This window comes from Nyctibius grandis, chromosome 2 (genome assembly GCF_013368605.1).
Source record: "Nyctibius grandis isolate bNycGra1 chromosome 2, bNycGra1.pri, whole genome shotgun sequence".
NCBI classification, from domain to species: domain Eukaryota; kingdom Metazoa; phylum Chordata; class Aves; order Nyctibiiformes; family Nyctibiidae; genus Nyctibius; species Nyctibius grandis.
Window position 1 is genome coordinate 47,350,072 of NC_090659.1, and position 72,089 is coordinate 47,422,160.

Below are 72,089 nucleotides of genomic sequence, written 5' to 3' on the forward strand. Positions count from 1 at the left end.
CCACAGAGAAGCTGTAGGATTTGCTCAGTGTTACATGTAAAGTTGAGCACAAACCAGGCACTTGCCTCATAATCTCTCTCCTTAATAACTGGGCCACACATCCTTCCTAAATAGAGTTGAAGGAAAAATGCTCTCTGGACTCTTTACAGAGATATGTGCGCCCAATAAGTCATATGCTGGCAAAAATTCTTCTGTGGCATACACACCTTGAAACACTTCTGAAGTCATAGCAGGATTTACAATACAGACTTTTTATCCATAGAATTTTTAGGGTTTAAGGAAATAATTTTCTTCTTAATAAGTAAAAGTCAGATGTGAACAATGGAGGTGACTGGGAGAAAGCCGTGTGCCATTGGGAGCTCAGAGAAAATACACATAAACACACAGTGTTTGAGAAAAAATTCCCTGCCTTTCATTGCCACACAAAACAACATCGAGCGTGACATGGCCATTTGTCTGATGTTGTTTCCCTGTTTGCTTTGCACACCAAAGGTTACCATTCGCAGCCCATAGCCATAGCCAGTAGTGACCACCCTAGAATTCAGCATCTATAAAATTGGCTATGAACTGAGCAGCTCAAATGTCTCATCCCATGCAATTGTCTTCCAGCAAATATTCATATTAGAGGTTTGCTTTGAACCATACTGCAGTCTAGCCTGTTGAACACAGATCCTTCTGGTCACTCTAATCTCTTTAAGCAACCTGGCCGCATTGTCAGCTGGCAATGCCTGATCCTTCTCGTTTGGATGCAGAGCATTTTCTGCAAATATATAACAGAGGAATGTAGGAACTTCCAGGTTGCGACCAATCTTATCCTAAAGACAATCAAAGACAATTATCCTAAGTCAATTAAAATAGGTCAAATGAATCACACAATAAGATGCTCCTACTTCTCTCTTTTCACAATTAAGGAAGCTGAGTGTGCGCGGCTCAGTTTTTTCAGGTGAGAGGGACCCCAGCCCTGGCAGCTTTGATGAATTATGGACATTGTTCTTTACTGGAATTAGATGTCCAACGTGTTTCCCCAGACTAGCTCTTGGGAATCTGTAACTCCCTTCTATGCCAACCACTAATGGCAGTCACTACCCCAGTGACACATTCCTTAGCGCATATTCTTTTTATCCTCTCCCAGCAGGACAATTTCTTTGCAGTTTCATTTGAAGAAAAGAGAGATAAGGAGTGAGTCAGAAAGATGAGGACAGGAGCATATAGAAAAAAGGAGTGATAGATCAGAATCATCTTGCAAGCACTGAACTTCAGCAAGGCTGGTACAACTTTAGTGGGATGCATTTTGAGGAACTTTCCAGCAGTCATGTCTGTGTGTAGCACACAGCAACCAGCCAATGACAACCCCCAAGCGTGCCTTCCTCCTTTGTCATATTGCAAGGAGACTCATCTCTGCTGATGACCTGGCTAAAGAAGCTGACACATCTTTCATTTAATTCATTCTGGTGACTCTTATCAAAGATGTCTTGTCAGAGTACAACATCTAATTTTTCTAAGTTTTCTAAGTTTAGGACAAGTATTGTTTCCCACTTGACCAATTTCAGGTGTCTTTCTGATCAGAGCTGGCAGGAAAGCGAAGTCACCAATCTGCAGGGAATGCCATTTAAAAAAGAATATAAGGGGTTTTGAGCTCATTCAAGCCAAAGTCCTTATCTTTTCCTACTGTTTCTTACAAAAGACAGCAATTCTGATAAAGTGTGATTTAAGAATCACTGAAACCATTATGTTACCTAAAAGAGAGATGCTCCCTGGACACTTGAACTTTCTAACACTGGAGCCACCTTAGCAGCTCTGCCGGGCAGCCTGCTTCAGGACCACAGATCTCAAGAACCTGTCACAGCACCTCTGGGCTGTCTCTTTTTGCTCTACAATGGGCCATAGGAAGATCTGACAGCCTGACTCTTTAGACTGTTCAGCAAAGACCAGACAAGTTGTTGCTGAATGACCCTTACACTGTACTTAAGTAGCACCTTAATAAACTGCTGCTGCGGAAATTGTTTTAATGATATATCTGTTTTGCCCACAAAAGTCTGCAGCACCTCTGATACATGGTACAATAGCAGGGTAACTGGAGAAATCAGAAAGAAATAAAAGTGCTTTGTTCTTTTGGTCCAGTTTCCCTCTCTGCAATCAACAGGAGGTTTGTCATGACTTCAAAGGGAGCAGAAACAGGCCCTCTTTGAAGTTTAGTTTGCAAGCTTTTGAGGCATGCTACAATGGCTCAAATGCAAGATGAAAATTGAAGGGTTGAAGCCTTTAATTAAAAAGAAAATCAACAACCAAAACCCCCAAGTTTAAAGCCATAAAGAAAAGCTTCAGCTCTCAAGAATATGATCTTAAAACCCTTCAGGGATAAATTATTGTAATTGTTAGCTTTGCACCAACGAGCAGCCACTTCCAATGGAGAGAAAAATAGAAAGCAAAACAAAAGGGAGGCATTTTCACCTTGGTTGTGTTGATTCATCGTCGTTTAACAATGAAAACAGAGAGGAAGGAAAGGAAAAGTAAACTTCCTAGCTGCTATAAGGCAGATTTACTGCTGACTTCATCTGCTTTAGATCAATGCAAAGAAAGAAGAGACTGATTTGAAGTGCCCTGATGAGGGTTCTTCTGAAATAAGCAAGTGTCCCTGCAGGGAGAGAAAGAGAGAGAGAAAGAATTTCTTCTTGCTTTTTGTTATCAGAATTCCCACAGAAAGGAAAAGAGAGGAAGGGAGCCAGTGCTCCAGCACGCTGTCGTGCACTCTTCTAGCCCTCAGCAGCAGTGTTTCATGCTGGATTGTCCTGTTGGTATGGGCTCTCCTGCTCTCTGCCTGGGTTGGGCTCATGGCTACAGGAGCACTGACTGGCTCCTTCAAGATTTTCCCTCTCAGCTGTATCCAGTGGGAAAATGATTCAGCAAAAAATTGTGGCCTGAGCAAGGGATCTGACAACTGACAAGTGTTTGAAAGGTTTTAATACATTTGCATTGCCATTGTCTTCTTAGAGGTTACTGTATGGATTTCACATAGGGAAAGACAGAAAAAATTGATGGGGATAAATGACTGATTTTACTGAGGTACTTGCAGGCATTGGCTTTGACAGGTCTCATAGAAGGTGTCCCATCTGAAGGGCATAAAAACTATGAGAGAGCTGATAAATAGCAACTAAGGTGATAGAACTATTATTGTAATCATTTACATAACCTTTGCGTTTATTTAAAGGCATATTTAATAATTTTCTAAACTATTGGTGTGTCTGAGATAATAAATACTATATGGAGACAGGTAAAGGGACAATGATGATACATATGTCAGCCTACAAAATATACAGCAGTCAGCGCATATGTTAATTAATTAAAACACCGCTATGATGAATCTGAAAATACGCTCTTACAAATCATTTTTCACCATTCTTGAGAAATGTGTCACAGCTTCCAATGTTCCAGCTTGTTAAGACATGACAGATGAAGTATCACTGCATGATTAGTAATGGGGGAGAGCAATGGTTAAGTTAAATAAAGTCTGAACCACCATTCCTGACTCAAACCCAATTACTGAGTGTCTGAGAAAGACCAAAGACATACGAGACAACCATCTCCTGTCATTCCCTGTCACATCATCCTTCAATGAACCAGTCTTTATCTACTCTCCACACTTTCATCATCTGCTTTTAGAGCTGATTCGCCTGCACTTACTTACCTTTCCTTTTGGTGAGGGGCATGATGACCCCCAGGAAAAACCCCTGCTGGGTCCTTGCCCCCATCTGTTTAGAGTAGGTGTCCTGCAGGAAGCTGAAACATTATCCTAAAACTGCAGGACTCAGCTGCACTGGGAATATGCTCATGCTGTCAGAAGAAGAGGCAGAGTAGCTATGCCTGCGTGTCCTGGAGTGCATGTACTGTCTGCAACTACAGTTTTCCAAGCCTGTAAATCTGTGTTTGCCTCCAGGACATGTTAAACAACAGCCCAGTATGGAGGTTTTCAGAGGTATTTGCTGAGAAGCAAAAGGGAGACATAATGAATTTTCTGTAGAAGATCAGCAAGCATACCTGCTGAAGGACTAGCTTACCAGCAAAATAGATACACCGAATAAACACGAGACAAAGGGAAAACCTGAAGTTAACCAGTAACAGCAAGAAGTAAGGGTGGGGGCATATCCGCTTGCATTAATTTTTCACTGGTGCAGTACATAGCATGGCCGAGAAAACAGTTCAACCAATGCCGCCATTCTTAATATTATTAAGTTAATAAAAAATTAAAATTTATGTCCTTTTTACTACCTGTCTTCTGAAAAGATCTTTCTCTTCCTTTCACATCATTAAGAAAAAAATTCCAACTCTCAAAGAACACATTACCAGACTTATTTTTAATGAATTATTTCAATTTCTTGCTCACTACCATCTCGCAGATTATGCCTGAGCTTTTACAGGCTTCCCTTCGGAAATTAGTTCAGCTCCCCTTAGGCAGCTTTGAGAATATCAGAGCAGAAGTGGAAGGTCAGATTATTTTAGAAAATTTTTAGTTTATAAAGACAGGAGAGTTCGGGAAGAGAATGTTTTAATACAGAATAGATGTATTATGCTATGAAGAAAAGAGAAATATGATGAATTGCCAGGAAAAAAAAAAAAAAGGAAAATGTGGAAAAACTTGTAAAATTGCATGAGTTTCATGCTTCTCTTCCCTCCAAATTTGATGGATATTTTCAAATGCTGTGGAGGTACACCCAGTTCTGGAAGTAGCTCCCAGCACACAAACACATTTTAAATGGGATAACTGGGAAAGAGAGATCATACCCCATATGATTAAGTGTATCTGCCTCTGGTCCTAAGGATTTATAGTAATGAGAGGGGGTTTAACGTGGTGTCTTGTCTCATCAATGCTAGTATTTGGAGCCACGTAAGTAAGTAAACCTCAGTGCTTCAGGTGCGGGGCAGTCACGCGAAATGTTGGGAGAACCCACTTAACTGCTTCCTTTGAACTCATTCTTTTATATTTTTGATCAGTAACTCTAATCCCATCTTTTTCTAGAGCACTTTATATCTCTCTGGGTCAGACTAATAAATTTATAACTGCTTCTACCCTGTAATCAGACTGTAAATTTATAATTGCTTTTATCGTGCTCTGCTACAGCCATCTCCTGAGAGCATCCTGGTTTCTGCTGGTTTCATGAGCTTCTTTGACTTAGTGCCATAAAACGTATGGCTTTTCTGGCAATTAATACATAGGTTTCTCTTTTCAGAATAACGTAACCACAGAATAAAAGTTATTGTCAGAGTATAATTGGTGTATGCGACTTTTTTTTCATCTGCGAAAAAGACAAACAGTTCTTGGCAGAAATATTCAGTGTTTTCAGGTATCCAGATGTCTCTCTGGCAAAACAAACTCTTAAGCACATTTTGATGCATCAAAATTAACCATATTAATAATGACTGTCACAAATGTAGGGCAATGTCTGAAAAGATTTCTCCCAATTTAAAAAATCTGGCTTTGCTTATTGTTGGCATTAGAGTGGTCTTTTATATAGTTAAATACCTATTTGAGTAGGATTAACACAAATAGCATTTTCTCCTATGGAATATAAATAATATCTTTTTTTGTCTGCCAGGGCTGAAGCCTTTCTACACATGTCTCATCTCCTCTAATCTTAGGACTTTTCTTCTGACAGAATGACAATGTCTGGTTTTGATGTCAACCTATCTTTTATCCATTCAAGTTACTGTCTCCAAACACTACAGTCCTCCACCTGAGCTTGCAAAAGGCATCAGAACCAGATAGGTCTGGCCAGAAATAGTGCATGTGAAGGGATCGTGCCTTCATACCCTACAGAGTAACCCAAAAGTCAGACTGCCTGTTTTTTATCCATTGAGTTTATTCTCACTCATCCCTTTCAGATTTTTGCTTCTCAAGTGCTTCTTCTATTTCTGCACAGTCTTACAACGTATTCTTTACTCACTCCACCATGAAGAGGCCATTTTGTCTTTCCTAGATTTAGGATAACTTCTAGATTATATTACACCTCTCTTATTTTATTATAATAAACCAGGTTTATACAGCATTGTGTCAAAGAGTCCCTTCTGTTCTTTCAGAGTTGCAGGCAGTTCATTCCTACTCAACTTTAATTTGGTTCTACCTTTTCATCAGTTAAAATTAATGAAGATCACACCCCTTTTTCCCCCCCTTAAAGCATATAATTTTATTTCTTTTCTCTTTGTTTTAACATAAGAAGCTTCATTTCTTGCCCTTCAAGACAATAGGTCTCACAATATATTGGGTCTCATTTGAAAACAACATGGCATTCAACATCATCTCTGGCACAGCAGTCTGATGGGAACAGAGATATTCAGCCCTTGTTTCTTACAACCCATTCAAATAAGTAATTTCATGCAATGGCATGCAACCTCACTGCAAAGTAAAGTCAGGACAGACCAGCATCCTGTTTTCACTAGCTAGATCTTTATTGTTTCTGAAGGTGGTTGAACTTCTTCCAATGAGTACTCATTTAAGAGGGGCTTATATTAAAGTAAAACTTTTTTTTTAATGTCATTTTTTTCCAAGAAAATGAAAACATGACAATTGAATTTGTCATCTTGCTCTCTTGCATAGTATTTTTTTCAGTAAAGTACTAGGGAAACAGGCAAACAAGGAGGAGGGCAGAAATGGGTGTGGAAAACAAAATAGCTTCTGTAAAAACACAACTGAAAAGTTTTGGCTGTATAAGCAACAATTTTGCAGACCTGTGGAATAAAAGAGTTGAATATTCACAACCATTTTTCTCTATTTTTTTACTAGATCTGAGAGCTTTCTCTGGACCTTAGGCAATAAAGAGGCATGCTTTGTAATCCACTATATTAGTTAATTCTCGTTTGCATATAAACAGTTTCATTTATAATAAGGTGTATTCCTCAGCCTTTCTAAATGCAAATCACATTTCTTATATAAGAAAAACTCATGCTGCAGTCAAAATGGCCTGAAAGGCAGGCCAGATATTATTATAAAGTTACTCCATTTTCACTGGAAATCGTTATGCCTGGAAAGTCAAGAATAGATTTTGTCAAGAAAATCAGCCCATTCCTAGGTCTGTGATGAAGATATATATTTCTCTTTTTAAAAAACTTTTTCAACTAAATGGCATATGACAGTGGTAAGAGATTTAGAAGAAAGACATAGTAAAGTCAAACCAAACTGGCAATTGCAGAGCACATGTGTGCCCTGAAAAGTAGAGAAGGGCGCTGAGTTCTCCAAGTCAGCTGCTGGCCTGGAAGGAGGATAATGCTATCAGTGGGATGTGCTGCCTAAACCTATAAGCTGTCCTGAGAAGTAGGGCGAATTAGCCCGTGGTCAGCACTGTGCTAACTCCTCTACCCTTGGGACTGGTGCTGGCACCTGCAGAGCATTGTCCTGCAGAGTGCAGATGCACTATTTAGCTTGCAGCTGGCTTGGAAATGCTAACACGGTGCTTTTCTGGACTGATATGTGCCAACTTACCTCTAGAGATGGACACCTTTTGAAATAAATCTATTCAGCCATCTTGCTTGAATCCCAGATCCTTAATGTGATATCCCAACACTGGTAAGTCCTAGTTCACTTGAAATTATATGTACATTCCTGATTCTTTACATACCTTTCAGCAAATGTATCAGTTGAAAAATGGATGTTAAACCAGAAAGACACAGGCCAAAAAGTACAGATTTTATAGCTCAGTGGAAGCATTTCAACCAATTCTCTGTTCCTCCCAACAAATAGCACATCTCAGCATTATTCATATCTTTTCTTGAATTTTATGTTTTGGCTAAGAAGAATGTTACAGTATTTGCATTTGGAAATCAAAGAATACATCTGACACAGGGAGCAGCAGCTCCAGCCCACCCAAGTGCTCCTTACTCTTCTTAAGGATCCAGTCTCCCCTCTTCGCCACAACCATGACAGAACCAAACAAGCAAAACAAATTTATATAAAGACAAATTAACAGTACTGTCTACCAACTACTGCATCTGCAGCTTCTAGAAATAACTCAGTCTCAACAAGCGATGTGAAACTCTGCAACTACAAAAATACGAAAGCAGTTGTGATATGTGGAAACGGAGGTACTCTGCCAGGTTCCTTGGAAGGTTTCATGCTGGCCAGGCTGCTCTGCAAGCATCCTTAGACAGGAGGACATTGTCCATTGTTGCACTTAGGCTGTCAATAGGTGTCAAGTTTGTGATCTCCCCCTTGTCTTATTTACAGACTGTTAGAGTGAGGGACTGAGGATGCACAAACAATTTCTCTTCTGCTGCCAGTCTCCTTCACAAGCCATAAGGACTGTAAGGAGCTTGTGGGATAACTGTTGAGTGCCCCTGCAGTTACCCTTCATTTTTCTTTCAGTGAACCTGTGTACTCACTCTTACACACCAATTCAGTTTTCCAGACTCTATGTAAAGTCTCTTCCAAAGAAGGAATGAGTCTAGGGTCTTTTTCCCATCTACTTTTTCTACTTGCTAAGTTGTAGCAGCTCCGTATTTTACAGGTTGACATAATTGTGTCTGTTCCTAGTCTTGTCCCTTGACACTTATAAATGAGCTTTCTTTTTTGTCCTGCTGTTTTCCTCAAGGCACCAAGACTCTTATTCATTGACCTTATTCATGTGTCTGGATTGGTTCTACTTTCCAAAGGAAAAAAAGTAAATCAAAACAGTGTTTCTCTGGGGGAAGAGAAGTGGACAATAGAGTGACAGCTGTCTAGGACAGTACATGCAAAAAGCTCTGATGTAATGTCATGAAAACGAAACACTCTGTTTTTTCTTTTCTTCCTAGTCGCCTGAACATTTTCCATACAACTAAAGTGCTTTATGCCCCCTCACACTACCATGGCATAGAATAGAGTACAGGCTTGAGAGATGGAGTTATTTAAAACCTCTGAGCCTGAAAGTTCAGTTTGTTCTTGTCTGTTTCGAAACTGTATTTTTCAGGAAAGACAGAGATTGTTCCATTCTTACGATAAAGACAGGAGTCAAGAAGAATATCTGCTTCCATCCTCTGAGCTTTCCTTGTCTGATGAAGAAGCAGGAGCCACAAAGTGTACGAACAAATTCAGAAAGATAAACTATTCTTCACTCTTTTTATAATAGACTATCCTCTGGCTTTAGCATATGGCCAGGATATCACACAGAACAACAGTTTCTTATTATAGATTAGGAACAGCATTGAGCCAACTGCAGTTTCAAATCCATCTGCCCGTACGAAAATAGTTTGTCACTGGAATCTTCCTTCTAATGCTGAATTATTTCTGCCCACAAACCCCTCTTCCCAAATGACTTAGGAAACAATGCACTTTTTTAAAAACATAACTAAAAGGAACAGAGAGTTCCCCCTGCCCAATGTCCCTACAGTGGCCTGGCATTAAGCACGAGGCCCACAGTCCTCTCAGAGCCTGTTGGGATAACTTTATAATGCGTATCGCCATTATGTTGATTCAGTATTCTGTGAATATCCATATGCAGTCTTTCTCCTGCAATCAGATTTGTCAGAGCAGACTGTAGTACCTATGCAGAACCCCTCTGTAGACTGTGCATTCAGCATCATTGCAGGGATCTGTGGCCTTCCCTGGATCTGCATCCAGTGGGCCATTTCATAGTTTTCCATGGCTGCCTATCCAAGACTTCTGTTTTTAAGGAAAAAAACCCAACTTTGTGCTAGGGGCTTTTTATGCTGTTTTTTTTTTTTTTCCCCAAGTCTGACTGTTTTTTGCTCCTGTGTATTTTATTGCTTATTATTTTTCCCAGCTTCCCTGTTATTCTTCCCAGACAGTTGACTTTCCTACTCAAAATTCTTTTTGCATAATAACAATAATAAAAAAATCCACCATCTTTTCAATATCTCATTTAATCCGTATCAGCTCAAAACTAACTACATTTGCTCCTAACAGAAACAGCACTTCTGCATTTTTTCCTCAGTTGAAATGTTCCTTTCCCAAATTGCTTGATTAATATATTACCGTTAGTTGAAAAAGGGGACGAGGATATGGGATTAGGCCAGTTTAACATGAGTGCTTTCTCTGTTGCATTTCAAATTCAACACTGCAAGTCAGGCACTGCACTGCAGCACGCTTCCGAAAACTCACAGGAGCCCATCTCTCATCTCCTTTGTCTTAGCTGTGTATTGGTTTAACTCCACACAAGTCTCTGAGGTTACACCGATAAAAAAATTGGGATGACACATTGGAGAATCAGGGCTACATTCCTTTTATTTTTTGCAAAGCCAAATCTTTTTCTAACTCAGTTCAAAGGGTTCAGCATTGTTTCTAGTCATTCTCCCAAATGATTCTCTACAATTTAGAGCCTGTTGCTGAAGTACCAGAAGCAGAACACCTTGTATACAGCTCAGCCACTTCTGTGCTCCTGCAGCATTTTAGTGAAATTTGCCTATTGTACATCACTCCCAGAATGGAGAAAAGCCTTTTGGACAGGCAAAAATGTAGCTCTATAAGCTGAAGTGGGCTGCGTGAAGTTTCTTACTCATAGCTAAGGAACTAGTGGGAAATTGAGATGGAAAGCAAATACTATATTAACAGGTTAACTGCCTATGTAAATCATAGCTGATCATCACCCATTTACTCAAGAGTACCTCTTAAAAAATCCTCAGACTTTCAAAAAAAACTTAATTAATCAGAGGCTCAGAGTGCTTTTTGTTAATTAAATCATTGTCTAGATACGCATTACAAATACATCAAAGAAGGATGAGATTTATCTTTTCCATTAGCTGTTGAAATGCTTCTTGGGCAGTGACAAGAAAACTCAGGAGTAAATAAAGGCAAACTGCTGCAGACTGTATCTTGCTGTAATAGTGATTTACTTAGGGTTAAATTCTGCTGCTGTGCCAGGAACCATAGGAAGCCTCAAAGCTCATCACACTGACATTCCTTCAGGTAGAGGAGGGCTTCTGGACACCTTAGTGGTAGTGCATGAGCCCTATGTTGTTCCTCTCAAGAAGCATGCAAGAAATACATGGCTTCATAAAGAAACCTGGAGGATGGAGAATTTCATTTACATTCTTCCCTACTAAATACACTCAGGCCTTTCTAACTGCAGCCACCTTCAACAGGGTTTACAGTCTTTTTCAGCTGTGTGTAGTTTCACTGACCCAAAGATAGTCAACTTTGGCATAGCCAATACAAATCCATTAGAACCTTCTGGCTTTTCCTTTTTCTTTTTTTTTTTTTTGTTGTTGTTTTGTTTTTTGTGGTTTGTTTTTTTTTTTTTTATCTAGGGCTCTTAACTGACAACTAGCTTTGAAAATGACATTTTGCTGAAAAATATTAACTAAAAGAATGATTACATTTTCTCCATGTTGGGAACATATCCTGAGACATTTGACAAGGCATCATGCAAAGTGCAACACAACAAATGCTGTAGAGGACTTTCCATCTTCTCTTTCTCTAGGACGGTTCTTCTCCATCCAGATTTACTGTATTGGTCTCAGCCTTTGTTGAGCTGGAGTAAGTAATTAGTGGACATTTTACAGAAGAGATGGACCCTCTGAGACTGGAAGACCTTTTCCTCTGGCTCCCACCCCTCTCAGTAAGAACTGAAATATAGAGTTTTCATGATGATTATCCAGTTCTAAACTAAAATTCCACATCTCCAAAAAAATGTAACAAACAAAAATCTCCAAGCTTCCCCACTTCCCCTCAAAACAGCTGAAATCATCATAATTTTAGCCTCACCTTTCAAAGAAATAAGGATAAACAGTCATGTGGCTTGTGTGCTGTATGTCAGATCATCCTTTCCCCTAGTAACTACTCACTGCAGTTACCTATGTTAAAAAAAGCTAATATGTAGGGGAAAAGGTCGCAGAGATATTTTATTCCTACAAATGTGAGGAAATAGGCAGTCCTTAGATTTGTGTGGGTGATGCTCAGTGCATCAGTATTGAGACATACATTACTTACTTTATTTACTGTGAGGATTTATATAATATAAAGAGTGGATCAGAGAAATTTGCCATTGAGAAATGTCCACAGTAAAACCAGCTGAAAATGTACTTAGATATGTACATGCATGGCAAGTACCAGATTTAATTCAAGAACAAAGGTAGGTTCTGAGTTTGATGGATGCAGCAAGGAAGAGATCTGGATCCCTGGCATGTGGGAGGTTCACCATATTGCTGCTGGATTCAGCTGGGAGCAGCTTTTGGGAGCCTTTGGTCCCATGACTTATGGAGTGCTGTAGTCTCCCGGGCTGCACTTAGTGAATTTTAAAAGAGAGGTCGGGGAGCCATATACTTAGGAAAAATAGGGTAAAACAAAGTAAGAAAAGGTAAATGTTCTCACCTCAAAACTCATTGATGCGGACCCTTCTATATTTCACAGAATCACAGAACAGCTGAGGTAGGAAGGGACCTCTGGAGGTCATCTGGTCCAGCACACCCTGCTCAAGCAGAGCCACCTAGAGCAGGCTGCCCAGGACCCAGGACCATGTCCAGGCTGGTTTTGAATATCTGCAAGGATGGAGAGTCTGCAACCTCTCTGGGCAACCTGTTCCAGTGTGTGCACTAGAGGAGTTACTTCTTGGGTTATATACAGATTTTGAAAAACATATCCAAGTTTTCTCCACAAAGACAATATAAGGAGGTTTGTGGCTTGTTTATCAATAATTCAGAGTACACAGAACCATACTCTACAAAACCAGTTTACGCTGGCTGGCAATATTACAAGCATTTTGACCAGCTTTTCAGTATTTTCTATCAAATTCACTCAATTATACACCTTTTGCCACATATCTAGCCAATGAGCAATTTTTTAGACACTCATCTTTCTCCTTCATGATTAAATCCAGTCATTAACGAAAGATTTGCCAGAATAAGAAGGGAACAATTACTGATCTGGACAAAAGATAACAGGAACATTTCTTAAACAGCTAGAATAAAGTACAAGGGAACTGTAAATGTCAGTCTTCTGAAAAATAATTACATCCAGCAAGATATGTACTCTTGCCCATTTGTTTTAATGGGAGGTCTGAAAGAGCAGTACAGAGCATACGCGTTTCATCTAGGTTCTTACATTTCCTGCATGTTTTCTTTCCTTCATTTTCCTTCTTCTGGTGTACCTTCTCAACACGAGGCAGCTCACCCTCTGCCTCACTGGCTGCCGTGTTGGGGCTGTGTGAGGGGAGCCCTCTGCTCCAGCATCTTCCCAGCCTGACTTCAGCTCTGTTTCATCTTTTTCTTCCTCTTTGTGTCTCCAAGCATTCATAATACCTCTTACTCCTGGGGCTATGTACATGTTCTGGTTGCTTGGAAACCATTTTTTTAATGGCTACATAGGATTTAGGAAAACTTGTCTTCAATAATTCTCCCACCTCCTTTCTCATAGTGGAGTACTGTTTTAAGTACTGCAAGTAATTCTTTTTAATGTTCATTCTCATAATCTTTAATGTCGTTCTTATGTTGTTCTCTGTTCTTACAAACACCACCATTACTTTTTTTTTGCTTTCCTTTTCTTTCATCTTTATCCTCCAATGTAAGTTTTAGTGCCACAATTCTGTAATGCCCTTCTAATGCAACGCAATTAAAAAAGTCATCACAGCCAGGGCCCTGGAAGCAGGCTTTGTCTGCAGGTACAATGCAAAATCACAAAGAGGCTGTACTACTGAAAATGTCACAAGAGCACAAATAAGATCTGCTGCCTTCTCCCATGCTAACTTGATGCTGCTGTTGAATGAGGAGGAACTGCAGGGCCCTCCCCAGCTTTCCCGTGGCTGGGAAAAAGAAGCGTGATGAAGTCTTACCTGATTAACACCTGGCTGTAGAAAGATCAAAGGCTAAAATAAGTAGCAGACCCATTGTGAGAGTCAAAATGAGAGCAGAAAAAAAGGCTCTTTGTCCTCCCAATGACTTAACTGGACAAAGTATAATTCACCAATAACTTCCTAGCTACACTTTGCTTTTTATGAACAGCAGATGTTTTCTGTGTATTGATTATCAATATTCTGATACGGAATAACCATATGTTCAACATGGGATCTTGCAATATACCTTTTTAAACTCATGGACAGAGTTAATATTTTCAAAAGGGCAACATGCTTGTTTCACTCTTTGGGACTCTTTGGGACTTTTGAATCTGTACCCACATTTCCTATAATTCTCTGGGTCAAATATAACTTTCTTAATGCTCTTTTTCTCTACTAGTAGGATTCTGAGTCTTATGGATATTCTAGTTGATTGTCTAAAAAAAAGAATCTTGAAAAAGAATGAAATAATTCACTGCAAGTGACTGAATAAACATGTCTTAGGTACTTTGGATCACAAATAAGCTGATTGATAGCTGAGCAGATAATTGCCCATTTAAAATGGCTGTGGAAATGTTTATGGTTAAGACCAAGATTAGTGACTATCACTGATTCTGTTGAAGGAGTCCCATATTCATTTGTCACTTATGCTCCTTCCTTATCATCCTAGCCTGGAGTCTGACCTTTCCCTGGACAGGTCGTTCCCTGACACTCCGTAGTTACAACTGATGAAGGATCTGCAGACCAAAAGACCTGTGTGAAGGTGCATGAAAACATCTGGTTGTACTGTGTGTTAGTGCAAGACAGAGTTAGAACTTCCACTCTTTAATGAAGACCAAATAGAGCAATACAGTAAATTATTTTTCTTACAGGTATTTTACAGTACTCCAGAAACAATACTACTATGTCAGCTGAAGTTTCAAGATGCTCAGAAGTCAGCTTTAGATCACTTAAAAAACTTAGTTTGAAAAATTAAGCTGTTAGTGCTAAAACCAGAAGTGTGTTTGAAGCCGCTCATTATGACTACGGAGACCATATCCTCACCTGGAGGCAGCTATGGCTTCAAGTGAAGACACAGCACAATTAACAGTCACAAGGAGTCTCCCAGACATTACTTATGCCACCACGTTTTCCATCCCCCAAGCTCTACTTCCATAATCTACAAGAAAATCAGAGAGGATGTGACTCTTCTGTCCTTTCCAAGGGAAGTCATATATGTCTTGCACTGCAGCAGAAGAAGAGGGAACAGACTACCCCTTGATATAGGAGGAACATCCTTCACCCTGCCACCTGAACACTCAAATCTCAGAAGCTCTGAAGAGTCCTTATTTCTACCACTCTTAATCATTGCATCATACCCCTATCTTGAAAGTGATATTTTTAACATTCGATGTGTAACACAGTCAGAGTTTGATAAGTGGCATAAATTCAGCCTTTTAAATTTGTACATAGGCACCAGTCTAGAAGTGATGAGCTCTTCAATAGATCTGAGAAGACTCAAGGGTCACTGTGTTACTTTGGCCTAGTCCTGTGATCCTATTACTTCTCTTACTTTGTCCGATAACATTTTAAAAAGCAGACGAATGCTTATATCTCAGTGTCCCACATGCTGGAGGAGGAGGGAGAGAGGGAGGGAGAACCATTTATTTCACTGCCTTTATTCCCATGAGAACAACTAATCACGTGGGAGTAGAACAACAAGTTCTGCTAGGCACATGGAATCTGCTTATGAGACATCTCTGCATACTCTCGAGGTTTCATTAGCTTTAAGTGGATTTTTTCCACTCCCCCAGATTATTGTTATTTCAAAACCAAATTTATTCAAACTAGGGAAAGACACTTCTCCTCAAGTATGTCAACTTCAAGCTCAAGAACAAAATGTACTGTATGTATTTTTTTAAAACAGTTCAATGATTAAAATATGCATCAGTTATAAGAATGGGTTTATGGTAAACTTTCTTTTCACGCTGTAGGGAATGTTAATAATTAGTGTGATTTCTGCCATCCTTCTAAGACACTGCTGAACCTGAAATTGTTATGGAGAAATAATTTTTCTGTACTGACTGTCTTGCAAAATAACCAGTTCTGTGTTTCTTATGCGATCATCTAAGGAGAGAGTAACACAATAGCTACACCCAATGGCAACTCCATTAACTGCTATTTTTCTAAAGAAAACTGCTAGGATTTTTCTTACCAGGGACTTAACAATCAAGGTCAAACATAAATACTTAGGCTAGTTTTAACATCTGCTTTTTCATGAAGATAAATTAATTTTTAAATGGTTCCACATTGAGTAATCTTTCATAATTCAAATTTTCCTTGCAATTTATCTTTTAAAGCACAGCTGTGTTGTTCTTTTGACTTACTATCTTCTCCAAGTGGTGCACTTGGACTAGCATAAAGAATCAAGCCACACATTCTTCTCCTTCCTGACTTCTCAGGTTTGATATTTCTACTTCATTGTGGTAACAAAAGTACCTTTCAGATTATGAACCACAGGAGGAGCTGCCATGTTACCCATGTTCTGGGTTTGCAAAGAAAACTGAAAGTGGTTCTCTAATATGGACAAGAGCCTACTCTAGTTCTATAGAATGTCCTGTTAGCCTCTGAGGCTACAGATGCCAAGAAACAAGTAAAGAAGGAGGGAAAAATATTTTTTACCCAGTATTTGGCTTCTGAATTTTAGTGGAAAGTGATTTTTCTCATCGAGAAGTCAGAAAACTTTGATGGAAGCTTAAAATCTCCATTTTGCTTTAAGGAGAACGAAAAACCATCTTACATACTTGCGCCATAGCTACAGGATTATACCTTTAATAGAAATACATTTGGGAGTTTTGCTATTAATTGAACCAGGCTAAGGAAAAAAAAATAAAGGGAAGAAAAAGCAAATAATATTCTGAAGTTCTAGAGTCTAAAGTGCATGGAAAATAATTTTGACATCACAAATTGTATGTCACAGCAAGAACTGAGAAACAGGAAGAAATAAAGCAATGGACTTGCCACCAGTGCTTCTGGTGAAAAGTGGAAGCCTTTGTTCTATGGCTTTTTTTGTTTTATGTTTGCACCATGGCTGATTTAAGTTTGATGGATTAATTTTTGCCTCAGAAAAAGTGGCAACAGTTCAATTTTCAGTTAATTCATTACTGGGAATTTAGGAGAAGTTCCTATAAAAATGAATAAATTAAGGGTAAGAATTTACAGATTTTATTTTCTTTATAATACCTGAACTTGGATTTTTATAGTGTGTAGGTGTATTTTTCAGTCACACTCCCCACGGGTGTAAAGGAAAAGTGATTCATGGGCTGCAGCATGCTTTCAGATTGACAACTCACCATGAACGTCCATGGGTAATGGCTTCCAGGCCCCTGCCACCCTGAGCAGTTCTGTTGCATGACAAGTTGTTTATACATCCACAAAAAACAACTGTGATGTTCCTTCCAGAGACATATGAAGAGCTGATCCTCCTCTGAAGGAGCAAAGACTCCAAGGTCTTAAAAAGTACAAAAGCAGAGAAGGTGCAAGGGGATCTTTAGTATTGGATCAGTGATGAGGGAGGAGGGAAGAACTCTGTCCATAAGAGCCCTCTGCATCCTTTGGAGCAAACTTCCATCCCTAGCACAAGGTCCAAATTTGGGTGCTGCCTTCACTGTACAGCCATCACCCAAAACTCACAAATTGCTGTCCTACCACTTTTCAACACTAGCAGGAGGGGGGAAAAACCTACAAAAGCCAATTTGCTTCTACCATTCCACTGCTCTAGAAAGAACCCAGTCAGATGCCAAGAAAACCAAAATGACACAGAATGAATGGGCACAAGTCACCACTGAAATACGTCAACATGTTTCGTCAGCTTCACCTGGATAGCCTTAGAGCGGCAGAAAAGCCTCTGCTAAAATCATGTGCGTTCTTTTCCTCTGTCTAGACTTCATCATCGCCTATGGAAATGGGACACCCTCACTGATCCAAGGCATTCACTCAAGTCTGTCTCACAGAGGATCTTTCCACACCCAGCCTATCATTTTTGTTCAAAGGATGTCACTGCTCTTCAGTATCACGGCTGGAAGTTCAACACAGCTAAAAATTCACCAGGTGGAAAACTGAAGTCCAAAGTTAATTGCTTATTAGCAAAAATGCTTTTAGTGAGAACCTTGTAGACTGTGTTATCCAACCACGTGTAAGGGCCTCCCAGATTACATTTCACAATCAAAGTTCTGCTAAAACTAGTTATGCTGATCACAATTTGCTTAAAGGACAGTTAAAGGTTGCTGGGAGGATGCCAGCATATCTATTGCTGGAATATATGCATTGAAACATCCAAAGACAGGCAAAAATGCAGCTGAAAGACCCCAAATATGACAAGTTTTCACCAGATATGACAAGTTTTCACCAGAAATCCCTGTTGGAGCATGGAAACCATAGAGCAAACAGGGTTTTAATTTGCCTGCATACAGCAAAGCACTCGTTACACAGAAAGATCCCTACAAAGGCAGGTTCTCCTTCAGATCTGTCAACAGAGTCAGCAGGCACCTTGCCAAGGGTGGCTGCTCCTCACACAGCAATGTGCTCATAAGCAAAAGAAGCAACTTGGTTCTACCGAGCATGTGTGTGTTCCTCATGCGGGGAGCAGGTCTTCTTCACAGTGTTTGTCATTTATCAAGAAAAAATGGGAAGAATCTCTGATGCAACTGAGGATGCCTCTATGCCTCTGTCTCCAATTCAGAGCATTCAGGGATTACCCTATCATGAACCTGGCAAACACAACCAGGCTTCAAGCTCTTTTAGATCCTCAACACCAGAACTCATGAGGAAAAAAAAAAAAAGAAAAAAATAAAGCATCTTTTTGAAGGGGAAGTGGCAGAGTTTTCATTTAAGCTCATCCATGCAGGCTGATAACTTATCTTCCCAATAAAGATGCTGATGCCTAAACAGCAAAATGACTTCAACATGCAAAAGAACAGAAAGGACTCTCAGCTCACCTTGTAAAGGTTTTCCAGCAAAGACATGGTACTGCTAAGTCCATGTCATTGATCTTTTCCTACTGTAATCAATTAACTCACAGAAGTACCACATTTAGGGAACTAGCTCTGACAAACCAAAATGCCCCATTTTTGCACTTACTGAAGACAAGGGCAGAATTACCAGTGACTCTGAGACAGGAATTCTCTGACTCATCAAGCTTAAATATCAGTTTATATATGCAGCTGTAGCATGTCAACTGTGACTAGCTTGTCTGCTGACTCAGGGAACAAAGCAGTAACACGAGCAGGTGGCAGTCCATGGGCATGCCCTGGTTTTATCTCTTTTTCTGCCTTTACTTCCTTGCTCACCTCCAGGTTCATCCCAGAAATCAGAGGCACCTCGTTTTATATTTTTGCAAGCCTTCCTGTTTACAATGTAAAGGTCTTCAGGAATTAGACTGCGTCTTTTCCACTGACACCTGCCCAAGGTATTTGAGGAGTTACTGTTGCAGTACTAAGCCAGGCTGTTGTGCTTAGGCAGGGAATTGTAGGATTTTGGGCACATCACGTGGACCCTGCCCACACCAGCTAGCCTCATCCTGAGACCAAACACTTTGTCTTGAGTCACAGAAACCCACGGGCACGCAGCGTGCTTTACAAGCACATGAAGTGACAGCTCCATACCCTGAATATCTGACAATTTACAGTGGGATTTACACAGCAAGGATCACAACAGACAGTAGCAAAGTTGGGAAAGGGTGTAAGGGGACAGAAGTTACAACCATGGAAGATACCGAGATGGGCTTGATGTTGTGTGTCCACTGTGGGAAGGAAGGGTTTGGAAAAGCTTGCAGGCACACATGCACGAGATTTATTTTTTCCCAGCCTATAACATAGGCTGATTTTGCAGTGCTTCTCACTCAAGGCTAAATTAACATTTCCTTGGTAAAAACTGTAGAGGGTTCACATTTAGCCACTTAATTCATTCACTTAAAAGGGTAATTAATGCACAGATACCACCACTTCCTTCAGGCTACTTTTTAGCATGAAACAAATATTGCTGGTGCATTCAAATAAGCAAATCATTTCTCTGAACTGTTATATTTTAAGGTAGTGGTGAGGAAATCGACAAAGACCTGAGTCAGCCTCACACATCCCTGCTGGCTGTTTGGTCAGCCTCATTTCATTATTTGCGTTCGTGCCTGGCTGCTGCAGCATGTAACACCTCGCTTGGTCTGGAAAGCAAGCAAGCATTCTGAACACATTACTCACAGGCTGCAGCTCCTGGCAAAGTCACCTTCATGCCACATAACTCACAGGTAGGGAACAGTGCACAGTGACTGCAGCTTATGAGGGAACTCTGCAAATCCACTTGCCCCAACTCCTGCAATATCCTGTCGATATCTACAGAGCAAGATCCTACTCTGGCATAAGTGGCTCATGAACTTTCTCCCTATGCTACTCCTGCAATCAAGGGAGAGGGAGGCTCCTGCAGATGACTGTAAGTGCAGACTCCTTCTGTACCTGACTCATTCAGTCTCCTCTGATTATAATGAAACCCCGGTGAGATTAGCCCCACAAAGCTAATAGCCTTTGAAAAGACTTCTTACGCATGCTTTGATGCCTATCACTGAGCTCAACAACTCACTGAACTGAACATTCATTTCAGAAAGGCATCTATTCTTGAATTAAAGGCACTACAGATAAGATCATCTGATGTCACCCTCACTTTGCTTTCTAGTGCCTATAGGAAAATAGGACGTGCAAAATATTTTGGAAAAATGGTACCCTGAAGTGCCTGGAACCTATTCAGAGGTTCAGATGACATGAGTCCACCTCAAACAATACTAAATATAGCATTGCTTCTCTGCTTTCGTTATCCCTTAACTTTTATTTCCTTTTTTAACTAGTAGGAGGATTTTCCTCATAGCCAGAGAACTACATGCAAGTACACCTTTCATTAAAAGAAAGAGACAGGGAGGCTTCTAGATGGCATATCTGTGCAGAGATGCTCATAAATGCGAACAACACGTCCTAAAGTCTCATAAATGTGAAAACAAGTTAAAAATGCCAATGCATGTTTAAAACAAATCTCATGATTTATAGGCCTTTCTAATCTTTGAGCACTTAAGGTTGGCACTATAAATAACAGCTTCTGGCCTAAAATTAAAGGCAAATTTTATAATTTTATTGCAGAATGACACAAAGGATAAATAAAGATGATCTGAAACCTCTGTCAAAAAGTTCATAAACAAGATAAGCCATTAAAGAGAAAGGTATCACATTTGAAATGTCTGCTTACACCATAAAACAATCTTCCAGATCAAGCCTTTAAGGCAGATTAGGAAAGAGTAGTAAGACATTTCCACCATCTGCCCTGGTGGAAGGAAAGGAGAAATATAAGACTTTGTCAACATATCCAGAAGCAACTCCAACCTTGCAGTCTGCACATCAGCTGGAAGACAAGAATTTAAGTTTGGGCTGAGCCTTCAACAAAGTCATCAAGACATTTTCTAGACCAAAAATGTCTCGCAGGCTAGTTCTCTTTGCAGCCAATCATTCCCATCGACAGCTCATTTCCAGCCCCACTCCACCTGGAGCTCTAGGCTTGCTTTCTCTCAACCCAAACACTAACTCTAACCCAAACCCAAAATGAACCATGTAGACCGGCCTCTTTCAAACCCACACTTCTACTCCCTATCTCATTTTCACTCTGCCATCTCTGCAGACAGGATGTATTTCTTCCATGAAGGAGTTGGGAAAGCGAACTGCACTGTGTCAAGGCTCAGCTCCATATTTCAATTGTTCCATGATAGTCACTCATCATAAATCTGACATTGGTCTCCTCTCCAGTACTTATGCCATCATCTTCAGTAGATCTTGTGTGTCTCCTCCAGTAGTCTTCTTGTGTGAGCTCATCCCCAAAGTTTCAAACTCCAGGTGTGTAGGACCAAATCTAGAATCTCCCTGTTGTACATCCAGATGCTCAGAGAATTAGAGTGCCTCAATCCAGCCTTTAAGACCATGGGATTACCTTAAAAGTGCATTTACATAAATATAAATATCTCATCCTGGGAAGGCAGGCAGGTAGGAAGTGTTTCCAAATCCACACCTTGAAAGTCATTAATCAGATTCACCAAAAGTCTTGCTTTAGAAGAATAAAATATTTTTCTCTTTTATTTAACATTGGTTCGTTATTTATTAACATGCATCCAGACTGTGTTTTCAGGACTTTTCCCTTGAATATGGGGATTAAAAGGTATTTTGAAATGAAGAAAGGTGTTCTTAGACTCTCACATCACTCCAGGAGCTTGAATTTTAACATGGGCATCATATACTCGGAATAAAACTGTGACTTCCCATAAGTGCATTCATCTACCACCCAGGATGATGGATCAGCAATGGAAGTCAGTAGAGAAGGCATTTCCCTCTCAGATGCAAAGCACTGATCTTTCAGAAGTTTACTTTAGTTGGCAATACCAAATCATGACCTCAAATCCCAGTGGAATTTTCTTTTAAATTGATGTACTGGGTCTGTCTAGGATGGGGTTAATTTTCTTCATAGCAGCCCGTATAGTTCTGTATTTTAGTTTTGTGACTAAAACAGTGTTGATAATGTACCAGTGTTTTAGTTATTTCTGAGTAGTGTTTGCACAGCCTAGAGGCCTTCTCTGTTTCTCACTTTGCTCCCCCAGCGAGCAGGATGGACAGGTTACCCAGACTGACCAAACGGATTTTGCATGACACATAATGTCGTGGTGAGCATTAAAAACTGAGGGGTGAGTGGTTTGAGGAAGCTATTCACTGCTTGGAGACTGGCTCTGGAAACAATCTACTTGTGGGAGGTGGTGAGTTACTGCCTTTGCATCACTTGTTTGTTTTTTTCTTCCTCTTTCCTTAGCTTATTAAAATGTCTTTATCTCAAGTCATGAGTTTTTTCACTTTTGCTCTTCATATTCCCTCCCCCATCCCGCTGTGGGGGCAAGTGAGCAAGCAGCTGAGTGGTGCTTAGCTGCTGGCCAAGATCAAACCACCATAACTGGGATCAATTTGAGTCAGGGAGAAACATAGTTCCATCACAAGTCTCTGCCTGCAATGATGCTTTTTCCCTTCAGAAGACCTCAGAAATTGTCCAAAAGTCAAAAACTTCTGGTTTGTATCTGTTAACATGCTACTGTTGGATGCAGGGACATGACCTCAGCTACTGTAGGAGACAAAGTCTAACACACAAAGCGTTGATGTGTGCAGAAAATGAATCCAAAGACATGAGCAAATGGTGTGCACTGTCTGCTCATCACAGGTAAATGCGGGTACAGAAAGTTGAAGAAATACTTACAAAAGATTCCAGTTGTATTGCACGGGCCACTGTCTACACTAAATGAGTTATGCTACATTAGGGAACTCTGGTATGACTGGATCCACGGAAAAAATGGTTGAGTATCACAGCTAGGCCACGACAGTGGCATGTACTAGTGGAGTCCCTCTAGTGACTAGTACATCAGCACGGTCTTGGTGGGGGTTGGTCCTACTCTTGGCTTCACCCTGGACTTTGTGGTGAATCCAAGCAGATCTCATTACCTGCTTTTGCTGCTTACAGCCACAAACCGTGGCCAGCGGTCATAGCCTCCATGGCACACTGCTTTTATGCCCTTAGTGAAATGCCCTGGACATCAGTAACCCCGCTAGGAACAACTCCTGTGCATTTATGGCTGATGATGGAGCCCTGGCCAGAGGTGTTGCTGGCCAAGTGGACCCCAAGAAAGTGCCGGAGTGGTGGCTGCTGTCACAGGGCAGCCGAAGAAGGAAGCCAGAACCAAGAAGGAAGCCAGAACCCATGGAGGGGACAGGGCTGCAGGGCCTGGTGAGGCAGCCCCTCAGGGAGGTCACCAGAGGCCAGGGATCTCAGGAATGGCGTTGGAGGCACCAGCCTCTGCAGGGAGACAGCAAACGCGAGTCCTGCATGGGGGAGACAGAGGCAAGGGCTACAAGGGCTGCAAGGGCTGCGGGTGAGCAGTTCATGCGGCTGGCTGCCATGGGGCATCATCGGGGCCTCCACAGGTTGCCACAGCCAGAGCCAGGCAATGACGCACACCAGGACAGGCGGTGACCCACACCAGGGCCAGCACCCACTGCCAGGGAGAGCGGCAAGTCACTGGGGTCTCTCTGTGGCCAATGTGGGGCACTGGGGGCAGAGGCCGAGCACCCCCAGGTCCCTGTGCCGGGCTCATCCCCGGCTTGGCAGCACCGGCAGAGAGGCACCAACCCCATGATGTAACCTGGCTCTGCATGTGCAAGGATGCTTTTATCCTCCGGGTAACAAGAAGAAATTACATGTAAGGCCCACGTACCACAGCCTCAATTTTCCTGCAGCGCAGTAAAAGGGCTTTCATAGCTGAGCTTTGCTGAACTGGCACAACCTTTTGTGAAGAAGGGCCCTGTGCTCTGTCTGCTTCGCGTTAAAGACAGTAAGAAAGGATGCGTTCATGCCGTGGCCCTCGCTGCACACCAAGGTGGAGGGCTTGCTCCTTCTTACGTGCCTGGCTCCCGACTGAGAGCTGCGTGACAAAAACGGGTTTGCATTTATTGAGAGCTGAACGCAGAGACTCTTTAACCACTTTTGTCTCGACCCCCCGTATCTAAACTGTGTAATTTACATGGCACTTCAGCTGTGACCACAAGTGACCGCGTTGAGTTTTCTCCTGTTTTTTCCCTTTTAACCACAGCGGGTGCCATCTCAACAGACAAGCGCAGCAACAGCTACATCTAGTGGCAAATGAGATGGTGGCTACAGCAGAGCAGAAATCAATTAATAGGATATAAACCAGAGACAAATGTACAAGGACAATAGCAACAGAAAACCTTTTCTGTCATAATTTGTATTTTAAAGTTTTCTCATGTTTACACGCGTATATAATATATAGAATATATATATATCAAATATAAACTAGTCTTAACTGTTCCTTTGCTTCACATGACTTACACTGTGTCATTACTTCAAACACCAATCGATTTGATGACAATATGTTTGTAACCTATTTACCACTCTTAGATTTTAAACATGCAGAAGCATAACAGCAGAATTTCCAGGGAAATTATAGATGTAGTTATGGTTTTGTTAGGTACTCAGGCAGTGAACAGCATGATGCTTTAAGCATGAGAGAAACATTAGATGTATAATAAGACATTCAGGATTCCTGCAGGGACAGGAGTGTACCTTGTCTTCCCTACGCAAGGTTCGAAACAGGTATGTCAAACATGCATTATTCAAGATAGACAATTTTGTAGTTAAAACATGCATCTAACTTACATCTCCTCTTTACCATTGCACTGAGTCTGGCTGGGATGGAGTTAACTTTCTTCACAGCAGCCTGTACAGTGCTGTGTTTTAGATTTGTGACAAAAACATTGTTGATAATGCAAGGATGTTTTAGCTATTGCTGAGCAGTGCTTGTACAGCGTCAGGGCCTTCTCTGTTTCTCACTCTGCCCCCTCATCGAGTAGGCTGGGGCTGGGCAAGAGGGTGGGAGAGGACATGGCAGGTACAGCTGACCCAAGCTGACCAGAGAACTATCCCATACCATGAAACTTCATGCTCAGCAGAAAAGCTGGGGGTAGTCTTTCCAAGGCAGCTGCTTCTCAGAGAACTGCTGGGCATCAGTCTGCTGGTGAGAGTGATTGCCTTTGCACAACTTGTTTTGTTTTTTTTCCTGCCTCTTTCTTTCACTTGTTAAACTGTCATTATCATGATCCACATGATCTTTCTTGCCTTTCCTCATTTAATTCTCTCTCCTACCCTGCTGGGGGCAGGGAGTAAGTGTGTAGCAGTGGTTGCTTGACTGCTGGCCAGGGTCAACTCATCACAACCAAGTATACTTTACTTCATATCCTGTTTTAAATATGTTTTTACATTGTGTCCAGAACTACCAAGTGTGATATTTCTCAGCTAGATCCTGGGAAAAAAAAAAAAAAAAAAAAAAAAAAGAAAGAAGGACTTTCCTTCACAAACAGGAAAATGTATCAATTTTAAACTTATGAGGCGATATCTGTTATAGACCGATGTAGATGAATATATGCAGTTAGGCAGACACAACCATTCTAATACCTGTCTCTATATAGCCACACAAACTTAATACACTGCTCTTACCATTACTACCTTCTGGAGGACTCGGATTTCTTCTTGACCTTCCCAAAATGTGCACTGTAGAAATGTTGAAAGACCCAGCTTCTGGTCTCCATACCTTATTTGCAGCTGCATATAGGCATAACATTCCAAATATAGTATCAGATAATGCCCTATTCAACCAGACTTAAGTGATGACTGAAATAAGAGCATCTGCATGCTGTGCATTGATTCCTATTCCACACAAAGACCCTGAGCTGAAAAGTGGCCAACACATCTGAGAGATTGCTTAGGGAATAGTCTATATAGACTGTATCTGGATAGTGCCATTCAACTGTCCTGCATGTTGTAGCAGTTCAGAAGAGATGGGTCTATTTGTCTCCCAGAGCCCTAATCCTTCCAGCTTTCCCTGTGCAGTCACAAGAGTTCACAGCTGTACTAAAAAGTTAGAGCTAGGCATTGGCAGAGGATAACTTTCTTTGAATGAAGCTCCAGCTTGAACTGAGACAATACATCAAAACAACCAACTCTAACTAAAGGAAAGTCTGACGAATGTTAACATTGCAATGCCACACACTCAGAAGTGTGGTATGTCAAAATTAAGGTAGTTTCTGCTTCTGGGACTTGGAGACCAGATCTTGACAAGGAAAATTCCCTAATTTTTGTACTAGTTGTACACTTATACTCTGTTAAGAAACTACACCAGTTGCTGCAGACTCTACTAGAATTCAAACCACATGCACAGATACCCACTTCCCACCACCACCTCCAAATGCTTCCTGCATCAGGCATCTGGGCTGTTGCGAGCTGTACTTCATCAACCGATTTAAAGAAATAGCAGATGACAAGTGGCAGAGAGATTGCTGATGTATCCATCTTCCTTCTGCCTCACAGCTGCTATTCCCTGGGCCCTCAAAAGTGTTAACAGCACAGAAGCATCACTGCCCTCCCAACGCTCATCAGGCTAGGCTGTGAAGTTCTCTTTTTCATAGAATCATAGAATGGTTTCAGTTGGAAAGGACCTTAAAGATCATCTAGTTCCAACCCTCCTGCCACACGCAGGGACACCTTTCCACTAGAACAGGTTGCTCAAGGCCCCGTCCAACCTGGCCTTGAACACTGCCAGGAAGGAGGCATCCACAGCTTCTCTGGAAACCTGTTCCAGTGTCTCACCACCCTCCAGGAAAGAATTTCTTCCTAATATTTAATCTAAATCTACCCTCTTTCAGTTTAGAACTGTTCCCCCTCGACCTATCACTATATGCCCTTGTAAAAAGCCCCTCTCCTGCTTTCCTGTAGGCCCCCTTCAGGTACTGGAAGGCTGCTATGAGGTCTCCCCAGAGCCTTCTCTTCTCCAGCATGAACAGCCCCAACTCTCTCAGCCTGTCTTCATAGGAGAGGTGCTCCAGCCCTCTGATCATCTTCGTGGCCCTCCTCTGGACTCTCTCCAACAGCTCCATGTCCTTATGTTGGGGGGCCCAGAGGTGGACACAGTACTCCAGGTGGGATGTCATGAGAGCAGTGTAAAGGGTCAGAATCATCTCCCTTGACCTGCTGGCCACGTTGCTTTTGATGCAGCCCAGGATACAGTTGGCCTTCTGAGCTGCAAGCACGCACTGCCGGCTCATGTTGAGCTTCTCGTGAACCATCACCCCCAAGTCCTTCTCCTCAGGGCTGCTCTCAATCCATTCTCCATCCAGCCTGTATTTGTGCCTGGGATTGCCCTGACCTACATGCAGGACCTTGCACTTGGCCTTGTTGAACTTCATGCGGCTTGCACAGGCCCAGCTCTCAAGCCTGTCAAGGTCCCTCTGGATGGCATCCCTTCCCTCCAGCGTGTCTACCACACCGCAGAGCTTGGTGTCATCGGCAAACTTGCTGAGGGCGCACTCAATCCCACTGTCCATGTCGCCGACAAAGATGTTAAACAGGACCAGTCCCAATACTGAGCCCTGAGAAATGCCACTCGTCATTGGTGTCCGCTTGGACATCGAGCCGTTGACCGTAACTCTTGGAGTGTGACCATCGAGTCAATAATGTGACCATCCAGCCAATAGTGCGACCATCCAGCCAATAAGTTTTTTCACAAGTTAATCTGTATACTAAAGGAAATACAGCATCATTTTTCACACCAGATTCCCCTGGAAGCTCCTGGTGTCTTGGCTTCTCTATGGACCTGTCCCTGGACACTGCTTTGCCCTTGAATTGATTGCTTACCACCAAAGCTACCACCTCCCCAAATTATCACAACAAAAGCCATTCAGGCAGAGGCTGGGGGCTGAGTGCTGCCTAGAAACACGTCACCAAAGGAGACCTCAAATGCAGGGGAGAATGGTGGGAAATTAACACAGGAGCTTTTGTTGCAGAAGCACTGTGGGATGGTGAGAACCAGGCACATGCTGCCAGGCTACCTCCTGGCTCTGGGGTCCAGCTCTCCCTTCCTCCACCTGCTTGCTCCTAAAGTCCCTTTGAGGAACCTCGGGACCTGCCCACCAGTTGTCCTGAACTGTGTCTGCTGCTATAGGGGGGTGTGTGTGTGTTTTTCCCCACAAATTCTGCACACTTCTCCCCTCTAATGCTCCAGCCACTTAAAAAAGCCTTATTGCAAACCAATGTAGTTTTGGGCAAGAGAAACATTTTGAACGAAGCTCCAGCACAGTTACGGAGGTTGTTCTACACTGAGGGCAGGGGGATAAGGTAAGAGAGAGATGATGGGGGGTGCTTTCTGGATCTCTGTCAGGAAGGCCCAAAACAAATGGCTTAATAAAATAACTGTTTTAGTAAGACAGAATAATAAGAAGAGGAATATATAGAGAGAGTAAATCTTACATCCCTTCAGATGCCAGGCACCCATGTTCATGCAGCATTGGATGGAGCCCAGATGCATTTTCCCACAGTGCGTTGCACAGATCCTGTCCATGGATGGAAGTCCCTCATTTTGGTTCATTATTTGACTTATTATATAATTTTCTTACAAGAAAAAGGATGTTCTCATGAGAACTTGTTGCTGCACAGTTGGTGCCACGCAGGTGACGTAATCGCTGGTACCCAGCAGGAGCTGCCTGCAGCCTCCTCTGTTACGGTGAGCTGGCTGCGCTCACCCTGCAGCCGAGGGATGTGAGCGGCACAGCACGGGCCTGAAGGCCACGCTGTACATGCAGCACAGTGCAGCACGGGCTTGCACCTGCTCAGCTTAGCTGTGATGTAGGTCACTACCTCCTAAATGTGCAAAGCACTCCTGGTCAGGATCATTACATTCCACCTCTTGATCCACATACAGCTTACCTTTCCCAAAGATATTACAAGTTACAGATTACATTAATAGCAGATGAGCTTCTCAAGCCTTAAGTACGAGGCCCAGTAGAGCAGACATGACCTGTCCAAGACCACTGACTCCTTGAGTACAATGTCTTCTGCAAGGCTGCCAGTAGAGTGGCTTCCAAAATGTCAGCGTGTTTCTGAAGAACTGGATGTTCTCACACCTTGCAGCTTCTGAAAGGGTCCAGTATCTGTGTCCAGACTTGCTGAAAGCAATTCGATTGTGACAGGGTGAGACAGATGTATTAAAATAGGAAACATGTGTCTATGTGACATACTAGTGCAATCAGACTGTTAGGAGCTGACTAAAAGCACATAAAACTCAGTATTTCTTTCCAACATCTCAGGGTGGGTTTTGAGAATGACTTAAGGTTCATGTTGTTAGAAAGGTACATATTTAGTCTTTATCCTGTGCTGTATTTTGTAGCTTTAAAAAAGGTAATGCTTTCTGAAATGGAATACAGTCTTCGATCAATAAACCTTTGGTGTGATAAATGAAGCAGTGCCAGTAGGACACGTTGCTGATTTCTTCTTTCAGCATTTACAGTACAAAAGGTAGACTGCAGTTCCAGGCTGTGATATTAATGCTAAGGATGACAAAGTGTGACAAAACTGTTCACCTCTTAATGCTTATTAAAAACATTTAAAAAAAAAAATCTCATATGGAAACACTGAAATGTTGGTAGGATTTAATTTTTAGTTGGAGACTAGATAATCTAATACTACTATACAAACATTTCTTTCAGGCCTTTAGCTATCAGAAGTGGCATTCAACAGCCTTGGACACCAAAGGAGGCTAAAAAGGCAATAAGAGTGACAGCATTAATATGTGTAGGAGTAAATGTTAAGGCCTCAGTGTTACAGCTGCTGAGGACAAGGATGTCTAATTGGCAAGAAGGAGTATTTTGTGTGCAGGGAGGGTGCAAAGAGGATGGAGCCAGGCTCTTTTCAGAGGTGCCCAGTGACAGGACCAGAGGCAGTGGGCACAAACTGAAACACAGGAAAGCAGTCACGTACAAGCTGGCATGGAGAGCAGGCCAAGTAGTCTTGCCCTGGAAAGCCTCCATTTGGGTTACTCATGCATAGAAGAGCACCTCAGAAAGGAAATACAGAAGTTAAATGGAGTAATTTTGTTTTAGCACAGACCCCTGCTGATACCCGGATCCCTCAAAAAGCCTTTTCATCTAAGGTGGGCATTTACAGCTCAAGAGGTTGTATTTGAAGAAAGACAAGACAGAGGATCAAGTGGTTTAGCTATGATGCTGGAATTATAAATACACCAGTATCTTTTTGTGCAAGTGATTTCCAACCTTTGTATGGGTAGGAATATCCCAAATTGTTTCACATTAATGTCTTGTGTGCTAAATGGAGTGTAAAAATTGGCAAACGTACCATAAAAATACCCAACTCCATTGGAATGTAAAATGACCCACAGAGTGGTCAATCTTTACTCTGGGTAGTCTAAAATAAAAATTTTGGAACTACTTTTATGTTGCCTATCTAAATTTCATGAAAGTGGGGTCCCCACAGCTAGCCATTCCCTGGGTATAGTTTCCTTATTTGTTGTATTACAGGAAGGATAGCAATTTTGATGTGAACCACATGACATTCACAACCTTTTAATAGATTCAGTGAAGTTCAGGAAATAAAATGATCCATTAAAATTTTAGATGGAAGTCTAATTCTGTGGAGAGAAACCCAGCTACTCAAAACTACCGTGGAGAGTTGGAAAGTCTTTCACTTTTGGAGGAAAGGGAGAAATAGTGGCCTAAGTTCTTTACGGAAATTTAGAGATAGAGAAGGGTATCATGAATAGCACAGACCTACAACCTGTTTGGAATAAATTCTCACTGATGATCAATGATGTGGTTAAAGCTTCCACACAGCAATATGAAATCATACGAGTTTTAGTACAGGCTGAGGTGGATTATTGCTGCTTGTCAAAGGCTGTGTCCTCACAAATGTCAAACGTTATACAAACAGTGGAAGATTCTAGCTGGAATATTACCTCTGTCATATAGTGTGGTAATATGCAGGCTTTATTATTCCCAAGAAGAAAATGCAAATCAATCAAGTATGAAAATGTCCTCCATGATAACCCATACATTGGAAGATTGCATACCAGTAAGCATAGCTTTAGAACATGGTGTTTAGGAAGACCATACCATTTGCACAGTGTTCTGTAGTGACTATTTTAAAATAACATTTTATAAAAGAATGGTCCCGAGAAAGGTTGGAAATATCTGCTGGTGGAAACCAGAGGTTCCTCAACTGTGGGCATATATTAATAAGCAAACCACTGTGTGAGTGTGTCACATGCAAGCATAAACCAGTTTAATAGAGAAGTTCATTTGTTATTATGGAGCAAAATGGTTATTTTCAGAAATGTGTGATCATAGTGTTTCTGTTCTAGAAAAATATCGCAGCTCTCCATGGCTCTAAAGTATTACTCTGGTGCAAAAGGCACCTTGTCATTGTGGAAAAAAAATGTTTCTTGTGTACTGTATCTTGTGACATTTTAATGATAAGGCCACACTGAGCTGAAAACCACACTTTATCAGAAGTGACTGGATGTTCTGCACACCCAGCCTGTACATTTTGTTCCTCTCAGGTAGCCTGGCATTTGAAAAGCTGGAGTCACCATTTGTCCTGACATATCCTGGCATGGCAGCCCCAGGGGTACAGGATAGAGATGGGGAAAGAAATCCTTGAAGGTGCAGGAAATCTTCAAGCACAAGTAATTCCTCCAGAAGCATTAAGTTTGTCCCATGAGTCCAAATTCATACCAGGTAACCTAGAAAGCAGGTTTTTTTCCTGAGATAGCAATGTCAGCCCCTCAAATGTGAGGTCTGTAGATATTTTCCATCTGCATAATATTGCAGTAAAGCAATTTTGATGATGTCATAATGCCCCAATTAATCAATATTGGTAGAAAGTGATTACCAAAAGTTTAAGTCTGCATCCATCCATCCACCTGACTGCTAATGGGCCATTATTTTTGAAGTGTAAACTATTCAACAGCTGTAGAATGGAGATGAATGCTCGAGTAGTTTTGCTAATGAAACATAAGCTATCAGGAAGTCACACCCTGAGTGCTGCTGAACCCTGCCCCTCCACTTTTGTGGAGGCATCTAAAGCACAAGCACAGGATAATACCAGAGGGCCCAGGGGTATATAAACTGAAATCACAGATGATCAGCTACAGATAAATGCAACCTCAACAGGTGGGTAGAAATGACTTCACAGGAGAATTTGAAAACATGAGGACTTGTGTAACAGACTAGTGCAGCTGCCCATGGCTGATTGCGTTGCAGAGATGTCTGTAGGGAGAATATAAATCAGCAATGAACCCAAACTACTCACTACTTGCACTTGTTCAGAAATGGTTATGCAGAATGGATCCCTCCGGTGTCTTGTATTCTTACATGTGTAAGTATTTTTTATTGTTGTTAAAAGGAAGTGTACCTCTCTATTTTTGTACTTCATCTGGTACTGTGCTCTTAGGGCTTTTTTGAAATTGTACACACCATTCTGTCTTTAATCACAGCGCAGAAAATCCATTTGACCTGGTATCCCCTCACATGCCTTATCCTCTCTATGCATCTCCTGCTGCCCCACAATGAATTTGTAGATTAGCTTAACCAAATGCTTTGCAATAGTAGTAGGTTAAAACCTTTGCAGGACTAAGGCTGCCTCGTTGGAATTGTATTTTTACCATTAGCTAAGCTAGTCACATATGCACTATGGCAGCTGCAAAGTGAATGCTACCTGGTCTGGACGGGATGCTCAGGAGTGCTGTCCTTGACACTAGGCTCCTTGTAGGACAACATGAAGGGACAATGGTGTGGTAGCACCAGTTACCTCTGCCAGCAATCTCCACCTGCCAGCCACGTGCCTAAGCAAGGATTTTTCGTCCTCAGACCAGGTCTTCCCTGCAATTCTGTGGATGACTGTTGTTACGTAAAAGCTAGTGGTCCAAGCAATTGCCTGGTAAAAGAAAGTGCTAGTGATGTCCATTGCATTCTACTTTAACTGGTAAAAGGTAAAGACTTAATGAAAATTTTTTGAGCTTTCTTTTCCCATAGAATTGTCTTCGGAATGGATCTGAGGAACTGAAAAAGCAGTAGTGTTATCAGTGAGTCTAGATTTGTGCAAATGAGTGAACTCTGCAGAATCACAATTAGTGTATGTGCAGATGGAAGTTCCTAACCACGATCATGTGCTATCCCTGAGGTGAGGGATAGCGGGGGAAGATGTCCATTATTACCATAGCTGTGTTCTTGAAACCTGTTGTCCAGGCTTTCCCTTTGGAGAAACTATGTCAAGTTAAATGCAAGCTGAACAGATTCCAGGCTGTGTTGTCCAGGATGAGGAGCTCTATATGTTTCTGCAGTTTGGGGCTTGCTCTAACTTCTGTATGCGCTGACAACACAGGACACTCTGTGGTGGTAGAACCTGGGAAACAGGTACTGTGTCTGAGTTGTATATATTAGGATATATTTGAATGTTAAGGATATGTAGATATCCAGAATGGAAGAATACCTGGGTTTTGAGACAGTTGGTTAAGGGCTATTCAGCCTAACAGACAAAGGCAAGAGACAGAAGCAGGAGGAAACCACACTTAGGTACACAAATGCTAGCAAACAGGCGTTGAGGAGGACAGTGACTAACATCAGAACTCCTTGACCCCTCAGTGGGGGACCACTGAAGGATGCCCTCAAAGCCATGAAGAGGTTCAATCAGATCTTTGTGGCTGAGAAGAAGAGCAAAAACAAGATTATCAGGTGACTTACGAGAGAGAACAAATATCACAGGAAATAAAGTGAGCTTGTGGGAATTACTGTGGGAAACTTAGTGTATTTAAAGGAAGGGCCAAAGGCAGGAAAAAGGAGGAATCAAGAGGCGTAGGGGAAGAACAAGCCTGGGGAAATGGGGAAAAGGTGAGATAAAATGCATTGGTCATGTTTTGCAAGCTGCTGGTCATCACGCCTGCCGGGCCAAACCACGTGTCTGATCAATACTGATTATCTTTTCTTATTAAACTCTATCCCCTGCTATCTTCTGTTTCTTTTTGGGAAGTCTTCCAGCATCAAAAAGCCAGCCTGATGGAATAGAACTGCTTTTGAACAAGCCCTGAGTAAGACTCCACTTTGGTTTATGAACTCCTGGTGAACCCCCACCGAGTTCAGGTTCTTGATGCTCTTCTGTACTGATTTCTGTTTTGCTTGTTACAAGCTTTCAAGTGCTTCTGAAGTACCAGTGTGTTAACCAACTGCTGGACTGACAATACAAGCTTTGATCTACACTGCTTCTTTAGCCTTGTGCTTGATGATGGAAGATGCAAAGAAACAGCTGAACCTGGTAGAAAGACCCATTGAAGCCAAATAACTTAGCTATCACGTGTTGTAACCAATGTGTTTCTCAGAAGCAATAAGATTAAGTGGATCAGCTGGTGTGGTCTGTGTCTGGTGGAAAGAAGCTTATTTAATTAAGAGGACCAGAGAATCTGTGCTTTAGTCCAGAAAGAAAATGGGTTCCACAGAAGACCTTGACTATCCTCAAATCATCTTGCAATACACCAGTGGATTTTTAGTCTCAAAGGTAGGAAATATAACTCAGTCTTATAGATGCCTAAGACTGGAATGCAAGGGCCTTGCTTAATGTCTCTGAGAAGAAAACAGTTCATAATAAAGTGTCTTAGTACTACATTGACTTTAAATTTGAAATAGGCATGATAGAAGTCTAAAAGCAAAAAAAGCTAAGGCAGACCTGGCCTTTGGGATGGACCTAACATTTATTGAGACCCCTGTGACCTTTGGAGGCTTGGATGAGGAGACCTGGTCTCTGCTGGAGGTTTTAAAATCACAGAAATTTATAGCTGAGGGCTTCCTGTCTGAAGGTTCCTTCGGTGGTGGAATTTCTTCTCATTTTCCATTTTTGGTGTTTGAGAAACAGAAAGCTGACTTGAATTTCCTTTTCATCTCCCTATCACACCATGCAAAGAACAAGATTTTTCAAATATCTTCTTCCCTCCCCAAACTTACCGTGAAGCAGTCTGAGTTTGATAACATTTGCATATTATGTCCCTTCAGATGGAAGGGACTGTGAATACAGTGTGTATTACATTTACTCTCTTCCAGACAACATATTATTAAGGCAGACAGGCAGTAGTTTCAATTTCCTTAATGTTTGCTAATGCTGTTTTCCTGTGTGTATGTGCATTTGTATAAAATTCCTCTATTCAGTTTCAGTTTTAATTTTCCTTATTTACAATCTACAGTGCTTTCAAAATTCATATTCCTTCATATTCCTGTCATTTTTGAGAAATAATCTCAACCATGTTCTTACCGAAGGTAAAAGGGTCTTTCCTCCATTAGCTGTATACCAGGCTGTTGTTTTTCTAGGCTGAGATTCCTTGCTTTGCTCCTCCACTGTTTTTTCTTACCTAGATACTGTTTCTTTTGTTTGTTATATTCAAAGCAGTTTTTTCCCAGTGCTCAAGGTTGGACTTTTTCAATGACCAATGACTGTTTGCAAGTTCTTGACGATGTTGGGGCACCTGTCTTCAGCCTGCTTTCATGATTTCAAGGCCTTCGTTATGATGGGGAAATCTAAGTGTGGGATGACAAACAGCAAGAGACACTTGCTACCAAGCTCTGCTTCAGACAGTAGTTTCTCAAAACAGCCAGATAACAAGCCCCATAGGCCAGAGCTGGAGCATTGTGAAGTCAACATGAGTCAAAGTCAGTATGAGGCTGGTGGCCTCCCACCAGCAAAGGCAATCCTCACTGAGAAACCAGAAATCACTCTTATGGGCAAGAGCAACACCTGTCCCATACAGATCAAGGCACACACCTCATCCAGTTTAATGAAGTCTTGAGAATTGAATTATTATTAACCCAGACCTAATTACCACTGAAACAGAGAAGACTGCTGTCACAGACAAAAAGAAATTAAACCAACAAAAATAATGATACACTTAATATTGCTATACACAGATTCCATAGGGCTATATCTGGCCCAAGCACCTGGACATGCTAGCAGACAATGGGGCCTTGGCTGGAGGTGTCATTGGCTGAGTAGGAGAAGAGCCACCCAGTCTGGAAAGACCAGAGGTGAGAGTCGGTGACCTGGTAAGGCACAGAGATCAGATGGAACTAGAGACCATGGTCGCATCCAAGGGACCCAGGAATGTGCATGTGCCTGTGGGTACTGAGAGCAAGGCTGTGTGCACCTCTCAGTGATGCACCTCAGGAGACATTGTAGAACATTCTGGCCTTGTCTCCTTTGCAGGTACATGAAGGAAACTTCCCAAAGGGACCTGCAGAGTGGAGAGGCCTCCCTTTGGAAGGTAGCAACCTTCAGCTTCCAGTCAGCATGTTAACAAGGCAAATTCCCTGACTCCTCCTGCCCTGTGCTCTTTCATATGATACCCAGGTCACCAGGACAAGGCCCTGCTGGCAGCTTCTGTCCTACCAGACAGAGCGGCTCTGGGGGCAGCTGCATTCGCCCAGCCCAGCTGGGCACAGCCAGTCTCAGCTCACGGACTATGTTTCCTGCCTGGTGCATTCAAACCCCTCTTCTTCTGCCCTTGGCTGATTCACCCCAGCTATGGCCAGGTTTCATTCATTACTCCTAAATCATGTTGGGAGCTGGAAAATTATCTCAGCCTATATGGCTAAAAACTCCATGAGAGGGGGAAAGAACTCTGTTGACAAGAGCCGTCTGCATCAAACAGAAAACCTCCCACCCAGCACCATGAAAGGGCCTGAACTTGGGAACTGCTTTCATTACCCAAAACACAAGTCACTTGGAAATCTCCACCTTACTGCTTTGTTCCCATACAATCTTTTTTAACATTAAAATATCCAATGACAAGCAAAAAACACAGCTGAAAGACCCCATATATAACATGGTGTCATCAGAAATGCCTGTTGGAACATGGAAACCATAGAGCAAAAGGGTTTTAATTTGCCTGCATACAGCAAAGCACTTGTTTCAGGTCTTCTTCACAGTGTTTGTCATTTAGCGGAAAAAAGAAAAAAAAGAAAAAAAAAGGAAAAAAAGAAAAAAAGGAAGAGGCTCTGATGAGACCTGCTATGCCTCTGCTTTGTCAAGGAAGGTCTTAAGCTCAGAGCACTCTGGGCTTACTCTCTTACTCTGGCACTGACTTGTTCTGTGCTCATAAAGCAACCTTCCCTCTTTGGGTCAGGAAGGAAGGACTAAAGAATGGACAAAGATCAAAGGTACACGGGAGAAAGAGAGGTTCTGAAGGAACAGGAGGTTAAACACACTGGAGGAAAGGGTGGGGGGATGAAGAAGAAGAAAAGAAATATTAGAACTTAGTAGAGAAATAAATATAGACTAATGGAAACAGCACAAGTCCTCTTATTATATTATTTTGTGGTTTCAAAAGTCTGGTCTCTAAAGGTGAATATAGAATTTTAGTATTTTCTTTACACATACTCCAGTATTTTCTTGGTCATCTAGCATAAGAGAGTAGCCAATAATGTTTTAGCATTCCCCCAGAAGTTAGACACTCAAATGCCAACAAGCAAATAAGGAATGAGCAGCACAAGCTATAGCCAGCTGGAGGGTCTGCTTTGAACAGGCAGTGAAAGCGCACAGTGATCTTGTGTTGGTGTTTAGCTGCTCTGATATGGCATCACATCTGACCCTTAAAAGTCATTTAAATACCAATGATCTTCAAATCCTGTAATCACCATTCAGCACTTCATTCATTTCCATCTGCGTTCCAGGTAATGGTGGGTCAATCCTGTTCTTTAAAGACCCAGCATCTTTGAACCTTGATACAGCTAAAAGGCAGGTGTGCATCTTGCCTGTTCAAGTTGTGCCCCAGTCACTCACTGGTAAGATAATGACATGCAGAGCATTTTGTGAATCAACTCATTGCAGAAGTACTGTATTTAGGGAATTTGTTCTGACAAACCAAAACAGCCTGCTCATGCTTTTTTTCAAGTCAAGGGCAGAATTACCACCACCTGAGACATCAAGGTTATGAGACCAGTCAGTTTATATATGCAGCTGCAGCATGCTGACCATGACTGGCCTTCCTACTGGCTCAGGAAGCAGCCCAGCCATGTAAGCAACCACCAGTCCATGGGCATGCAACATTTTGGGGACAAATTGTATCAGAGAAAGTCCACGCAAGAGTTTTGTTTTTTACCCCAGCATACTTCACTGGCTGCTTGGTATGGTCAAAGCAGCAAAATAATTTCTCTAAATATTTTTCTGCAGTGGTGGTGGGAATCAACAAAGACCTGGTCAGTCTCATTTCATTATCTGCGTTCATGCCTGGCTGCTGCAGGATGTAACACCTCGCTTGGTCTGGAAAGCGAGCAAGCTTGAACACATTACTCGCAGACTGCAGCTCCTGGCAAAGTCACCTTCATGCCACATAACTCACAGGTAGGGAACAGTGCACAGTGACTGCAGCTTATGAGGGAACTCTGCAAAACCTCTTGCCCCAACTCCTGCAATATCGTGTCAATATCTACATGGTGAGATGCTACTCGGGCACAAACTCACTACCTGCACAGTGGCTTATGAACCGTGCCCTGTTGCTTTGAAGGATGAGAAGGGCCATTATGGCCTTGTGATTCGATTCTGATACCACAAAAAGTGACAAAAGGCCAACTTTTCCCTGAGGCTGAGGCTACTTTCTCCCTATGCTGCTCCTACAATCAAAGGAGAGGAAGGCTCCTGTAGATGGCTACTGAGAGGACTATCTCAGGCTCCTCTAGTATCCAGCTTAATGTGCAAATGCAATTAGTGTTCAAGGCACAACTGCAGAGAGTGACTTTCTGGTGCCTTCTCCAAATGTTTCTCACTCCAGTAAACTGTAATTCTGCTTCCAAGAACTGGGTGGATTATGGCAGGTTGTGCTTGATCAAATGATTTAGAGAAATAGCAGGAGGCATGCAAAAAGGACTTCCTCAGTGCGTAACTGAATGACTTGGCTGCATCGTTCTCCCTCTCAGCTGTCATCTCATGGCCTGCCCCGTAAAGATCATCCCTGGGCTTCAGCCAGTCAACAAGCTACAAAATTATTTTTCATAACTTAAATTAAAATCTAGAGGGAACAAAAAGTTAATATAATTTTTCATGCCAAACTCCCCAAGGCTCAGACAGGATTTCTCCTAGAACTCTGAAAAGACTAACCACAGGGAGACATGATTTGGTCTGTTTATACTATATCAACTCCCCAGGAATAAAAATTCAGGTAACAGCACTCAGTATGGGGATTAATTTTATTTCACAGGAATTCAAGTACAAATTCAGCTTTGCTTTTGCAAGATACAGTGTTAAAATTGGAAAGAATGAAAAAGTCTGAAGCAGACACACTGCACATTTCTTTCGTGAGTTATTTCTTGTGCAACAGGTGTTGATTTCTTTCTCTCCCTTCCAGATCCAAAGGCAAGCCCTAGTCAGGCTGCCAGACTCACAATCCGTGCTCGCTCAGGATCTATCATTAGTGATTCCCATGACAATGTATCAGCTTACAAAAAAGTTGGCTACTTTAACTAAAAGCTAAGTTGATGACTCCCCTCTAAGAAGAGAATATCACATTTCTCTACTTAGTCTATCTTGTGAGGTACATAAAAAGAGGTACTATTATTTCCTTCCTAAAACAGCATCATAGAGTTTTCCAGTTCTCTTGACTTGAACCTCTCCAAAGCCTGCTGCCTCAAGGAGCTTGCTGTACTCTGCTGCTGTTCGCTCTTTTCCTTCTGTCTGGACCAACATATTCATAGAATACAGTTGAGCTTCTAAAGGCCCACTTTTATCTTCATTCAGAAGCGATTCGACTAGCAGCACTCCACCACCTGGTTGAATAAAGAGAAATAAAACACATGCTGAGCTCTGAGAAGATTTTTTTTAGCTGAGTTACTAGGCCAGATCCTAACCTTTAGTTTCAGGAAGAAGCAGCTTCTATGTTAAGTCAGATTTCAGCATCACAGAAGACAATGGAAGAGCAAAAGCATCAGAGCATGCCTCTGCTTGGCTACCTAGGTACTGACGTACCAGGGCTGAAGGGGATGCTATGGCTGGGATAGAAATTTCCCATTTCCCCCAGCTGAAACCCGCAGGAGCTTACTGATTTTGCTGAGACCTCGTCAGTGTTTTCAAAGCTCAAGGGTTCAATGTGATGCTTAATTGGATTGTTACTATGACGTATACACCTGTCTATCTAAATGATACCCAAAATCCCCAGTCCTTACACCCAAATGCCTTGAAAGAGGAATCCTTGTAAAGAAGGAAACTAAAACTGGAAGCCAGATAAGGAGTGCTTAGACCAAGACCTATTTATCTCAGCTGCACATGGCTGGCTTAGGAGAGCAAAAGACTAAACCAAGAAACCCCTGCACTGAAACTCTGCCACCCAAATTTAGCATCGAGACTGGTGTGCTTCACGTTACTGATAGGCAAGAGTCTCTCTGCTCTTCAAGAGCTCACGCCTACCAGGTTTGCAAGCCTTGTAGACATTTGCCAGCAGTTGCCTGCATTTATCATCATCCCAGTCGTGCAGTATCTTGGATAATATATACAGTTCAGCTTCTGGAATTGAATCATTAAAGAAGTCTCCTGTAAAGCAAGAATACATGTATTAATTATATAAACCCCTCAAAACACAGAGGGCTGAGTTAAGCAAATATTTTCAGTTCTGTCCAGTTCTAAAGACTCTGGGCTGGCCCTGTCCATCACCCACATCAGACAGCAACAGAGCTACCAGGTAAAAGTATTCTGTGGCACTGCATAGGGAATTTTGTTCAGTCTCAAGAAGGCCTGAAATGTTTAAAAGCAGCAGCTCATCTGAAACAGCCTTTGACACACAGGAAAGCGTTTGAGTCTGAGTTTTCTCCAGTGACAGGAATTCAGATTCACAGAGTTAAGAAGAGGAGACAGTTTCTCATGGTTTCTGTCATGGAAAAAAGGAAAGAATTTTCCCTTACCTAAGCAAATTTTTAAAGACCTTCAGTAACCACAGAGCTACATCATAAATCCATAAGGAAGAAATACACACCTGTCACCTAGCACTAGCTTCATCATCATGCCTCTTGCTCACACCTGGTGTACTGCATTCAGATTTTTCTCTCTGCACCTTACTTTGCCATTTCTGCTCCCATTTCTTTGCACCACTGGCACACGTAGCTTCCTGTGTTTTTCCATCTTTGTTTTTATATACTCCCTTCCTTCCTCAAGGCTTCTTTCCTCTGTCTGAGGTTCAAGCAATACCAAGTCATTCCAACACTTCGAAGACTTTTGTAAACATTAAAAATTAGATCTCCCTATATCTACTTTCATCATAGATGGTGCAAAGACCATGCAAAAGCTACGGACTGGGCAAGATGAATATGGGCTAGCTCACCCACATTCAAAGCCTGAAATATCTTAGGACTTGAAAGTCAATCAGCCATGACCAGAGAAGGAAAAACCCTTGCTCAGAGCAGGTCTGGCATCCCGCACTTCTACCAGGAGGTTTGCACAGGAGAAAAGGGAGTGTTAGGAAGATTTGTAACATACCGTGGCAGTTTTTCAAAACTGCAGGGGTTTTTTTTGTTAAATTACCCTTGTTCTGAAGAAATCAAATAGTTCTGTTCAGTAGTAAAGAGTTTCTGGGCTGCTCAATAACCAAGTCACGTCTCTGATAGAAGGTAGCTGCAGATGCACAACTGGGACAGCCCTGTGGTAGCAATGAACTGCAGACCTGGGCTGGGGAGGCTGCAGTCTGGGACACTCTGCCCACGTAAGGAGCAGCTGGAGACCTGAGCCTTCAGTATGGTACCTCTGAGCAGAGACAAGGGGCTCAGGAGCAACAGCTGTGACAACACTACACCGCTGTCTGCACCTACCTTCATGGAAAGCGATACGATGCTCCTCAGGGGGAACAAATTGCTCTTTGGCCACTTGCACAACTTTCGGCAGGTCATAAATTGTGACTGTGGAATTTGGGTACAAAGAAACACACTCCCGGGCCAAAGCTCCTCCACCTCCTTTGGGGAGAGAAAAAGAAGGTCAGCGCTGACACAAAACCAACCTGTTCAGCCACACCTCCACGAAGCAATGCAGGCAACGCTGCATTCAGCCTCATGGAAGCTGGCAAGGTCTATTTGCTCCGCACATGTTGCTGAAAGGGAAGAGGAGGGTCAGGAGAGGCTACTGTCTCCATTTGCTCTGCAGGAAGCTTCAGGACCCCCAGCACCCAGGCCTATGGGGTCAGTCCCAGCTCTTACAAATTCCCTCAGCCAGACCAGGCTGTCGATGCTGGAAGGTGGGAAATGAAAAACAGAGGCACTAAACCAGGCACTGGGAAAGCAATGATGGAGCCTGTGAGGGAGCCTGACCCATCCCATGAATCCTGGCAGCACTCAGCAGGGCTGGGACAGCAGGGCACTGCAGGGTAGGAGGCTGCAGACAATATCTCAATGACACGGACTGAAGGGGAGGAGGGAAAGAGTCTGGCACCGGAAGAATGTATCAAGCAAGGCAAGAATAAAATGTCAAAGCTGCCACATAGACAAGGGGATGGGCCACTACTCAAACCAATGAGACTCCGTAGAGAAAAGCATTCAGCTTCCTAATGCTCTCACCACTCTCATATTTCTCTTTTTAGCCCAACCAAATCAGTAAAACACTCCCTTTATTGCTGACAGGATTCTGAGATATGTCCCGCTTTCCATTGCTTTGCCCATCATATAACATAGGAGTTATTTTTCTTTTCAGAGCTTGTAAAAGAAGACAGTTCAGAGGCTTGTTACAGAAGATCTACTGACGCTCACCTCCCAGGTCACAGATCTGCGTGAAAGAGGAAAGGTCAAATGCAGCAAGAACATCTCTGCCACATATACTCCATATTGAGTTCTGGCCAGCCATGAATTTCAGCATTTCTTCTTCTGATCTAGTAATGCAAACAGACACAGCACATAGAAAGGGTGCACACAATATCCTTGGTGATTCCTACCATATAACTGCTATTACAAGTTTTAGCTTAAAGACTAATCTGTCTTTTTATTGACACAAAATACATTCTCTTTGCATATAAACCTACCTTGAGTCTTACTGTAGCAGAAGGGTACAGCTACGCATTCATGCATTTAAATAGGGAATTAAGACTAGTAAGTCCAACAGTGTATTACGCTGCTAATTCTCAGGCTTCCAAGGGATTTTTTTTCTACCTACCATTGCCATACCTGCTACCATTGCCTCTGTGCCAGAGACCTGTGATATGTTTTTCAGAAATTATGTACTTCTATTCAAAAGATCAGACAGTGTCCCAGTAATGGATATCACTGAGAACAGAAAATGCTGCATGATGGTTCTGATGAGTGGGATTCTCACATCATCATATTTAATTGTCCTGAGCCATAATTAAAAACATTGATTTTATCTACAATAAGAAGAATAAAATTTCTGTAAATATACTAATATTTACCTGTACATTGCTCCAAAAAGGTCTTTCGATGAAATGCCAAAAGCTCTCTCATATTGGTTTCTTCCTTCTCTGAAATAGCAACCAAAAAAAGCATGAGTGTGGATTTCTTTTTCTTTTACTCCAAACACACCTCGGGGCTGTAGTCTCAGCTAGTTCATCACTGTGGAAGGTTCTCAACTTTGTACAGAATATATGCCAGCCTGTTTGCAATGGCTGTAAAGGCACCCTCATTTGCTACCCCAAAATACGCTGATATATTTCTCAACCTTTCACAAGAATGACTAGTCCTTTTCAAGGCCAGGTTGGATGGGGCTTTGAGCAACCTGATCTAGTGGAAGGTGTCCCTGCTCATGGCAGGGGGGCTGGAACTGGATTATCTTAATGGTCCTTTCCAACCCAAACCATTCTATGATTCTATGATTTATGGGAACACACTCAGGTAAAGGTATGAGACTGGTGCAATCATCACCATCACACACACCATGTTTGATCATCAGTTGCATGGACTGGAACAAGTGAGACTCCAGCCCCATATTAAACTACTCCTATACACCTTTGCAACAGAAGTATCCTTAGCCATCATTACTCATAATTTACCTTGTTGATGCCTCCTCAAGTAAGAGACACTGTAATGATCAAGTGCTTTCCTGAAGGTCAAACACACAGAAATCTGATTCCTAGATCATCTCTACCATCAGAGGGAAAAGGAGAATACGAACACACACAAATGGAAAACAAGAAAAAACGAGAACACATATTGGCCCTGTTAACAGCCAAAATGATCTGTTGTTTTTTCTTTCTGAGAACCAGCCAACATCTTCATTGTGCCCTTCCCCAGAAACACATCACTCAGAGCAGCCACACAGATGCTACAAAGCAGTCTGCAACAGACAGCGCACAACACTCCTTACCTCACAGCATCAGCCAGGTAGTGCCAGCACAAGTAGACTGTATTGGAGTAATACATCATAATATGATGCTGAGATTTGGGACTTGATTTTGTAAGGTAGATGTTGGAAATGTCTGTGTTTCTGTAGAGGGCTAAAGAGTGAAATAAATATAGTTACTAATATGTATGATATACCACCTTGCCAAGCCTATTGTACAGTATGGTATTTATCACCGAAGATCTCTATATGACCAAAGACACAATCACATTCCTTCTACAATCAACCCTTCCACTGTAATGAGCAGTGGATGAGGGCTGCTGAAATGTGTGTTGCCCCATTCAATGTGAATAAACACTATCTACCTACACTTAACTCCAGCACCAAACATTTCAAGAACAGCAAGAGGAATGCCTTACAAGTGTCATCATTTACCTATAGGCTTCTGCCATCAGAGGAAGCTTCTGGTATGCCCTATTTAAATGAGAAGTTCTTGCAGACAAGTCTTTTTTTCCATTCAACAAGGTTAGCAAGTGGGAGACAAGGCCCCAAAACAGCATGCCAACCACACCTACCCTCTCTCAGTTCACTAGGGCAGGACCTTCTGCAGATAGATGAATGCCTAAAGGACTCACAGAAATCTCCCCCGCTTCCTCCAATGCATCTGCAGTGGCATCACTCACCCACAGGACTGGCATACAAAAGGAATATGAAAGATAGATCCTACTTTCCCTAAACTCATTGGGCAACTACTGTAAGCCCTAAAATAGCGCAAGGCAACACAAGCCAGAGAAGAGGACACAACTTGCAAGACTCTGGCTAGTCCTGACCAGCTGTCTGATGGCCACAGATCCCTTCTGACCATGTGGACTCAACATCTCTGGTGCAAGGGCAAACTTACATCACCTCTCAGTTCAGATCAGCAGCCTAACAAAATACTTCACACGGTGGTAAAACCCCAAAGAAAAACAAATTGTGTTTTTAAATCACACTGTTGCCCATCCACCCTGGCATTTTGTTTTAAGGTTTAAAATCATGCCCACACATCAGTGTTCTTTAGACCAGCTCTGCAGAGACCCTGAATATCTTCTTCAAGGTCACCTGAGGCTCTTGCACAAAGAAGTTTAGGGATATAGAGCCCTTCACCTGGGTTTTACTTCACACCTTTAATCATGCTGACATTTGCTGCTTCTCTTTCAGCTGAAGAGGGGATGACATTTCCAAGTGATTCTCTCCTCCTTCCAGCTACGGAAACTGGCCTAACACGAGATACACCTCTCCCCACACACCTTGCCTCACTTTCAAAATCATCAGAGGTTTAAGTCTTTTAGTTTCTTGTCCTTCTTCTGCCTTTATTACCTCCTTCTTGGGTCAGCTCTACTGCCAAGAGTTTCAATCCCACGCAGGCATCCAGCAGTCTTTCCATCCCCGTGGTGCTGGTATCCAAGCGCGCAGCAATGGCATCTGAAGACAGAGGCTCTCCTGACTCCAGCAGAAGATCAAACACCCCCAACTCACAGGCAGTGAACATAATCTGGGGGTAAGGAAAGGTGGGAGTGAGGGATCAGGTGAAAGCACCAAAGACTACTGCATTTCTAAAACTGCTTTCTTGGAGAAAATATACAAAATAGTATTTTTTTCACGTAAAATCATATTTCATATAAACAAGTCCAATGATTAAACTGAAGTTTCTCTGAACACCAATAACACCACACAGTACTTGTAGTGCCCCTTTTTTAATTTCTTTTTCTTTTCTGGCAAAGCCAGCCAATGCTTTTGGCTCACAAATATTCTTATCTAGAGACTAGGTTTTGGGTGTGAATGTTGCTCCTTCTTCCTTAGTTTCAGTGCACATTCTCACAGTCTCTCTTGCTTTTTGCATGGAGAGCACAAAGGCAAGACTGTGTGGTGGTGGGTTTTTATGTTGCTGTTTTTGTTCTTTAACTAAGAATCTAACATATGCTCAGTGAACCCTGGAGATTCTCCTGTAACTTGCAGCAGCGGGGAATATCCCACTCTATGGACCCTTTCTTCAGGGACTGACACGCATGACTACAGTGGTCTCCCTGAGGCAGAAAGGTTCCTCTCAGCCAAAAGGACTGCCTCATTCAGGCCAGCAGAATTGCCCTGTCTTTTCATAGAGAAGGTGCATAACAGGAACAACTCACAACCTTCAGACATACGCAACCATACATAAGAAAAACATCCTTCTTTAGCTGTACACAGTCAAGTTTATAAGTATTAGCCTATTTCTCTGGCCATGCAAACACTCCTAAAACAGTAACAAAGGCATCAACTCAGTTAACTGCTTGTATCTACAATGATTTGATATAGTCCACAGGAAGCTCCTTTTACCTTCTTTACCTCCTCCTTACCTTACAGGAAGCATGTAAGAACATGCTTTAACCAAAGTTGAGATCGTTTCTCAAAAACATAGTACCAGTGTTAATTTGGAAAGCACTGGGCACTCCTCTTTCTCACCAAGCAAAAGGATTTTTCATTATCCATTTTTCCTCTCTTTACTGTCAGCTCTGCCTTTCAGGAGCCTTAGGATGCAGCAGTATTTGCACAACCCGAAGAGCATTCCTTCTGTTACCAAGTTGGCCAGAGGTGGAGCAAGGGACGATAGGAAAGGTAACTAAAGAGTAAATGAGGAAAAAATCTCCACTGCACTGGATATTATAATTTTATGCCCATGTGCTTACACACACAGGAAGTCAAATAACATCAGTAAACAATATGAAAAGTGGAACTACTAGTTCTACCTTTCTGCCTTAATCAAATGCTGTTTGGAAAAACAGACATTATACCAGACTCTTTCTTTCACCTGAAAAGAGGCAATATACAGAAGTTCAGCATAACACATACAGACAAAACATGGGAGACAGAAGGAAATTCTTTGAGAAGATATTTGAAAAATCTTGGTGTTTGCTTGGTTTAACAGGGAGGAAAAAAGGCAATTCAAGTCAGCTCTCTGTTTCTTAAACTCCAAAAATGAAAAGTGGGAATAAATCCCACCACCAAAGGAACATTCCACATTTGAGGCAGTCACACAGCAAGCCCTCAGCTATAAACTCCCATGTTTTTTATAAAGCCTCACGCAGAGACAGGGTCTGCTTATGCAAGCCTGCAACGGCCAGAGAGGTCTGAATAAATGCTAAGTCTGTCCTGAGGGATCACATCACTTTCAAATCTTTTTTCTTTTCAAATTTACTTCCTGCCTAGATGAGCAGACAGGATGCTTTCATATGAGATGGTTTTCGTTCCAAAGACTTACATTCAGGACCTAAAGTGAGATCCTTGAATATTTCTGTCTGCATACTCTTAGATATCTATCCAAGACTGAGTTATATTTCTTACCTTTGAGACTAAAAATCCACTGGTGTATTGCAAGATGATTTGAGGATAGTCAAGGTCTTCCATGGAACCCATTTTCTTTCTGAACTGAGGCACAGATTCTCTGGTCCTCTTAATTAAATAAGCTTCTTTCCACCAGACACAGACCACACCAGCTGATCCACTTAATCTTATTGCTTCTGAGAAACACATTGGTTACAACACGTGATAGCTAAGTTATTTGGCTTCAGTGGGTCTTTCTACCAGGTTCAGCTGTTTCTTTGCATCTTCCATCATTAAGCACAAGGCTAAAGAAGCAGTGTAGATTAAAGCTTGTATTGTCAGTTCAGCAGTCGGTTAACACACTGGTACTTCAGAAGCACTTGAAAGCTTGTAACAAGCAAAACAGAAATCAGTACAGAAGAGCATCAAGAACCTGAACTCGGTGGGGGTTCACCAGGAGTTCATAAACCAAAGTGGAGTCTTACTCAGGGCTTGTTCAAAAGCAGTTCTATTCCATCAGGCTGGCTTTTTGATGCTGGAGGACTTCCCAAGAATAGAAATCCTTACATATGTCAGTCAGCCCAATGACATGATCCCAGACGAAAGATGACAATTGGGCAACACAATTCTTCAAGTGAAATGTGGACATTGCCAGGGGTTTAAGAGTGAAGGAATACCAGCTCAGCTCAAAGCACTCACGGCATACTCCTGGCCAAGCCTGGCATCTCCCATGGCCCTACTTCCACTCATCCCTCAATCAAATGTATGCACAGCACTTACCTTCACCATGCTGAAAGAGAGACATGTTCAGCCGTGGGCTCCAGGTCATATAGCCTGGTAAGGGCCTCAGACCTTACCCACCCAAGGAAAATGACTGGCATAACTACTACAGAGCAGGCAAGAGCTGCCAAGGAAATAATCTGAGCACAGAGCCCACACAAGGAGCTGAAGGAGAAGAAAGCATCCCACCATAGTCTGTGCCTAGAATAATTTCCACCCAGGTGTGGAAAACCTGCGTGTGCTTGTCTGGCCTAGTTTGCAAGCCGTGCCCATGGAAAGGATAAAAGAAACACAGGGGTGTAGCCAGAGGGGAGCTGAAATGTGCTGTGATGTGCATGGGTCCAGGTGACCCTGGAAGGAGCCAGTCGAAAGAAAAGCTGTAAGAGTCTGTTGTTGTGCTGCTTTGTCGCAGTCACTAGTTTGTTCTGACAATGATCGCTCCGGCGAAGTCTACAAGGAATTAAATTTACTCTTGTTCCTTTTCCATATTTTGTAGGTCACCCCACATACCGGCTTAGAAAGCAATGGCTGTTTGATAGCAGCACCACAGCAGGGGTATCCTACTTGTGCTTTGCCATGTTTTGGCAGAGCAGGGTGGTAAGGGATGACAAAACGTGCTATATTTTCCAGCTAGCTGCCACAGTCTTCCTCCCCTTCTCTGGAAAACTAACCAGGGGCATGCAGAATGTCCTTGGGAAGAAACAATGAAATGACTGCCAAGTCCCAGATGTGGCATGGGTTTCAACTTGACGCAGAACATACCTCATAGGTCTTTCATCAGAAAATTAAAACCCTGGATTACTTTCCTGAAACCCCTCTGCCTCACTGTGTCTGTTGCTCCAGCTTGTAAACGTCTGCCATCTTGCCCATCTTGCCTTTTTGGGCAGATGCTGCAACTCTCAGGTGAGAAAAGACCCTTCCATCAAGGAAAGACTCACAGTTTTTATATCACACATTTAGTGACCCTTCAGGCAACACCATTAAATGAAACCTGACTTAGGTAATACAGTGATGGCAAAATGTTACAAAATAGCATTTTCTCAGTGGTAGCTTTCTCCATGCTTCAGCGATTAAGTTAATGGGCAAAACTTGAGCAATACAGTGATCAACACGCAGCTCAACATTTTGTGCACGTTAGCTTGGTGTATGTTTAAAGACTGCACTTCACAACTTTGTCCCAACACAACATTTTAATGTTCTCTTCCTTTCCTAGGAAGTAGGCTTGTATTTATGTGCTGCTGCTGAAGGTTAGTTCTGTGCTTCTCTTTTGGCCCTGCTTCATTTCAGAAGAAACAGGCCAGTATAAAGTTTTCCACATGTTCCTTCTGACCATTTCATGGATGCAGTGAAACTTTCTCAACTGAAAGGTTCCACTGTGTAATCCTTCTGTGAATCTGTGTTTTCCATTCAGATCCTTACATTTCAGTGAAAAGATGTTGTATTTCTTTTAGCCAGTAGTGAAATAGCAACCTACTTTAAGAGTTAGTTGTTAAAGTTAGCTAAGCAGATGTCGTAGTTATCAGCCTTTTTCCCCTCTGTTCACAACTCAGAAACAGTACCTGTTCCCCAGGCTCTAACACCATGGCGTTTTCTGTGTTACCAGAACACTAGTTCTGAACATAGAAAAGTCACAGCAAACACCAAACTGCAGAAATACTTAGACCTCTTGCCCTGGCCAACATAGCTTGTAAATATAGTGCTATTGTCTTGCTAGTGCACCATACTTCACTGTTCAGTGCAGGTTAGACACTAATATTCTGTTTCTTTTGTACCGTGGAGGCTGGAGATCACAACACCCCTCTCTGCCAGAGTGACTGTGAATCTGTGCAGCTTGCATTTAACAAGACACCGTTTCTCCAAAGGAAAAGCCTGGACCACAGGTTTCAAGAACACAGCTACGGTAATAATGGACATCTTCCCCTGCTATACCCACCTCAAGGAGAGCGCACGATCTGAGTTTCCATTTAGAAACTTCCATCCACACATGCGCTATGTGCGAGTCTGCAGAGTTCGCTCACTTGCCCAGATCTAGACCCACTCTTAGTAAACACACTACAGCTTTTTCAGTTCCTCAGATCCATTCCAAAGACAGTTCTATGTGAAAAGAAAGCTCAAAAACTTCTCAGTAAGTCTCCATCCATATGGATAACCAAGTCAATTTCCTTCCCTCAATAGCTTTCCCTCTCCTCCAATTAAAACATAGAAATAAATTGCCAAAGACAAATATCATTAGCCAAAAGATTAGAAAGGTGTAAGAAAATAAAAATATTTCTCTGCCAAAGGCCAGTTCTGGCTGCCTGCTACTGAGAAACAAATTGGTGCAATTTTACCCAAGCATAAAGATCTCCACTTCCCAGGATTATAACAGCTATTCAGATCCAGGCCACCAGCCACACTGGAAGCAAATGCTCACCACACTGAAGTATACATTCCTCTTCTGTTGAGCTAAACAAAACAACTCTAGGAAGAGTGAGCTGTTGCTCACCAGCTTACAGACCACCTTCCTCAAATGACTCAGCCACAGACTGGTAATCAGATATTACAGTGACATTTAGTACAGCTGCGTTAAAGATTCATGAGTATGAAAATTCTCAACCCTCGATTCTTGTAGTTTCGACTAAAGAACAGACAGTTATGTGCACAACTGAAGCCTAGCATGTCCTAACAGGCCATAAATTCACTTCACTAGAGGCAAAGTTAAAGAGTACAAGAGGCTCTGGTAATAAAATGACCACACAGTTAATTAACTTTTCAATTATGACTAAATCTGTCTGTTGAGGACACCAGATGTAATCGTCTAATGGGATTACTACCGGCAGCAAGATGTAGTGGAGGAGGGCTGCAGATAACCCGTACCAGACTGATGCAAAGCCACACAGAGTGTGCTGCTGTTTCTAAGTAAATTGTTAGTCAGGCTTAAAGTCTAATCTCCTTTTAAGCTACAAATGCATTCGTGAAGATGAAATTGCAATGGCTTGCTTTCTCTGAAAACCCCATCAAGGTTTTTGTCATAGTGCTTAGACCACGCACAGGATAAAGCTGTTACTTTACCTCCACGGTTCTATTTTGCTGATGAATTTTTCTTTGCTTAAATGAATCACTACAGACAAATACTACACAAAATAATTATGTCATTTTTGCATCACATTTGAAAGTAAGAAATGATCTATGAACAAAGCAGATTTAGTAAAATTAATGTATTTTCCAGTGAGAAATGGCAGATGACACTATTTTCACACATGCAACCTTCCTTACAAGCAACGAGTACCAATCTCAGGGACCACTTACGATAACGAGTTTCAGTGATGCAAGTATGGAAACATCTGTGCCTCGCTATCATTACTAAGCCTCTAAGACTGCCCAGCTTATATCAGAAGGCCTGGAAGTGCACTAGGAAAATAGAGTTTGTGCCTTTTTTTTTTTAAAGAATCCTAAAAAGCCAAGATACTCAGTATCATACTTTTTCTTTGAAATAGAACACACAGTTTTAACAAAATGCTCATTTTCTTCTTCACAACTTCTAATTCTTCTCATGTTTTACAATAGATGCATGTCCCTAGTAGCATGACTATTGCTTCCATCAGTTTTTGACACCAGTTGATTTTTTTTTCCTGTTTACATCACATATACTACTGGCAGACATTTGGAGTGGGCAGGAAATCCTGTACACCCAGCTCATTCTCTAAGCAAACCCTCCCTTCTCAGTTTTCCTTATAGTAAAAACTCTTGACTGAGAATGTCTTTAAAGTCCGTCACAAGCAATACAGGGTTGTTCTTGGTTTAACTTCCTGGCCTGCAAATAATCTCTCAACATATAATTCAACCCAATAGTCACTGAGATCTCTGCCAGAGAAAGGTCCCAGCAGATAAGAGGCATAGTCTCCCAGAGCATAGACAGCTTCACGAGCTAAAAATAGCAGAGGCCGGAACTTTAAAGAGAGAGAGATGCAAAAAGAAAACCAAGATGGACAGCAGCTGAGGCAGGCTCTCATGTCAAAAATGACTTGTGCTCTGGCAAGCATCACAAGGGCATTGGGTAGACACAAAACCGTCTTGCACAGGCCATTTTACACTTGCTAATCTGATAATCCTCTCCTCCGTTTCTTCAAAAAGAGCTTCACAAAGAAGTGTTCTAGGGGCTTGGCATGGGCAAGCACCCCTGAAGTCCTTTTACCTGGTGGCTCACCTCAAATGTTTTTTTTACAGCCTTAAGCTGTTTGCAAGTGCGCTTGTTTTTGCTGGGGTTGAGATAATTTTCTTCACATAGTAGGTAGTATGGGGCTGTGTTTTGGATTTGTGCTGAAAACAGTGCTGACAATACAGAGATGTTTTTGTTACTGCTGAGCAGTGGTTACAGAGTCAAGGCCTTTGCTGCCTCTCACTCCACCGCACCAGCGAGGAGGCTGGGGGTGCACAAGAAGTTGGGACGGGACACAGGTGGGACAGCTGACCCCAACTGACCGCACGGATGTTCCATGTCGTGCTCAGCATGTAAAGTTGGGGGAAGAAGAAGGAAGGGGCGGGGGAATGTTCGGAGTGATGGCGTTTGTCTTCCAAATAACCATTATATGTGATGGAACCCTGCTTTCCTGGACCTGCCTGCCCATAGGAAGTTGTGAGCGAATTCCTTGTTTTGCTCTGCTTGTGTGTGCGGCTTCTGCTTTACCTATTAAACTGCTTTTATCTCAACCCACGAGTTTTCTCACTTTTACTCTTCCGATTCTCTTTCCCATCCCACTGGGGGGGAGCGGGCAAGTGGCTAGGTGCTGCTTAGTTGCCAGCTGGGGTTAAACCATGACAGCAAGCCAGATCAGGTGTAGTGAGCAGAACAGAAAGACTTTGCAAGCCCTTCCCTTTTCCAGTTAAGGTAGACAGTAACAGACACTACTAGGCAATTCCTCAGAGCACTTACAGACACTTGTCTGGGGTCATGTGCAGAATTGCAGGGAAGACCTGGTCTGAGGGTGATCCATTCTTGTTCAGACACTCAGTTGACAGGTTGAAACTGCTATCTGGGAGTGACTGTGGTGCTACCACACCATTATCCCTTCATGTTGTCCTACAAATAGTCCAGTTGCAAGGAGAGCACTCCTGGGCATCCCGTCCAGAGCAGGTAAAGCTCACTTCGCATGTGCCACAGTGCACATGCGACTTGATCAGGTATCAATTAGAAAACAATCCCAATTGGCCTTAGCCCTTCAAAAGTTTTACAACCTACTACTATGGCAAAGCATTTGTTTGAGCTGATCTATGAAATTTTTTTTGTGAGGCAGCAGGAGATGTATTCAGGGGATGCAGCATGTGTGGGGAAACCAGATCAAAATAATTTTCTGTGCTGTGATTAAAGAAGAAATGATGGTGGTGCATACCATTTCAAACAAGCCTCAAAAGCCTGGTATCACATTAAGTACAAAATAAAAACAGAGGTACGCTTCCTTTTAACAACAATAATACTTACACATGTAGGAATGTAAGACACCAGAGGAATCCATTCTGCACACCCAGTTCTGAAGGATCAAGTGCAACTAGGTTGCTGCTTTATACAAACACTAGAGACAACTGCAAATTTATTGTGAGGCAGCAAAACATAAATTCTGCAAAGAACACATTCATTGGGCTGTGAAAGGGCCAGATCAACAGAATGCACCACAAGCTTAATGAAATGGGTGTTGTGTCCAGATTATAACCAAACCTCAAAGGCAGGATACCAGATCAAAACACAGGCAATACATATATTTCCTCTTAATTATAATAAAAAACCCCTTAACTTGTATCAATACAAGACATCAGCGGTCAGTTTTGCTCACCCATTTATGAATTAAGGCATCTGCCTAATTAGTTGTTTTAATTGCTGTCTTATATAGAATCTAACAACATCTCTACCCCTGCTATCAAACATGAGCAGCCGCAATAGGCTGTTACATGATCCTATACAGGTTCAAGAACTGCCCTAAAGGTGACACTGGTGCAATGTCTAGGTAGCATTGATCAGTGATCAACTCTCCCTGGTTTGTGTTTATAGCCTTGTGGTCCCTGTTACAGTCCTGAGCTCACAATTTTGGAAGCCACTGCAAAAATTCCCATTTTCTCTAACGGTTTTCAAGATGCTGCTTCCAGATAACGTATCAAATGTTTTTTATACGCACACCTAATCATGCATATGCCCTTATTCTAGGTCATTGAACAGATAACTCCACAAAGGCAGAGTCAATTAGAAAAAAGCATGGATATGGTCACAGCTTTGGTAACCACTTCTTACTAATATCAATTACTTCCAGCAATATGGCTCATACATTATCAAAATTACTTTACCATAGCAGGCAGTAAGCAGATGGAAAGCACCACAACAATCATATTGAAGGGCTTGGCCTTGCCGTTGTGGAGAAGCTGTAGTTTCTGTCAAATAAGGTGCTTCCTGAGTCAGCTAGTGCAGGCTGAGGGCAGGAGATAAAAGAAAGTTGCAAGGTGAAAGGCTGGTAAGTGCGGCTCATCAGCCCTCAGATACAAACAGGAGGAGACATTCTTCTTTAAGGATCAGAACAGGAGTATGTGGTAACACTGTCCATAGCAAAAGGAACTTGAATTTCTTAACCTTTGGAGGCTCATGTTCTTCTTTGCTTAACAAGGGCTGCAGGGAAACCATTCCTGGCTGCCAATGCCAACAGCCACAGTGAGGCAACAGCACACGCAGGGACAGCATGCACCAGCTCCTGCACAGCATGGGGAAGCTCAGGAGCTTTGGTCCACAACCTTCCCATCCCTTCAGCTCAGACCTTGCTGCAAGCCACCTGTGATGAGCAGGGTCCTCATCCTCGAACAGGAAGAGGTCACATTCTGCCTTGTATCATTAGATGATTAATGTACTTCCGAATCCTACACATCCTCAAGTGCAAGGTGAGTTCCCACTGGCTCAATCCTATCCTCCTGGCACCTCTATGAGGACAAAAGACATTGTGTTTTATGGTGATAGATGTGAACTCTCTTCTGGAGCTGAGTGCAAGAAGAGAGGTGCACCCTCACAACTGAGAAAACTCTTTCTGTCTCATCATGTGACTTAGGACTCAAGCACAGACGCAGAAAATTGGAATAAGCTCTGGGCATTTCTTGGGACTCAGTAAGTGGAACAGGGCTCAGAGGTCTCTCTCACTGCTGCCAAGGCTTTCCAGAAGGCATGAAGACAGTGCTGTACTGTGGACTTGCCCAGTTCATGGCTTAATGCAATTTATGCCCCATATTTATACCACACCAGTCCTGCTCACTGAGGAAATCTTTCCACTACTGAAGGAAAAAAACATAGCAGTAAAGAGTGAACCTGAGCTTTCTCCAGCAACAAAGGCTGATCTTACAGTAAGCTTAAAATTGACACGTATGGCTGCCTGACACCGAGCAAGAAGTTGGGAACTATTTGAGTTCTTGGCTTTGCAATGGCATGGGAAGAGCTCCAGAGTTTGAAAGCAGGACAAAAAAAAATGAAGTCGAATGCATGGGATGGATAAGCTTGACACTTCTGGAGGAATGACTTGTACTGAAGTCTCCCATCACCTTCAAGGATTTCTTTCCCTATCTCTACCCTATATCCCTGGGGGTGCCATGCATTCAGTCAAGATGAAAGCCGACATCCAGGCTCCAACTTTTCAAACAGTAGTCAAATGGAGAAGAAACAAAGACTTAGCGTCTTGCTCACCGAGATCCTTCATGTTCTGAAAAAAGCAGTGAATATACCTGTATTCCTGCTTACAACCCAGGGGAACAAAGCCATCAAACCAAAACCAAACCCTGAATATTGAAAGTCAAGTGGAACTAGATATGAAACTCTGATGCAATGGGACATAAGTAACATGCAACTCATGACAAGCCTAGGCAAAGAGAGTCAGGTTACTACCAAAACATAACCCCCACTGACCAGTTTCAGAAGTAAATAGGCAGATATCTTTGCAGACATTCTCATTGGATTGGATTTCTAGCATCTCAGGGTCTGAAAGCAGAGGTAGCATAGTAGCTCAGTCAGACTCTATCCAATACTCAACCATTCCAACATAAATTCAATGTTTCAGAAGTATTTATTAGTTCTGTATGTCTTTGATAAGTATTAGTTGCTAAATCCTATACGCTTCAGTTTCCTTAACATTTATATCAGAGCCTGTGACTGTGGTGTGACTAAGCACTGTAAATTTAATAACTAAACAAGAACAGTGGTGTGGATTATTGGAACTCCTTCATTAATTAGACCGAATTTGTTGATCAAAGTTTGAGGTCCATTTCAAAAGGACACTGCTTTAAAGCAGCTAAACCAGCAAAGGATAGACATTAAATACTTATCTTTTCATATGTATGAACTCAAGGTCACTCAGACATGCACTGAAATGGAAGAAAAAAGATTGACTATTTTTATCTGCTTTTAGACAGCTCCTGAAAGTCAGTCTTGCAAATTCAAGCAATCAGGTAAGATGTAAGCAATCAGTATCACAACATTCTTCCAGAGTAGGGCTGTCACAGTTTAAAGCTGGACTGGCTATTAAACCTGCGGCAGATGCTCTCTGTTATCCCCCCCCCTCCCCCCAGAGGGAAAAAGGGAAAGGGAAAAGGGAGAGAGACTTCTGGGTTGGAAAATTAAAACAGTTTTAATAAACTATAATAATGAAAAAGAGTATAATAACTATAATAGAAATAATCAAATATATACAAATATATATACAAAACCAAGACTGAGCTCTCCTGAAGTCAGCCATGTCACCACCGGCACTGCAGGGCAGGCTCCGGGAAGGCCCAGGCTGGGCCTAGCGACGGTCGAGAGCTGGATTCAGGAACGCACGGATCGGGATCGGGGGCAGCAGGAAAACAGACGGAGTCCTCCTTGGACACCGGCCATAGCAGAAAAAGAGCGAGACCCTCGTGATCCCCCCGCTTTATACTGAGAATGACGTGTATGGGATGGAATACCCTTGTTGGTCAATTTTGGGTCACCTGCCCTGTCTGCTCCCCCCTGCAGCTGCGACCCCCCTTCGGCTCTTCACTCGTAAGCAGTGAGGAATTCAGCGGTGACCTTGGTTTCTCTCAAGAACAAGTACAGCAAGAGCCTTTCCGCACAACATCCCTACCGGTGCCTCAGCGATAACTACAAACTTCGAGCGTTATCAGTCCTGGAAGCAGACACTGTCTGCAAAAACATGCAGTTAGTTTCAGAAAGCGCAGTTACTTAGAGGAGACTTAGCTGAAAGGAAAAATCACTGAAAGGAAAATCGGCCTGGTTTAGGCCAAACCAGGACAAGGGCAAATATCAGTAGCTTCAGTACTTCGGGTTCTAGAAGACATTGTAAAGCCTGCTGGTATCCCAGGTTCTTTCATTTGAAACACTAAGACCCCTAGAAAATAATTGGTAGAAATGCACTGACTTAAACAATACAGAACAAAGACCAACTGTTTACTATCAAAAATTATATTCTTTAAGTTATTGCATCAGCGAGACTTTTGCAGTAGTACAAGCACATAGCTCAGCCACAATACAAACCTGAATAAATTATACGCAGCATGGCATAATTTATATCGTGACCTTATTAAAAGATTACCGTTTCAACTCTTCAAGTTTCCTTGCAGTTCAAAGCCCATCATCAATGAAGACCACAAGCAAACTGATGCCCAGAGTCTTGGAGCAATGGCTACCTTGGAAAGACAAAATCCCCCATTTTTATTGTTGAGCACAATGTTATATGGCACAGGATAACCCTTTGGTCACTTGGGGTCAGCTGTCCCAGCTGTGTCCCCTCCCAACCTCAGCCTACCCATTCAGGGGGTTGTGCACAAAATGGAAAACGTAGAAGGCCTTGACAGTGTGCAAGCACTGCAGGCAAAACATTCCTGTGTTATTAACACTGTTCGTCACAAATCCAAAACACAGCACCACACCAGCAGCTATGAAGAAAGTTAACTCCATCACAGCCAGACCCAGTACAAGAACATGTGACACAATATCCATTTCACAGAATCCCAGAATCAACCAGGTTGGAAGAGACCTCAGGGATCATCGAGTCCAACCGTTGCCCTGACACCACCCTGTCAACTAGACCATGGCACTAAGTGCCATGTCCAGTCTTTTCTTAAACACTTCCAGAGATGGTGACTCCACCACCTCCCTGGGCAGCCCATTCCAATGTCTAATAACCCTTTCTGAAAAGAAATTCTTCCTGATGTCCAACCTGAACCTCCCCTGGCGAAGCTTGAGGCTGTGTCCTCTTGTCCTATCGCTAGTTGCCTGGGAGAAGAGGCCAACTCCCACTTCACTACAACCTCCCTTCAGGTAGTTGTAGACTGCAATAAGGTCACCTCGGAGCCTCCTCTTCTCCAGGCTAAACAACCCCAGCTCCCTCAGCCGCTCCTCGTAGGACAGACCCTCCAGACCCTTTACCAGCTTGGTCGCCCTCCTCTGGACTCGCTCCAACACCTCAACATCTTTCTTGAAGTGCGGGGCCCAGAACTGGACACAGTACTCAAGGTGCGGCCTCACCAGTGCCGAGTAGAGAGGGATGATCACTTCCCTAGACCGGCTGACTACACTATTCCTAATAGAGGCCAGGATGCCATTGGCCTTCTTGGCCACCTGGGCACACTGCTGGCTCATGTTTAGCCGGCTGTCAATCAGCACCCCCAGGTCTCTTTCTGCCGGGCCGCTTTCTAACCACTCTTCCCCCAGCCTGTAGAGCTGCATGGGGTTGTTGTGGCCCAAGTGTAAGACCTGGCACTTGTTCTTGTTGAACCTCAGGCCGTTGGTCTCGGCCCATCTATCTAAGCTGTCCAGATCCCTCTGTAGGGCCTTCCTACCCTCCAGCAGATCGACACTCCCACCCAGCTTGGTGTCATCTGCAAATTTGCTGAGGGTGCACTCAATCCCTACATCTAGATCATCTATGAAGATATTGAACAGCACCGGCCCCAGAACTGAGCCCTGGGGAACACCGCTAGTGACAAGCCGCCAGTTGGACTTTGCCCCATTCACCACCACTCTCTGGGCTCGGCCATCCAGCCAGTTTTTAACCCATCGAAGAGTCCACACATCCAAGCCCCGGGCAGCCAGTTTGTCTAGGAGGATGCTGTGGGAGACAGTGTCGAATGCCTTACTGAAGTCTAGATAGACTACATCCACAGCCCTGCCCTCATCTACTAAGCGGGTCACTTTGTCATAGAAGGAGACCAGGTTGGTCGAGCAGGACCTGCCTTTCATGAATCCATGTTGGCTGGCCCCAATGCCCCGATTGTCCTGCATGTGCCGTGTAATGGCACTCAGGATGATCTGTTCCATCACCTTGCCTGGCACCGAGGTCAGGCTGACAGGCCTATAGTTCCCTGGATCGTCCTTCCGACCCATTTCAGAGGATTCAGCACTGAAAATATTTTGGAGAGCTTTGATGCAAAACACACACCGGAAGCAACAATACTGCTAAGTGCTAGACTAGATAAAACTCTGCACTGAGCAGTTACTGGGCAACTTCTAGGTACTAGGAGTTTTAAGAGGTTTTGATTGGGTTCAGCTGGCTGACTGAAAGATGACTTCTTCCACATCCCCTCTGCATTTTGGAAAGTAAGCATTTGCAAGTAGCTTCAAAGCATTTTCAGGCTTTTCTTCCTGAAGCTGCTGTGAAAAGAATAAATAATACAAGCACTATAAACAACTGAGTGAGTTTACGTTACTGCACTTTTAGGACATTTTATGAAGCCAGTACAGGATATGGTGTGTTAAGCTGAATTATCAAAGCCTGACAGCTGAACATCCTCCTCACAATTATCTTCTCTGGCCTCAGAAATTGCCCTAAACATCAGGGGAGCTCATGGAATTTAATAATTTCAGGGTGGGATACGAAACCTGCTCTTGGCACCTTCTCTGAACAAAAACCTATCAATCAGAGTCTTTTTTCGTTTCAACTAACAGTATCCATTGGATTCTTCTAGTATCGCTCCAACACTGTTTGGTGACTGCCGCTGTTTTAAATGCTTCCACTCTTGGCAATGACACTGCATTCATAGCTTGATGACTTCTGAAAGTGGCATTATAAACTAGCATCTCCCTGATTACTTACATAATACATCAAGACCCTCACCCAACACATCAATCCCAGTAGAAATCTACAGTAGAAATACACTGCAGAAATATTAGTAAAAATCTAATCCTGAGCTCAAAGACATTGGTACTGACAGCCATTAGTTAAAGTTCTCACATAACTGCAGATAGAATATGTTTGTTTTTTTTTTTTTTTTTAAAGAGAGCAGCATTACCATGGACAGTGTGTCAGTATTTAAGAGCAGGCTAAGCAGAATTGCGTGCATTTACAAACAGGCATCCCACCAGCCTTATCAATTACTTGCAACCAACATTAGATTGGATTTTAGCTAAATCATTACTAAAGCTGAACTTATCTTCAGGTAGATAGGCTTTTAACACTTCAACAAAGAAGGAAAACAAACTCTCCACAGAAAGCAACTGCTCAGAATTCAAGAGATTGGTGGTGTTGAGATGATTAGATACATCATTCTAGCTCTTGGTCCCCAAGACAGTGGTAAAACTCATAAGAGAACTCACAAAAACTTGAGAAGTAACATAATTAACTAGAGATCTTTAAAAACGTGAACTGCCAGGAAGATAGAAGAATGTCTACCTTTTCTTTCCAAAGATAGTAACTACAAAGATTTCAGCAGTATGGTCTAGTAAGAAGTAAACCCTGCATGGATTCACTGAAAGCAATGGAGACAAACTCAGCCAGCCAGGGATCCAGCTGAGCTGCAGCCCCAATGTGCTCCTCAGGCACTCCAGGAAAGGGATGCACTTTGATTTGATGCATCAGTGTGAGGAAAATGGCATCCAAAGGCTGTAGATAAAGAGCACAGGTTCTGCTGAATTAACCATTGACATACCTGTACATAACAGGACCATCAAGAAGAGTGGCTGAGCTTCATTATTCAAATGTGTCGAGTAATATTTTTCAACAAATGGGTTCTCATACAACACTTCCCATATTTTAATATACTGACATATGAAAACAGCAACTTCAGTTCACTGGAGACAGTTTTCTTTTTAATTTTACCATAAAAAGGCAAAATAAACTCTTTCACTGTAATGTTATAGCTTTTAATATTCCTGAGCTGCATTTTAGAAGCAAAAGTATTCTTAAATGGATTTAACAAGAGACACTGCAGCCTTACTTTCCAACACGACAAGTAAAAATAATTTAGCAAGAAGGCCCCTTTTTCAAAAGACAATGGCTAGCTCTGTATGTACCTGAAAAAATGCTTCAAGGAGCTGTATGCCACCTGAAGTAATTACAAAGCCAAATATGTCAACAAAATAACAGAACAACTTTTCAGCCATTTTACCACTGCTTCTTACTTCCTACATCAGTGTGCCTCTCTTACATGGAAAGTGTTATTATACAAATGGCATTACATGCCAGACTAATTTGGGCCATAAAGCTTGGCACCATACAGACATATGAAGGAATCACAGCAGTTTAAAAGATATCCTGCATATCTTTATAGTCAGTTTTAAGAACTATGTGAAAGTCCTGCTATTCGTCTCAAATCAGCAAAAACTCTACATTATTAAATGTGATTTCATTGAACGCACCAGAAAGCATTTTAAATCAAATCTGTATGTAACAGCTTGTCACATCTGGAGTTCCTATAACTGGCACACATGTACTTCTCAAGCCAAATTCAGTGATACAGAGATAAAAACTAAATCGACTAAAATTAAGGTTTAGAAAATTGAAAATCAAGAGAACAGGCTGGCTTTTAGCACTGTAGGAACTCGAGCACAAGCACAGGTGGTTATACCTACATTGTGGTAGAAACCTAGAAAGAGACAACAAAGAATGAAGGAACGTCAAAAAATCAGCCATCTATTTTCTTGATTTCAGGGACTAGATGCAACTTAAGCATTGGTTGAAACAAATGTGTTTTCTACAGCAGTCACACCGATGAGGTCTCATTTACAACATTCTGGCCCTTCTGTCCAACCACAGCCTTTCCAAGGAGCCACGGCCTCCACTACCCACTCCAAGTACTCCTTTGCTTACTCAGTGATCTCCTCCGCTGCCTTCGTCTCCTGCTCACACTTCTGCGACTATGACTTCTTTCTCTTCTGTCTCGTTTACGTTCACTACTGCGAGTTCTTCTGTAACGTGAATGTCTGGGGCTTACACTTCTCCGACGAGGACTATGGCTTTGTCGAGGACTGTAACTTCTGCTAGAGTGTCTATAATACCTCCTTTCTCTCCTGCGCTTTTCATCCTGATAACTCACATCTCTTCTGTGTCTGCTCCTCTCTCGTTTACCCTTACTCTCATCAGTGTTTATGCTGCTACATGAACGGCTTTTTCTTCTCCTTGGCTCTGTGCTATGTTTGCCCTGCTCACAGTGTGAGTCCTTCCTGTGGGTATTCTGATCACAGCTAGAGATGCTCTTCTGCTGCTGGATATTGGCGGGAACACATGAAAGTACCCCCAAACTTCTTTTCTCAGAACACCTCTCAGAGTTTGTGGTATGAAGTTTCTGACCTTCTTTGACATGAACTTTGTCATGAACGTTGCCATTCAAGTACTTGCATTGAGTGTTTACACTCTCAGGGGATGCTACTTCTCTTTGAGAGCCAGTAGCCAGTTTGCCTGTAACAGCCTGTCCTGAGGTAGAAGTGATGCAGCTGGATGACACAGTGTGTGGAACACCACTAGGGGTTTTTGCCATGTCAGACTGAGATGCTTCAGTTTCTTCTTTGTTTTGATTAACTGCATCCATTTTCTTGCTCAGAAGATTGTTCAGCAGTTTCTCCCTCAGTTCCTTTTCTTTTCTCTGCAACCCCAGTGCTTTCTCTTTTTCCTCTTCCACACGTTTGAGCTCAGCCTCCTGGAGCCTTCGTCTCTCCTCTAGATGCTGAAGACGAATCTTTTCTTCATTATGTTCTTGCTCCAAAAGCTTTACTGTCTGAAAGATAGTCAAAGGGAAGATAAGAGTAAACAAGAACGTATTTATAGACCTCCTCATGCTTCCAAGTTATACTGTAACACAGAAGCAGCAATATGGCAAGAAAATAAAATCTAACAAACAGAACTTAACCAACCCAAAATAAAACGGTTGTTTCCCTCTTAAAGGGAAAACCGACCAAAACCAACCAAACAAAAAACCCACTAACACACAACTGCTGCAAGGTGAAACATAGTATCAGTCCACAAACTCTTTTGAGTGTTAATTTCTCCTAGCTGTTACACAAGGCAAAAACAAAGCTGGGTCGTTATGGCTCCTTAATATGATGAGAATAACACACAAGCTAGAACAACATGTGAAATCTGAAGTATTAAAATACATTTATCAGGGTCAAGACTTGAAGGTTTCAGGCAAATTTAAACCATGAATTTCTTAGATGACTGAAATCTGTGGTTCATAGATGACTTTATGATGAGTTCATAAAAAACAGCAAATAATTAAACACACACATATTATATAGAAATTGATTCTCATTTTGTCAGCCACTTTGGAAACTCACGATACTGAAAAAGAAGGTTCAAACTTTTTTTTTTTTTAATTCTAAGCCAGACAAATGGCTTAGTGTAGACCTCAAAATTCTGGGAGCAAAAGAAAAACACTGCTCTGTTTTATCAGACTACCTGTCTATTTCACAGCTGCAAAGTTACGAAGCTTGCAAGAAGTATTTCTCCCTTCTCCTAGCATATAACTGACCACATAGCACTGTATGAGTTCAAAAACTCTCTTGAGGTACACTGGCATCAAGGAAAAAAATCTGTGCTTTGCCACACAGTTTTTCATTTCTACAGAAAATACTTAAAATACACTACATTACAGGCTAAAATGACTATATCCAAGTCTTAAGCAAATGTTTCACTGTTTCAGTGAAAAATAACAATACTGTTAGAGAGACAGGACCTAACATTCGACAGTACTCCTATGGAAAAATCATTCTGCACATTTTCAAACTTCAAATAATGAAAGCTCATTCTCTGAAACTGCAAAGAATAGTTAACAGAACTGTTGAAAGCCAGATGGGAAACAGCATCAAAACTGGAATTAGAAATAAGGAGTCTTGCATCTTATCTTCCGTGTTTAGTTCACTTTATCATGCTTACACATTCTTTTTCTGGACTTAAGAGCAAGCCTGCCAATTAGTTTACAGGTAAAAAATGCTACTCAGGACTACAGGTTCAAGTTCCCTTTTCCATTTACCTATATGTGCATATTTTACTGAGGAAGAAATATTGTTTCATCGCACTTGTTTGAATTTTTGGTCTAAGGAATAGCATCTGGAGAGGTACTAAATCTGTTGTTTAATGAACAGCGCTCCCCACCCCGTCTCAAGTCAGTAAAAGGCTTTGTTCTGCTGGGTTCTTCATTAGCTTCTGAAATAAATATTGAAGTTACCTTTGCCCTGCTTAGCAGTTCTGCAATTAGTCTAATTGACTGCAGATTTCTCTGAGCTAACAGGAGCTTCCTTTCTTCTAACTTTATCTTCTCTTGCAGTTTTTTCTGTTCTTCAGCCTGAAGTTTTTCAAGTTGCTTTTTGTTTCGTCGAACTTCACGATCTTTCTGCTTCTGTTCTCTCCTGCGCAACTTTTCTTCTCTTTTTCTCTCTCTCTCATATTCTTCAAGCTCTCTCTGCTTCCTAAAAAGAGATTAATATTTTTACCTTATCTAGGGCAGATACAATTTTAGACTCCTACTCTGTGTAAAAATATATTTTGTACTTTGAGTAAATTTGTTTCTAAGTCTTGTTGACTACTGAAAAACAGAAGTAGAAAAACAGTGAACATTTTAACCATTAGTTGTGATAGCAAACAATCATCAGCCTGTCAATATTTAAAAACAAGTTGGAATCCAAACATAAAACATGGCTACAACAAAAATTTATTTTTTTTAAACCAATTTTACCAGAGACAATAACATTGCATCAGGCAGCTGGGCAGAGAAGCATCATAGTGAGAACAAAATTACTAAGTTAATTAATGTGTGCAGGGGTTGGTGGTTGTTACATCAGTCATTAGGACAAAATGGTAGCTTATGCGAAAGGCCGAGGGTTTCTGACTTCAGGTGTCAAATGGCACGATTTTTAGGAAATTGAGTATTTTGAGATTTAATATTTGGAACTGAACATAAGCATTAGTGATGACCTAAATAACCTTATAGTTTCAGAAACTGTTTAACATCTAAACATTAAGCAATGAGAATTTATACACATCAAGGCAAATGGATGCCATACAACCACTGAAACAATTAGCTCCATTTGTGTTTATAGCTGTCTTACAACATTTGCACTCCTATACATTTTCTTAAAATGTCACTGTTAAGATATGCTTGTATCCCATCCCTTTCCTGGAAAAATACTGATGTTAAGAACAAATGAGCTTTATAATAGCAAAGTTACTTAGTAGTAGAACTAGTACATTATTTTCTATTCTCCATTTACAATGCACATTCTTCCATCAGAATGACTACAGATCATGTAAGTTCACAGCTCTTGGACTTAGTTCAAGAAAAAAAGAAAGAAGTGTAAAACACTCCTCCAAATCTCATAATCCCTGAACCCTCCTTCCTCAAAAGGACCACAACATTCTCACTCAGTTTTAAGTGCTTCACTTTAGCTACAGGAGTAGAACTTAAAAAGGAAACTTTTGTTTAGTTATTTTCTATCTATTCATGCTGATAATGAAGGAGCATAGAGTTTTGTTATGCCTGATTGTTAAAAATATAACTAAGCAACAAGCAATAAATACCTTTCTTCCTCTTTTTGTCTTTCCTCAGCTTCTTTCTCTTTACGTTTTTGTTCTTCTCTCTGTTTTTCAAGCTCTTGAAGCTTTTGTCTTTCAAGCTGACGCTTCTTAATTGATGCATCACTCAGGTGTTTTGTTGAGTCAAAAGAAACCTTTACAGGATACAATTGAAAACTGTTTTTAGTAGACAAAAAAAAAAAAACAACCACCTACACAATCCCCAACAATTTTAACCTAGCACAAAGGTGTCCAAACCGCAGTGTAAGTACAATCAGAAATATAAAAACCTTTTCAAAACAAAGAGAACTCTATGTGCCCAGAGCAAGCACTAGAGTACTATAACCAAATAAGTGGGAACTAAATGCCAGCACACTAGCACAGTCAGGTACCAGTTTACACTTTTGTGTGTGTCTGACATCCAAAAGTAAACCCTAGTGTGGTTTAGGCCCTGACTATCCAATGTTTTCAACCTGTCAGAACAGGAACATACAGAACTCTTAACTCATGTATGCTCTTAGGGACTGTACAGCACTAGGGACAAATGGACCTAAAGGCCTCCCTTTCTGTCTAAAACTGTGATCCTTAAGTTCGGCAGAAGAAACAGTTCTGTAACATTCAGCACTTGGTTTAAGCAAGTGCCTCCCCACCAATTCTAACACCCAGATTCCCAAATTGAGGTACACTAGGCTGAAGCTCCACGTCTGAGACTGGGAACACAAAAGAAAAGGAAGTTACACACATCTGAGCAGTGAGACGTGGAAAAACGCTCAGCTTCCAGGACGTATGAGCACACCTCCACCATGTCCAGCTGTGCATTAGAACAGGACACCACCAGACATCACAGCCCTGGTGTCCTAATATGCCATTACTAGATACCTATGCCTGTGCAGGCAGGCAGGGGTCCATAACACATTCCCACAGGCCCATAATCATGAACCATGGGGCAGAGAACAAGGAGCACATACTCTGCAGTTTAATTCACCCAGGCTCTACGTAAAATCATGTTTCACTAACAGGCTAAACGGACAGACAGGTAGAAACCGAGAAGGTGTTGTGACCTTGTATGAAAGGGATCTGTCCTGACAGCACAGTTGCAAACATGCCCCCTCTCTTTCCTATCAATCCCCAGGGCAGCTGCCAGGAAGGCATGCTTCCTCTTGCACGGCTAAACTAAATTTGGGAACTCTGATCCCCTGCGTGCAACAGTTTGAATTTCACATCCCCTTGAAAACCTTGAGGGTCAAGGTATAGTTGCTATGCTCCAACTAACAAACTTTGATAACAAGATAAAAAGATTACAGTATTTTACTTCTACTGACTAAACTACAACTTGAATAAATATTTGCATGTTCCCACTTTACACAAAGGAATACTCAAGATTTTACCTGAAATACACTTTCTGATTTGATGAATGAGTATGGAGCATACTGAAATACATCCACAAATGTTTCACTCAACCAATGTGTAAATGCAAGGACCACATATCAGAGCAAGTTTTCTTCAGGCCATGCTTTCAGATATTACATCTGAACAGACATGCCTCTCCTGTCATAGTTGTATTTTCTAAGACAATAAGGTTACAGAAGAAAAAAATCTGGAAGACTTGGTATGTAAATATTATGAATTAAGCATACTGCATTCATAGAAAACTGTGCTACAGATTATCAATTGTTGTTTTAAGTTTTTGTGGGGCCTTTCTGTATGTGAAGTACACTAATGATTAACTGTGTATTCCACAGGTCATACAGGCCACATGTTATTAAACTTCACAGTTCTGACACTTGTCTGGTAGACTTCATTATCAATGCAGGGACCAAATACAGAGGCTGTGAAATTCTCCCCCAGAATTTGTTTGTAGTGAACACAAGAGAGAACAATGTACTTTAAAGTCAGCCTTCTGGTGAAATATGTCTGAACTTGTTCAGAATTAAAATTTGCAAATGAAATGACAAGATTTATAAATAACATACCACTTTCTAAAAACCATTTAGCAGGTCATGTTCATACACTTAAGAATTCCTTAATGAAACGACTATTTCTAGAACTGTCTTATTAAAAAAAGTAAACCCCACCCACTTTGTTCACATAGTCTACCAAGACATTTTTCTTCTATCATTTTCCTTTTAAAATTCTATTATGGCTGTTCCATAAAACTAGTAGCACTAATGTAATGTCACCTGTTGTCATCACCACAGTATACAGATACAGGTTTTAAGCACTAGGGAAGTAAGATTGCACAGTTTCCCATAAAAACACCTACAGTTTCTCACCTTTATATTGCAAGCCACTGCTTTGCCATCATCGCCTTTATACATCAGCTTCATCCCTCGCAGGGCGTTCATGGCCTTAATGAAACCTGCGTACTCTCGATATTGAACATAAGCTTCAAAATTTAAATGGCCTCCAAAACTGAAAGTATGAAAATTTCTGCCAGTCATTTCTTCTCTGTAAGGGTCCAGCATGGGTATGTCCACATTACGTATTTCTCCAAATTTCTTGAAAACTTTTATAAGGACTTCTTCACTTGGCTTTTCCGAGCCAGAGTCCTTTGCTGCAAACCACTTACAAGGTAAGCCCTCTAAATGAATAGTATCTGGCCTTTCCCCTGGCAAAGTTTCATTCATATCTTTCGCATCACGGAAAAATGAGTCCCAGTCATGTCTGGTAGGAAAGTCGATCTTATATTCTGCAGCACGGACTTTTAAAATGTCAGAGAAGCCACTCAGCTTTATTGTTTTGCCATCAAGGCATGCCAGAAAAGATTTAACCAAACTTTTGTTTTCAACCTCTCCTTCAAACCGGATGAAATCCATCGTGCTTTTAGAAATCCGCAGAGTGGAAAACTGATGAGTTTGCACCATCCCTTTCAGCCTTTCCATCACTTCCCAGTTCGAAATGGATTTTCCCGGCTGTTTCAGCTGAGGAAGTGCCACACTGATGGTCATTTTTGTAATGGGTTTAAGGTATAAACCACAGGGAGCACAGAGCTCTACAGCTTCTGATGTATCATGAACTATTGTTGCAGCAGCCATAACACAGAAAAAGCATAGGATAAAAAAAATAAAAGATGCAAGTTTAAGTTGCAGGCCAACAGTAGTCAAATAAAATAGCCCTTATCCGTAAATAATCGAATTCTTTGGCCATTTAACCATTCCCAAGTTAAAACAATGTCCCTTAATACCAGGGTCAATTAGAGAGTTAAAACTGAGTAGTACAAACATCTTAAATTACTTTATAACCTCTACAGCCTATAAGTAATTAAACCTCAATAAGGCCTCAGAAAAAAAAAACAAGAAGCTGATGACAATCTGAGGACTACATGAAGTTGGTATGTCATGGCTCAGAAAGCAGCTACCCTTTGTACAGAAGGAAGGGACCGGCGGAGCGATGTCACGCCGCTTTGAAGTCTACTTAACAGCCAGTACGCCTCAGCAGGCTAGCGCCGAGGCGGGTCCTCCAGCACAGCGCCTCGGAAGGTGTCTGCAACGAGAGAAAAAACGCCCTGTTTGATGTAAAAGCAACATGCGTCCCCCCCCGCCCCCGGCCCTCCCAGTGGCGCTGAGCAGCCCCCGCAGTGCGAGGCGGGGGAGCGCCGTGAGCCGCACCAGCGCCACCGACCAACCTCGGCCGCAGGACCCGCCCCCGGAAAGGCCGGCAGCTGTCCCCGGCGGGAGCGGCCCGGGCGGCGGGGCGAGAGCGGGGGAGCCCGCCTCCCCCACCCCAGCGGGCCGGGCAGGGCCCAGCAGCGTTACCGCACCTTCCGCCGCCGACCCCCGCGGCGCCCGCCGGCCTCCCCGCCCCGAAGGGACCCTCCCGGCACCCGCCTCACCCGCAGCCCGCGCGGTGGCTCCGCCCCACACGCAACGGCCGCCGGACCCGCGTGCCACCGTGCCCGGCCCGTGCCGGCCCCTGCCTCTCCGCGCGCCGCCGGGACCGCTTCCGCTTCCGCGTGGCGGAAGGCTCCCCGGCCGGCAACGGGGCGGGCGGGCGCGCTCTCTATGGGAGTTTTCTCTATGGCAGCGCCGTGACGGCGGCGCCTGGCGGCGGGGCGGGAGAATGGAGGCCTAGAACCAAAATGGCTGCTGGGTGCTTGTGGGTGAAGCAGAGGCCCTTGTTTCTTGCTTTCCCGCACAGCCGTGTGCTGCACGGCGTGGTCAGTGCGCGTACACCCAGCACGTATTAACACGTGTGTTTCCCAGTGAGGTAATTTTCACCGTTTCCTTCGGACAGCCTGAGCCGCGAGGGCACGGACACCTCGCCAAGAGCTGCTCTACCGAGGGGAGAGCAGAACTGGGGTGTCCCAGGTCACCAGCTGCCGAGGGAGATGATAATCTTGCCGCTTACCACACATTTCCAATAGTTTGGGGGTTTTTTTTGAAAACAAACCCAAACTCCGTATTTGTGAAAGAATGGCACAAATGAACAAGCCATAATTTAGTTGTGTAAACATGAGTGATTAGTGCTGTGTGAGATGCTGTGAGACATCCATGCTACACGCATGGGTCTGGCAAATACGCCACATTGCTGACAGGCAACCAGATGATGCTGTCAGCTGGAGGTTATGCTGGATACCCTACAGCATCCCAAAGGGCAGCAGGCATGTCAGACAACTGAATTGAGCCTTCAGTGTCAGCTTAGAGGCTGTGGGGTCTGAGTCCTGCTTGGCTTTCACAGAATCACAGAATCACAGAATGTTAGGGATTGGAAGGGACCTCGAAAGATCATCTAGTCCAATCCCCCTGCCGGAGCATCGGCTGCTATACAAGAGCGTGAGTCTTCTCAAATCCTGGGTTGAACCTACTGCACCTTAGCTGACATCTCCAATACTCTAGAGCGTCTCAATAGACTCTAAGCCCCTATGCCAGGAAGCTGACTCCCGTTTCTAGTTTGCAAGTAGCTATTGGCATGCAGACACATGAATTCAGAGGTCCAAGTCTTTAACAGGATGATATTCTTGGTGTTCTCAATATCCAGGGCTTGTTTAATCAACTAGCCTCTGAATGGGAAAAGATTTCCCTTTCTTCTCCCCAGAGAAGAAAGGAAAATATGGAAAGTATTGATGTGTCTTTACATAATTGTTCACCAATAAATATTTAAGGCATACCAAAGCACATCCCTTGAATGTGCTCTCATCCTGCACTTGTCCTCAGTTTACAGCAGTGAAAAAAAGGTGTTTAAGTTGCAGTAGTGGGCACAGGAGGCAGTTGTCCATTTTGTGCTTGTTTATTCTTTATGTCTGCTTTGCCCACTGTACAAATGAGGCAAAGCATTTGGTAGGCCAGCAGATCCTCAAGTACAGTTCTTAAATGATCTTATACTATTTTGCAGATAACACATCAGAGCTTCTCACTGTAGCTTTCCGATCAGCGGATTCCTCATACTTGGGTTTGCCGCAAGTGAAGGATGCAGAAGCTTCCACATACTCACAGGAGAAGGCCTGCTGCTGTTCCCTGCACTACCGTCCTCCAGATACATGCTCCCACGTTCTCAGAGAACCCCAGTTTCAACACTGAGACTGTAGTTGTATGCCCCCACCTACGTCTCTCAGTTTCCTGCTGCTCATCCCTAGCCCACGAGCTGTTCCTGCTGCTGCTGCCAACCTCCTGCCCTCATCCAATGACTCACCTGCTACAGAACCTTTCTGCCCCTGCTCCAGCATTTTAAAACAGGTCCCACCTTGGATAAACTCCCACCACTTGAGAAACCAGGACTGCAGTGACCTTCA

At 42.5% G+C, this 72,089-nt stretch overlaps 2 protein-coding genes across 3 annotated transcripts; both read right to left on the bottom strand.

Moving 5' to 3' along the window:
• Nucleotides 1-39,458: 39,458 nt before the first annotated feature.
• ASMT (acetylserotonin O-methyltransferase) lies at nt 39,459-47,918 on the bottom strand. The gene is made up of 8 exons (XM_068395535.1): nt 47,847-47,918; nt 45,846-46,020; nt 44,511-44,640; nt 43,600-43,668; nt 42,947-43,065; nt 42,020-42,160; nt 40,629-40,751; nt 39,459-39,991 (listed from the first exon to the last, which is right to left on the bottom strand). Exons 1-8 carry the CDS (start codon nt 47,916-47,918, stop codon nt 39,780-39,782), a joined length of 1,041 nt encoding a protein of 346 aa, XP_068251636.1. The 3' UTR covers nt 39,459-39,779.
• A 13,785-nt stretch (nt 47,919-61,703) lies between these two features.
• Nucleotides 61,704-70,322, bottom strand: AKAP17A (A-kinase anchoring protein 17A). Of its 2 annotated transcripts, XM_068395528.1 has the most exons (6): nt 70,194-70,322; nt 69,720-69,844; nt 68,635-69,377; nt 66,368-66,516; nt 65,019-65,259; nt 61,704-63,569 (listed from the first exon to the last, which is right to left on the bottom strand). In XM_068395528.1, the coding sequence occupies exons 3-6, from the start codon at nt 69,307-69,309 to the stop codon at nt 62,637-62,639; spliced, it is 1,998 nt and encodes a 665-aa protein (XP_068251629.1). In that variant the 5' UTR covers nt 69,310-69,377; nt 69,720-69,844; nt 70,194-70,322; the 3' UTR covers nt 61,704-62,636. The 2 variants fall into 2 exon arrangements, with proteins under 2 accessions (XP_068251629.1, XP_068251628.1); XM_068395527.1 differs by having other exon boundaries at nt 68,635-69,844.
• Nucleotides 70,323-72,089: the final 1,767 nt, after the last annotated feature.

Bases quoted from the DNA above. Each gene is read 5' to 3' on its own strand.
- ASMT (XM_068395535.1), bottom strand. From the start codon at position 47,918: ATGGGTTCCATGGAAGACCTTGACTATCCTCAAATCATCTTGCAATAC. The intron at 44,641-45,845 runs GTAATAAAGGCA...TTCACTCTTTAG, and splicing joins AGAGCTGACCCAAGAAGGAG to CCCTCTACAGAAACACAGAC. The intron at 42,161-42,946 runs GTGAGCGTCAGT...CTCTCCCCAAAG, and splicing joins GCAGATCTGTGACCTGGGAG to GAGGTGGAGGAGCTTTGGCC.
- AKAP17A (XM_068395527.1), bottom strand. From the start codon at position 69,396: ATGGCTGCTGCAACAATAGTTCATGATACATCAGAAGCTGTAGAGCTC. The intron at 65,260-66,367 runs GTATTTATTGCT...ATCTCTTTTTAG, and splicing joins AGACAAAAAGAGGAAGAAAG to GAAGCAGAGAGAGCTTGAAG. The intron at 63,570-65,018 runs GTAACTTCAATA...ACTATCTTTCAG, and splicing joins AACTGCTAAGCAGGGCAAAG to ACAGTAAAGCTTTTGGAGCA.